General features: G+C 46.7%; 1 protein-coding gene across 1 annotated transcript; it reads right to left on the bottom strand.

Moving 5' to 3' along the window:
- Positions 1 to 14,355: 14,355 nt before the first annotated feature.
- Positions 14,356 to 68,492, bottom strand: AMOTL1 (angiomotin like 1). The gene is made up of 13 exons (XM_050333358.1): positions 68,437 to 68,492; positions 56,499 to 56,645; positions 53,036 to 53,921; positions 42,005 to 42,281; positions 38,208 to 38,352; positions 37,063 to 37,152; positions 30,878 to 31,023; positions 25,502 to 25,651; positions 21,755 to 21,945; positions 20,986 to 21,111; positions 19,343 to 19,569; positions 18,367 to 18,636; positions 14,356 to 17,390 (listed from the first exon to the last, which is right to left on the bottom strand). Exons 1-13 carry the CDS (start codon positions 68,477 to 68,479, stop codon positions 17,287 to 17,289), a joined length of 2,802 nt encoding a protein of 933 aa, XP_050189315.1. The 5' UTR covers positions 68,480 to 68,492; the 3' UTR covers positions 14,356 to 17,286.
- Between the last annotated feature and the right edge of the window lie 3,597 nt (positions 68,493 to 72,089).

The raw sequence follows: 72,089 nt of genomic DNA, 5'->3' as shown, positions 1-72,089 counted from the left end.
GCTTCTGCTGAAACTGCTGGCTGGCATTTATTAAAGAAAAAAAAAGGTTCATGGTAACACAGACTAATATTTTAATAATATTTATAATAATCTCTGATTACACAGAAGTCATGTCTTATTTGAAGGTCATGTCTATTAATTCTGTATCCTTTCCAGGAATAGAACTGACTGTCTTTGGAAAACCAAAAGAAAAGTGCAAAAGTTCTTATTTATGTAAGACTGACCTGTTCAAGTACTCAAATGCAGGGTGGCTGAGGGCTGGAGGGGCAACAAGCAGGACAACTATTGCCCCATTGCATTAACCCATGCTCTGTGCTAAACCTTCCTTTTACCTCCACAGAGCAAAGAAATGTTCTTTTTTCAACTCATTTCCTCTCCCTGCTTCCCTTTGATCACACTGTGGAACCAAGCATCCCACCCCATACCAGCTAACTGGAAGGAAGATTTACCCTGTTGACTATTGGAAATGATAAGCCATTTTCAGAGCTGGCAGCCCTGGCCTCTCACCCAAGTACCACCACATCTGCCAGAGGCAGACTCCATCCCACACCACAGTCCTTCCTTGCCCATAGGAGATGGCTCCATCCAAGCTTTATGGCCTCCTCCTCTGTGCTGGGATGCTCTGGCTCAGCATCCCCATTGGGAAAGCACAGTCTTCCTCCCACACAGCAGTGGCCATACTCCACCTTGGGGTCCAACCTTAAGGACCTTGCTTCAGTTTTCAGACTTCAGGAGCCTCCACCACTCCTATTTTTGGCACTGCATTTCCAGAATCACCTTGTGCATTTATAGCACAGAAAAATGTTCAGTGAAAGTTCATCACAAGTGTCATGTCAACTAGTGAGCAAGAAATCCCTCTCATGCTTAGGAGATGCTTAAATAATGGCTTACCACCATTAAGCAAAGGTTCCACAGTGCTAGTCCTCCTCCATCTTCCTCCTCCTGCTCCCCTGGTGTCCCCTGTGTGGGCTGGGGTCTTGGCTTCTTCCAAAGCTCCTATCTCCCTTGGCCTCCCACAGTCTGTTGCTTTCCACTGGTCCCACTGCAATCCTCACCTCCTTCACTTTGTTGGATCACTTTAATAGCTCAGTCAAATGCCAACGTGTGCTGGTGCTCCTGGATTTGGGGAGATGTGTCTTGAGCATGTATCTCCCAGGTCAGGTTCAGCATCTGCTTCCCACTGTATTTCCTGTCCTAGATGGTATGGCTGAGCTAGTGCTATGGGATGGATTGACCTTCCAGCCCAGCTTAGCAGAACCTCATTCATCCCCAGGGACTGTGCCTGGGACACTGGGTAAAGGCCAAGCAGGAGGGGGGCAGGTGCTATGGATGCCCCTGCTCCCAGGGTTGCTCTCTTCTGTAAAGCCATGTCCCCACGACTCAGTGCTCAGGCCAGCTCTCCCCGGCAGCATTGCTGGGGCTCACGGGCATTATCAGTAGTTTGATGGGTGAGGGTTTTTTTATTTTATGAAGTTTCCACCATGAAGTGAGGGTTGTGCCTTAGCTGGCTGGGTTGGGGTTTTCCCGGCAGATATGACAAGGAGGATAGGTGTCCAGGTGGTGGGGTCACAAGCATACGTGGGTGTTGGAGAGTATATCGGGTTTGTGTGGCAAGGTTTTGGTAGTGGGGAGGCTGCAAGGGTGGCTTCTGTGAGAAGCTGCTAGAAGCTTCCAACACATCTGACAGAATGAATGCCAGCCAGCTCCAAGACAGACTTGCTGCTAGCCAAGGCTGAGCCCATCAGCAGCAGTGGTAGCAATGCTGGGATAACATATTTAAGAGGGAAAAAAAATTATTGTGCAGAGGCAATTGCAGCCAGAGAAGAGAAGAGGGAGAATAAGCGAGAGAAACATTCCTGCAGACACCAAGGTCAGTGAAGAAGGAGGGGGAGGAGGTGATCCAGGCGCCAGAGCAGAGATTCCCCTGCAGAGCTGGCAGGATCTCACTGTTCCACGGAGGGCCAACAGGCAAATAATTTTGTGCTATGGGGAACTGAAGGTCCAGAGTCTGAGCTAACGTCCTCAACCACTTTTTTTTTTTGGGTGTAACATCCATGTAACATGCCAGGTGGGGCTGTTTTAGTGTTTGCACCCAGCTGGTGGTTGGGTAAGTGCCTGCTCCTTTGGTGCTGATGTACCTCCTGCATCCTGGGTGAGACAAGGTCCCCAAGGCTACCCTGGGTATGTGGCAGAGGGGGGACACCAAAGGGTGATGTGGCTGAGAGCAAAAAGGAGGGTCCCAACCCTGGAACCTCTCCAGGACCTTCCGGCTCCTCTGCATGGATTATTTTTATGACTTTCTGGATGAAAAATGAAAGGTTTGTGATTTATGCACAGCCTCAGACAAGCTGATGGGCTGATCTCCGCTGGTGCTTTGGGCCAGCCTCAAGGACAGCAAGTAAATCCACTGAAGTGGTGGGCTTATTTCCAGCCTTGCTGGCTGCTCTGATGTGTGTAGGTGTGCTAGCAGGAGGCAGGACCAATTTTGCATCTCCAGGGGAACAGCATGGATTTCAGGATCTGGCTCTGATCACCTTGCTCCCTGGGGATGGCAGGGATCTACCTCTTCAGGGAGGTGCGGGGCAAGGTCCCTTTGCTGTGGGGCAGTGTGGATTTCTGCTGTGAAAATACTAGATCTCATGACACATTTCAGCTCCCTTTTCAATTCTGCTCCTTCAGGCAGCATATTGCATTACCATGTTGCCCATAGCAACATCTTCTGGTTGAAAATAAGCAACCTGTGACCAACTGATCAGTTTTCTTGTGGATATGTAAGAATGGATGATATTATTACCATTATTATTACTGTTATTACTATTAATATTGCTATTACTATTATTACTACTACTATTACTTATGGCTTTGGGGGCCTTGCAGCAACCATTTTTGGTTAGGAATGCAGAGGTGGGCAATCCAAAACAACATCACCCAGCAGGCACCTCCACAAGCTTCAAGGGCACAGTGGCCTGGGGCAAAGGGACCAAGGCCACAGCAAATCTGATTCTCTCCCCTTGATTTAACAACTGCTTTTCTTGCCAGGGATGTGGTGGGAAGAGGCCTACATCATCGGTAGGGAGTCCTTTTTCCCAGAAAAAATACATATATGTCTATGTGTCCAGGGAAGTTGGACAGTGCAGCGTGTCACCCATGCTCAGGCTGTGTGATGTCTCTAGGGATGGTGCTGCTTGGGGAGGTTCCCTCTCACCAGCTCACGACCATTGCTGCATGACATATAAGTCAGAGTTTTTTGGCAAAAGGTATCTTCAGATGGGCTGAGCTGAGCAGAAGTGACTCAAGGCTTTGGATGCCTTGGTTCCTGGGTGACCCTTTTAGAGTTATTTCACTATACTACAAGTTTTAATTGCTATTTCGTGTTTCAGGGAGCTTGTCAGAGCCTATGGCTCAATGCTCCAGGTGTGTGGTGAGAGAGGTGTCTTCTTGTGACCTCTGTATCTCAGCCACAGTGAGCTGACAAATAACAATTGATAACTTGTTTCGGAAGAAGTTGTTTTTGAGGAACAGTGCCTAGTGATTGGGATGTTGACTTGGACCTCATAAGCCTTCAGTTTTGATCATTTTCCTGTTGTTCTTTAAGCAATTTACTTTGCACTTTGAGGCTGAGGTTACTCATGATTAGAAGGCTATGTTTTTTGGCTCTCCCTCTCTCCTTCTGAATATTCAGCATGCTCAGGCTTCCCAAGGTGGGCTAAGGAGTCATTCCATCAATCCACCACTTTCCTGGGATTTCTGGTTAGCAGCACATTTTGCCCCAATTCCCCCAGAGCCTTCTGGAGGAAGTCTGGGAAAGCACCCTAATGTTCAGGGCACCATCTCCTGCTCCACCACCCTGAGGCCTGTACACCCACCGAGGGTGGACACAAGCATCCCAAGGTGTGGTTGTTCAAAGCACTTCCATTTCAAAGTAGGAAGGAAAAAGCAATTCCACTTAAAAAGCCTTTTGGTGTTTTCTGTTTGTTTGGGGCTGGTTTCTATCATTTCAGTCCCCCACCTTGGATCCATGCTTGGTTATTTACTGGCAGGTCCCCTCCAGACCCCGGGGACATCCTGGCCAGGATGGTCCCAGGAGGGAGACAGGGTATTTACAGCTGAAAACACTGGCAGAAAATGTGCTCCCGTGGTGTTTTCTCTAAGAGCAACAAATCCCAGAGGTTTCTCCTGACCCTTCCTACCAGAAACAAGGTAGAGATGCTTAAAGGAAATCCTGCTGGCTTCAGCAGTGGATGCTCCTGACAGTTCTCTGTTGGAGAGAGCAGTGGCAGGGAAGCAGCTCCTGTCACCAGGACTACCTGGGGCTTCACAGAGCCCGAGGTGGTCCAAGCATGGTGCATCCCCCAGGGCTATTGCAGCAGCTTGGGCAGCTCAGCCGCGCGAGAGGCTCAGCAGACACCTCAGGATCCACGACGTAGGGTGGTAGCTGGGGGAATGCTTCAAGCCCTGGCAACCTCAAATTTCACTTAGTTCAGCATCTCTGGACTTTAGTTGCTGCTATGTAACACATGCATGACCACATAAACTGAGGGACACACAGAAGTTCTACACAGGAGGACAGATCCATCCCTGAAGGAGATTACTTCCAACACTTCTGGAGTGGGCTGGGTTGGGAAATGGGGTGTCAGAGGAAAGGATACCACAGCTGCCAGGTCCCCATCCCAAGGGCAGTCTGGTAGTTCAGTGTTTCTCCAACCTTCCCTGGTAGAAGGCAAGAGCATCAATCTAGCCCCTGTCCTGCAAGCTGGAAATGCCAAGCTGCCACTTTTAGTGTGCTCTGCATCACTTCACTCAGCCTGCAACCTGTCCAGGTTTAGACTTATTTTCTCTCAAACATGGATGGGCCATGTTCCCTTCTCTTCATGGCTGTCTCCTGCAAAAGCAGGAGGCTGCTCTTAAATGCTTGATACTCTTGTGAGGTACTTGGATTTTCCAGGACACCCCTGTGTCAGTGGTTCAGTATCATCATCTCCCTTCAGCATTTGAAACAAAGATAGAGAGATATAGATATAGATATGGATATATATGCCTGTCTGCTAGGAGACATTGCCATTATCCATAAATTCAGGCTTTTTGTCCTGTTACACTTCATCCCATTCCTATTATTTCACTCCATAAGTTTGTTCAGTTCCTCCAAAGACATATAATTTTTTCTTTTTTTTTTGTTTGTTTGTTTGTTTGTTTGTTTTTGGTGAAAACTGTTACGTATTTATGTTATCACAAATTCATCAGCACATTATTTTTTGTGACACTGGTACTGCCAGAAATACTAAATGGTTAAGCCTGATCTTTGAGGATCATCAGGAGTCATCTCTGTGCAGCCTGAGTAAGCTCTTAGTGAGACAGAGCACTGGTAGCACTGGTATCTCCCTTAGTTCCTTTGCTACCCATTTCACAGTTTCTTCACACCAGGTATTGTCTTCTCCATTTTAAGTAACAATGTCACAGAAGACACTGTAGAAAAAGGTACTAAAGTCCAGAAAAATGTAACTGAATGTCTTGTCCTTGCCTAGAAAAATCAGTTATTCAGGAAAGCTTGAAGAATTCCGTAGCAAGGATTCCATTTGGCAGGCCTGCTGCAGACAGGCAGAGCTGCAGTTTCCCAAGGCATCTTTCTTGCCTTCCTTAAATTACTATTTTCCAGCACTGCTACTAAACCATTGTAGATTAATTCCAAATACTTGCTGCTGGATTTGCAATTTCATGGCCGTTTCTTCTCCAACTCTGGGGTGGAGCTAGTCCAGTTCCTCCAAATTGCATGCAACGAGCTCTTTGAGTTTTCTTTCCCCTTTAGATGTGGTTGTTTCCATATTCCGATATCCATCCATCTTCAGTTTGGCCTGAGATTCAGCGTTCTCATTCTTCCCAAAGCCTGACACCAAACAGCCACCTCATTTGAGGGATGTAGTAGTTAGGAGGGATTTAGTATCTTTAGCCACACCCTGGGCATGCAGAAGCCACATTTCTTTCTTGGTTTATGATTCAGGAACTTTTTGCTATTTGTTTTAATTTCCTTGGAAGATCTAACACAGCTTGACTTTGGCAATTCTCATGTTACCCCTGCACTGCCTGAACTTTAACATAAAACTCTCTTGGCTGGTTAATCTCTTTTTCCATCCATTACAGGCTTGCAGTTATTCCTAATCTTTTTTTTTTGTTTGGTTGGGTTTTTTGTGGTAATTCATCCATTTAAGGATTTAGCTTTTCCCCTGAGAGAGTCTCTTCTTCTTGCCTGCGATTGGACTCCAGATTGTTTTAAGTTAGTTGATTTCCCTGATTAATTCCCTGAATTTCTCAAAATTCCCCCTCTGAAAAAGTTAGCAGCAAGCTAACAACTCATTTTTAATTTAAATTGAAATACGATGTAGGCATTAAATCCAAGATATTTTCTATGACAAATTCCTTTATAATGCCCTTAGTTCTTATCAAAGCCAAGTAAAAAAGTCTTCCCTTCTGTTGGATTAATCACACTTCACCAAAGAAACCAGATTGCTTTGTCCAGGAGTAGCCACATCTCATCATTACTACCAGTGTGATGAGAAGTTAAGGTCTTTATTAAAGACATGCTTGACAGTCTCAACTCTATGACAACACAGAAATCCCTGTCTACACCCACATCTGACCTTAATGATCATAGAATAAAAGAATGGTTTGGGTTGGCAAAGGACCTTAAAGATCATAGGTTTGAAAAGAGCTTTAAGATCATCAAGCCTGACTGTCAACTCAGCGTCACCACGTTCACCATTAAACATGTGTCGTGTCCTCAAATGTCATATCCACATTTTTTTTTAACACTTCCAGGCATGGTGACTCCCTAGGAAGCCTGTTCCAGTGCTTTACAACTGTTCTTTCTGAACTGGACTTCTTTCTGTGAAGATATTTTCCCTAATATGCAGTCTAAACCTCTCCTGGTGCAACTTCAATCCACTTCCTCTCATCCTGTCTCTTGCTACCTGGGAGAAGAGACTGTCACCCACCTGGCTACACCCTTCTTTCAGGGTAGGAGTGATAAGCTTCCTTTTCTCCAGGCTAAACACTCCCCACTCCCTCTTCTGCTCCTCATAAGACTTGTGCTCCAGACCCTTCCCCAGCTTCATTGCCTTTATCTGGATATGCTAAAGCATCCCAATGTCTTTCTTGTAGTGAGGGGTCCAAAACCGAACACAGGGTTCCAGGTGCAGCCTCACCAGTGCCAAGTACAGGGGGACAGTCACTGTCCTGGTCCTGCTGGCCACACTATTGCTGGTACGGGCCAGGATGCCATTGGCCTTGGGCACACTGCTGGCTCATGTTCAACCACTGTGGACCAGCACCACAGGTCCTTTTCCATCAGGTAGCTTCCAGCCACTCTTCCCCCAGCCTGTAGCACTGCCTGGGGTTGTTGTGACCCAAGTGCACACCCTGGCACTTGGCCTTGTGGAACCTCATACAACTGGCCTTGGCCCATCGACCCAGCCTGTCCAGATCCCTCTGCAGAGTCTTCCTACTCTCCAGCAGATCAACACTCCCACCCAACTTGGTGTTGTCTGCAAACTGACTGAGGGTGTGCTTGATCCCCTTGTCCAGGCAGGCTTTACGAGCTCTCAGGCTTGTGGGTCTTGAAAGGTTCAAGTCTTTGGGACCTAGGCACAAACAGGATGTCGGATAACTACTCTACTGCTGCAATGAGTTAGTATCTGTTGGCAGTTTAGGAGAACTCTACATGCCATCCACTTCTCTCCAGTGGTTTTCAAAGCTGTATAAATGACAGAAGTATCCTGAACCATTCCATCCTCTTTTCCTTATGTTGCTTTAGTACCAGCCAAGTACCCAGTACCCTTCTCCTCTGTGGGCTTTCTGGAGATCAGATCAGGTCCATAGACCATCTCTGCCCCATGTCTTGAAATCTACAGGAATGTGCTTTGCCTCCACCACTGCAGGGCTGACTCCCCAATCCCTTTTCCCAAACACGTGGCTCTCTTTACAGCTAAGGTGCACACTGCTAACTTGAGGCCCAAACAAGTATCAGTATGACTGAAAACAATTTGCTTCACAGGTCTGGAAGGAAAGGTTTAGAAAAGACTGGAAGGGTTGATGTTTCACCAGCACAAGGGGGAATGGCTACAGTGCTCACCCCAGGAATGTCCCATGCTGCCCAACAGACAGTGCACAGTCATACGTGTTCCTTCCAATTTTCCCTCTTTTTGCAATGGTCTGCTAAGGGAACCCTTTGACACATACAGCATCCAGCAGGATAATCCATGCAAATGCCTTTGGTGATGGGTAGAGACTCTACAGTTCTTCTCTGATGGTCCCCCACAGGGGATACATGGAGCTGGTGGGGTGAGGAGGAGATTGCCAAAAGGACTCCCAGCTGCTGGACAGTGCCCAAGCAGCTCTTGCAATGTCCCACCAACAAATGTCCAGGGCAGTGCAACTCTGGAACTGCTCCGGAGGAAGGCCTCAAAACTGTTCCCCTCTCCTGTAAGCTGGGTGTGAGTTGCTGCATTTAAAAAAAAGTCTCTTTTACTTAGGACTTCAAGCACATTTTTCACATGGGAAAAATCTTGCTACTGGTGAAAGATCCAAGGAGAAAGCCGACTTGTGCTGGGTGAAGGCTGTCAAGTGCTGGGAAATGTTTGCTCTTGGGAGGTGTATGAAATTCCTCTCTAAAACTGAAATGAACCTGGCCTGTGATAACTGTTTTGGGTCTGAAGAGTTCAACTGGATGATGACGCAAGGAGGACTTTTAAACCCAGAGGCTATGTAATAAAGAGTTTTCAAGTGCAGCCCAGTTCCCATAAGCACATTTCCTCCACAAAAACTCAAAGACCTGTGCTGAGATGGAGCTTTTTACCTGGAGAGGCCTATATTTGAACTGGCCTGGCCACTGTGAATAGACAATTTTCTTCTAGCGTGAATGTGTGGCTTCCTCTATAATCAAATTCTTCACACTCAAACCTGTCTTTTGCCACATAAAAATTTGGTTTTCTCCTTTTTCTTCCTCTTCTTCTTCTTCTTCCTAATTTTCTGGTTCCTCGTGATTAATTGAATTTTTTATTATATTTTTTCCTATTCCTATTCTTTTTTGTTTTCTTATTTTCTTGTTCCCATTCCTATTCTTACTCTTATTTATATTTTTATCATAGTATAATAGAATGGTTTGCATTCCAGTGGACCTTTGAAGTTCACCTACTCCAACCCCCATGTAATGGTGGGGGACATCAACTAGATCGGGTTCCTCCCGGTCTTAGTCTTATTCCTCTTGCTCCATCTCTTCCTCTACTATTGCTGTTGCTATAGTTACTATAACACTACTGGTATTAGCATCATAATTACAGGCTGGAGTCACCCTTCAGAACAAAATCCATCTGTGCCGCATGCGGCACAAACACACGATGTCCGTGACCCCCATCTCAGAGCTGTTCTAGTTTAAGTGCCATGGAAGAGCAGGCAGGACAGGGCAGATTCCAGCACAGAGGCAGGCACCTTGCTGCCAGCTTGGATTTGCCCAGAAGTTGGCACATGGCCTCTGGAGAATGTCACTGGGGACCTGTTGGTGGTAGATGGCAACAGGGACAAGGGACACTGGTGCAGCCCCAGCCAGGGTCAAGTGAGGATTCAGGGCCCTGCAGGCAGAAGAGCCAGCACACACAGCCATCTGGGTAACACAATAAGGCACTCATGGCTCATCCATCTAAAAAAAGCCCTGTCATGGGGGTAAGGCATTATTTAACACCTAGGTGAAAGGGCTCTGACTCGTGCACCAGATTTAGGCCTGGGGAACTTGTACAATGATTTCATTTTAAAAGCAAAGGTGCACAGAGCTGGTGTGAAGATAATCATAATCATAATAATCAGCAACAAATATAATTATTTACACCTTGAGACAAGGATTTGGTGCCACCACCCATGGCCTCCCTGTGCAAGGCACTGTACAAACACCTAGATAAGGGCACCCCTTTCCTACCAGCTGTTCAACCTTAAAACTTAACAATGAAACATGGGGAACTGGTAGTACATGAGAATCTGATTTTCCTGAGCTTTTCCTGCCTGTTTCTGGCAGGGTTGAGTAGGAAAAAGATGTGGGAGGCAGAAGTGTGAGAGGGGGACAGTAGAAATTCAGGGTGGGATGTGTGCTGTGAAGATAAAAGCAAGAGCTGCAAGAGGGATGCTACAAGAAAGTCAGAGAGGGACTTTTTACAAGGGTGTGTAGTGATAGGGCAAGGGGGAGTGGCTTTAAACCAAAAGAGGGTTCGGTTTAGGTTAGGTATAAGGAAGAAATTCTTTATTGTGAGGGTGTTGAGGCACTGGAACAGGTTGCACAGCAGTGCTGTGGATGCCCCATCCCTGGCAATGTTCAAGGCATGGTCTAGTGGAAGGTGTCCCTGGACATGGCAGGGAAGGTTGGAACTAGATGATTTTTAAGGTCTCTTCCAACCCAAACCATTCTATGATTCTATGAGGAGCCTGCCAGCTGTGCAGCATGGGTGGTCAAGGCAAGGGGTGGGAACACATCCCTACAAGGAAACAAGGCACAGATAAGGATGTATCCCTGCAAGGAAACAGGTCATGGCTGAGGGTGTTTCCCTGCAGAGGAGCAAGGCATGGATGATGGTGTGTCCCTGTGGAGGAGCACGGATGGGGACAGCCCGCTCTGCTCACTCACTCTCCGCCGCCGAGGGAGCAGACAGGTTACTGCTGCCCCTGGCATCATGCCTACCCCAGACATGGGTTTGTGCAGGTGGTGCTTCAGTTCTCTAACTTGCTTCTTATTGGAACCAAACTCACACAACATAAGTTACCTGTGGGGTTGTGGTGATCATGCCCTATAAATGGACCCCTCTCCAGCCCCTGTGAGATGTGGCTGGACCCACAGGCTGCCCCATCCCTGTATCCTGCTTCACCCAGCAGCAAGGAAAGGAGGGGCTTCCCCATGACAGGGGATGCCTGAACCTGAATGATGGGCTAATTCTGCTCCTTCAACAGTCCTGAGGCAAGTCATTTGGGTGCTCCATGAGGTTACCAGGTCCCACCTTTGATGGGCTTGGGATTTAGCATCATAGTAAAGACATGGTGGCCACCAATTCTCCAGTAAATGCAGAAAACCACTAGATTTGGTACTTGGCCTGGTCATTTCTGGGTGTGCCATGAATTCAGGTGGAATTCACACAAGCAGCAATTTTTTGGGGCACCAAATTGCAGTCTGATTTTAAGAGCAAGTCTACCAGAAAGGGTTGTCTTAAAAATGCTCCGAATAACCTGCCAAGGGAGAGGACCTTCCTCTCCTCACATGTTATGACACCCTTCTCCCTCCTGGAGCTTCCTCCCAACAGGTTTTCCTACTTGTGTTAATCAAGTCTCAAACCAGGGACTGGTGGACAGATGTCAGATGCCAGATGCCATCACAGTCTCTCATCCTCATTCTAAGCCCAGCTGTCCTGCAGGAAGCTTCGCATGCCTGGAGGGTCACTGGCTGCCCACTCTGCTTCTGCAGGGGCCAGAGGGCACTCCTAGGGCATGCAGGAACTGGGGGAGCTATAAATGGGGAGACAAAGACTCCACCAAGCAGCCGGGAAAGCCACTGGTCGGTTATGGATATGACTTCCTGAGAGCTCCATCACTGCCTTATCATGTGGTACCTGGGAAAACAAGTCCCCATCCAGCACTGAGCTTTGCAACAGGTCCTCAGCCCCTCACAAGATGGGGGGGGGCAACATTGACCTGGGTCTCATCTCTTATTACTGCCCTGCTTTGTGTCAAAGTGGAGGTCACTGGAATAGGACTGAGGTCTGGGCTACAGCAGGGCCACACAGGGTTACTCTGGAAAATATGCACACTGATATTTTATTCATCTAAAGCTGAAGTGGTCGGTATGAAAGAAAATAGCTTGTGGTCTTCATACCTTGAGTCAATGAATTCCTGGGCCTTTTATAGCTCAGGAATGCTGGGCACTGGAGGGTGGTTTTACAAGGCTGCGAAACCGCAGCTTAAGGTCTGGATGAACATTAATCACAGCAGGACTATGACAGCTGCTTGTGTTTTACCCATCTCTCAGGGGGGTATCGCACTTTGCACATTGTGCCATGTTTTACCCACTTGCTTTGGTCAGCAGAGAGGAGGGTTACTACCTTTAGGCTTGTGGGGCCACAGCAATCACCAGTTTCAGTACTAGCGTTCAAGGGGTGGGCCCATGACCAATATGTTGATGCAGTGCCAAGTACTGGCTTGGCACCGGCCTCAGGCACTTCCCTGCACTTTGCTTTCCCCCCAGGCTGCTGTTTGAACAACACTCTTGCACTGTGGGGAGGAGGAGGAGTGTTTCTCAAATTTCCATGATCTCTGTATAGTAAGAGCTACAGGTCTGTAAGAAGAGGGTTTTGGGGTTCACGTGCAGTTGGCCTCCCAAGCCCCCATCACTGCAGGCTGATGATCAGGAGGGGCAGCCTAGCACCAACACCACCAGATACCACCCATCCACTGTGGCTCTCCCACACCCACGCTGCCCTGTTTCTGGGTGAGCAGCTCACAGGGTATCCAGAAACCTAACTAATGGTGGTCCAGGAACACAACGCAGTGCTCAGGCCCAGCCCAGATTGTCGGGTTGCATCTAGACCCCAGACTGGGGATTCTGATGACAAGCAGACACCTGGCAGCATCCTTCCTGCTGGAGACTGATGTCTGCACTTGTGCATGTTTCACTTCAGCATACCCTAAGTCCTACCCCAAGAGGCATTTAGCGATGTGAGCAATCTTGTCCTCAAGAATGCACCTCACTGCTGTTTGTCTATTTGCTCCTCTAAAACTCAGGGAGGAGAAAGTCCTGAACATGGTAACAAACCAGCATAGAAAAGACCTCGCAGCTGCACAGTGCACTGAATCCAAGTGAATACCGGAAAGGTCTCGTCATTTTGGATGGGGCTTGATTTTTGAATGCTTCTAAATGGCAATTTTATTAATGTTTTTGGCTCTTCTGCACTCTCTCCCTCTATGTGGCAAGTAAGGAGATCTCTGTCCTTTACTTACTTTTGGTATCGTGGTTTTAATGTTTGAACAAACTGACTCTGGAATTTGCTTCTTTGTATGTTTATGCCTGAGGTTAATATGCAAAACATACTTAACCTGCAGACTATGTTACACTGACATTCTCTCTATTTTTGGCTGGAGCATCTGTGGTGAAGACACAACCCAAAAATGGAATAAGCCCCCTCTTTGTCATACCTGAACACAGATGGCCATGAGACTTTTTCCACCCTAGTACTGGTTTGCCCTCTGTTAGTTTCTTTTCTCTAATGACCTTCACAAAAACAAGATAAGCCCCAAATTTTACTGTCAAATCTCAATAATCACCAAATTTTTGTTCTTGTCGGTAAAGAGCCAGAGCATGACAAATACTTTCAGCTGCCATGTCTTGAAGATGGAGTGATCAGGTGGGTCAGGCTGACCTGTGCTCACATGGGGAATACGAGGTACTGGGATGTGGGTGAAGCAAAACTGCTGCTCAAGTTTCTGCAACTCCCCTGGACCTTTGCTGACAACATGTGCAAGGATTTGGGGAGAGGAGGTTGGGACAGGCAGAGGAGAACTCATACGAGAGAGATGCCCTTAGTGGCATTCATGCCTTTCATGCCTGCAGCTCCCTGGGACCTGATTCAGGAATTTTCAAATAGATACTTTCAAGTGCATGTGAGAGCCTGCTGAGCAAACCTCCCTTACTCAAAGCCAGACACTTGGGGAACTTTTTCACCCCTCCCCCCCATTTATTTCAGTTGCATAAACAAACATACGAACAATATTTCCACCAGGCTGGAGCTTTTCCTTTGCCCGCACAACAACTTCAAATGAGATCTGACCTTTATTCCTTACTGAAGGCATTATAGTTATATAATTCAAGAATATCTAGATCTACAAGGCATTCAGGTACCTCACTCACACTGACCCAACACCTGTCAAAAAAAAAGAAGCCCCAGACCCTCAAGAACAAACTAAAAAATCCAGTGGAAGTTCTATGCTTAGCATGAATGTAGGGCTAAAGCATATTCAGATCTTCACCAAACTGTCTCATTAATTTTCCACCCTCAATTCCTTCAGGTGAAGATAATCTCAACAAAATGCTGCTGTTCTTGCTTGGCCAAGCTCCCAGTTTGATATTCTGCTTTGGAGACCCACTGATTTCATGCCCACACACACCCACTGGTGGCACTTGCTGTGGGGCCTTTCATTAACAATGGTGAAAAACGGTAGATGCAACCCCAAAGTCCCCGCAGTATCCTCTCTCAGGCGTAGCACATTGTGTGCAAAGCTCAGAGATTAGTTTTAAAAGTCCTTTCTTCTTGTGGTCTGAATATATTCACACTGGAAAAGTGAGAAAATAAACATGTTTATACATTTATTATATACAATAGTAAGGCACAAGTTTAAACAGCAAAGAATAAGAAATCTTTGGCTGACCAACAATATCAACATTTGCTGGGGGTGACACATAACGTTCTTTATTTCCCCCCTTATGTACAAATAACCCTCCAGCTGTACAACACTGTACACAAACTTCTCTATACAACCAACAACAATAAAAAAATGACAGTATTTTACAATTAATTGCCAGCATTGCCTGGAATGGCTACAGCACAGTTTCCCAAAAACACAAAACAGTTCAAAGAGCTGGGAAAACCAGCACAAACGGAGCTGTGCCGCTCTGCTGAGAGGGGCTGATCTACGGCAGTAGTACTCCACACAAGTCCTGCTAGTGCTCAGGCTGGGGGCAACCTGCTGGTCCTCCAGACCTTCCCTCCAGGAAAACCAACATCTCTTGAGTTCAACACAAGTGAGGAGAATGAACCTTTGAGTTTATTTGAGCTGTTGCCTACAATAAGAGTTGCCTACACCATAGTACCTAACAGTTTCCTATATGTGACCATGACTCTGGTGCAGCATCAATTGTAAACACAGCTTTGGAAACTGGAGGTATTGTGGTCTCCACAAGGAGAAAGAGGAATGCTGTACTCTAGCTGACTTGGAGAAGCTGAGCAGAACCACTACCACACACAACTGAAAGCCTTATCATGCATGCTGATCCAACAGTGTTTCTGCTGGATGCCTCCCTGTCCACCTGCACACAACTGATTGAACAGTTTCATCAAAAGAAATAATACAGCTGGCAATAAAATGCTTAGGGACTTACAAGCACCTGGGTATCCTTATTTCTTGGATAAAAAATGATGAAATGAAATATTCACCAACACTTTACTTGTATTCCCTTGCTTTGTCTTCCTCCCACCCCAGTCCTACCACAGACACTTGAGGAAGGGCCACGGAGGTGGGTCAGCAGTGATGTCACGTGCAGGCCTGGCTTTGATGCAAACAATTACAATGTTTAAATTAACTTTAAGGAAAAAAATAAAATTATCTTACAAGGCATATATTAAGCTGCGTAACATCTTCCAAGGGTTTTTACACATTTGGTTTCACAATGCAAAGCTGCTAATACTTAAAACACACAGTTCGCTTGCCCACACAACCTACCTACCACTACTGCGTTTAACAAGTGCAAAAATCAGAAAGAGGGTGACAACAACACATGTCTAATTCTATGTGCACACAAAAATAAGTGCATAGCTTTAACATAACAGTTTTTTTCTTTAAAAAAGGAAGGTATCAGCCAGACAGTATTGACCACAAGGCTCTTGCCCGTGAAGGCTTTGAGTTCGCAAGGACTTCAGTTTTCAGTGAAAGCAGAGTTTAAAATGCCTGGTGTTCTCATGGTCAAGGGCTCTGATTTGATACCTACAGGAAGGGGTATGAGCCAGCCCTGAGCACATGATTACTTCTAGCACCCATCACTCTTCCACTCCAGGCAGCTTCACGTTCAATCCTATCACCCTTTTTCCCAAACCCAAGTTCTTCTTAAAGTCATTACGGTGCACCACAAGGTTCAGGAACTGCAAAGCCAATACAAAAATACCTCACAGAGGAAAATTTCCCTATCAGCATGTGCAATGCACAAAGCGAATGGTACGCCACGATTAACACAGCTGGTGAGTTGGCTGCCTTACAGTCAGTCGCCACCTCTTACTAAATTCAGAGACAAAGCTGAAAATGAGAAATGTTCCATCCTGGGTAAAATAAGGCGACAAGAAACGGCAGCTCACCACAGAAAATACATGATGCTCATGTACCGCTTTGCAGTTAAAGCCTTCCCGGCCTGATTCTATACCCCTTAATGCCCAGTCCCACGTCAGCTTGAACAGCAGGTTTGTATGCTCAAGGAAAGTAGGATTTGGCTGTAGGCACTGAAAATAAGGAAAAATCTTATTCTTACCACAAGCACACTGATTCTTCTAATGCTATGAACCAGTGCACATTAAGAGGCATCTTCTGATCTCACACGCAAACCCAGCTTCCCACCTCTGAAAACACACCCATGCAGTGCAGCCCCCCTCTGAAGGAACTCTGTAGTGCACAGCCCTTTAGGGAGCTGCTGGAATCCTCCCCTAACTTTCCCTCCTGAAACCTTCCTATGGTTACAAGAGAGATTGCTTTAGCAGGGTCCCCCTCCCCCCACCACATTTATCCTCCATGAGAATTCCAGCCAACAACTGCTCCTACCAAAAAAAGAAGTCTCAGCAAGCTCTGAGGTTGCAAGACACGAATATTTGCACTATAAATCCAGCTACAAGAGCAACTCTTGCCCAGCCAGGAAAGAGGCACCTGACTCGCCTGCCCAGGAAAAACATTCACCACGCCACTTCAAACAAATACTTACAAGAACCTGCCGTGTACACTCACAGACCAATTATTCACAAAAACTAAGTAGTGAAATTTTTGAGACTTTGAAACTTTTCAGAAATGCACTGATATTGAGGAAGATTGAAGTTTTTCCTGGGTTACTCAGAAACTCCTTCTGACCTCAAAGGAGACAGGATTTCGCTCCCTGTCCTGGCTGCAGAAAGGCAGGAAAACAGAGCAGCAGTGTGCAACCAGTCTGTAACTTTACTACCTTAGCTTTATGCCAGAAAACCCAGTTTCTTTTTTCCTCAATGATCCTCTTCTCACACCATCTTCTATTTTCAATGCCTTTCTCTGTTTAGAAAACCCCAGACATTCATTTCATCGCTCCTCTTCAGCGCTCTTGACTTCTCGCCTGGTCCAAAGTCTATGCATAACAGACTCAAGCTTCATTTTGCGAACAAACTTTCTCTTCCTTCAAACTGTTAGGGTTAGTTTTCAAAGGCTGGCACACTGAGGACCATCTTGGACCTGGCTCTACACACATGAAACCCCGGAGACGCTGTCCTCTGCTCAGATGAGGACTTCCATCATGTCTTGATCTGGGAACTCAGGCTTGTGGAGCAAGCTGCTCACTCTGCCTTTGCTGTCAGGCAGCTTCGCGTGGCTGGAGCTCTCTGAAATGTAAAGAAGGGAAAGTTGGTCTTCAGCTCAAATTCAACACCAGGTTGTTCAAAGCAAGTATCAACCCATTTTTGGGGAAGCAAAAGTGGGGCATGTCCTAACTGTATGTCCTACATCCTGAAACCCAAATTTGTTCAGGACACTGAGAACATATAATGCTTAATTCTCTGCACAGTGAGAGCAGGTGTGTCAGTGTGCACAGACCTCAAGGGCAGGCACAAAGATGATATTTAAGAGACACAGACCAAAGTACCTCTTTAATTAAAATCATAGAATGGTCTGGGTTGGAAGGGACCTTGAAGATCGTCTAGTTCAGTGATAGTCAGCCCTTTAATGATACATGGCATGCTTTTAGAGTGAAAGCTTGCTTTTCAGAGGAGATGTGTTGGAAGTGGGTATTTTCAAACTAAAGTGCACGAAAGAGATATCTCCTGAGTTAGGGCTGCAAAGCAGCTGTTTCCACCTTTCAAAAATAATTAAAATTGTGTTTCTTTATTATCCCTGAAACCAAGATCTCCACTTTCTCCACACTATTCCCTCCAGCTTCCCTTTAAAAATTAGGGAGAAAATTGTACTTTCACTAACCATGGTTTCAGTTGAAAAAAAAGAGAAGAGTCTGAGTATGTGAGCAGGTGTGGAGTGTTTTCAAGGCTTAAAACTCAGCAAGTTTATATCTAGCAACATGAATAATTGCATTTGCTGCAAACTGATTGCCACAGGTGAGTGGAGCTTTACAGAAGCTGTCGAGCATGAAGCTCTGCAAAGCCAGACTGGGCAGCCTTGGAAAGTTCTCTCTATACAATTTTAGTTTCCCTGGAGAAACCTCTGCTCCGCCTTACAAACTGTGACAGCATCACACACACATACACATCTCCTTCCACCATCTATACTGGGGTGTCTCTGGGGATGTGCTGACAGCCCTGAGGGTGCTGACATGTTGCCCTGATGTGGGGATCTGGCAGAGCTCACCCAGCTTCTCGCCGGCCCCTCGTGTCCCCGGGGGCCGTGGGGCTGGGCTGTGTGACGGGGTGGTACCCAGCCGTCCCCGGCCGGGGAAGGAGGCGGTGCCGGGCCAGAAGAGCTCGGCAGCTTTGTCTGTCTGGGTGCTGCTGTCTTTGCTGCCCGTCTTCGCGTGGGAGGCTGCCGGCACTGGGACAGGCATGCACGACAAGGAGGGCAGAGGAGGAGGCAGCGAGGGGCCTGGTGCATGGTCGTGGTGCTCCTTTCCCAAGAGCAGCCCTGAAAACAAAGAGGTCGGTCACGTGCTGGTTCAAATGCAAGTGCTGTCCCTCCGTCCCACCCCTCAGCTACAAGGTGCTGGTCTGGTTATGTCTCCAGACCCTTTGCTTAGATTGGGTTTTCCCCTTGATGCTACCTGTTGCTCTTTTTCTGACATACATATAGTACTTCCCTACAAATAGCTTTTGGAAAGCAGGTTCTCCTTCCTGTGTTCCCTTCTGCACACTCATTCCAGTGGCACTTACTCCTTGGCACATCTTTGCACACCTCCACACACCGATCCTACGCGGCCCCAAATCACAGGCAGTCCTACGCTCATTTTCCCATTTAACTGCCACATCGTGCAGTCCTACACACAGGGATGCTCACCTTCTTGATTCACTTTAATCAGGCTTTTTTTTGAGCCCAGATTTGTTATTTACTCCCAAAAAGTTGTAAACATTATGTTCTTGTATCTGGGAGGACTTCTTTCAACTACAGCTTTCTATAGTCAATGCAGAATTATTTAAGATGATTAAAAGTATAATTAAGATACAATGCAAGGTTTAAAAATGACTAATTTTCTACTTAAGCACAAGTACACATGTCCTAACCTTGGAAAGTATTCTGGAAATGAGCTGTCGGGGCAATGTGTGCTGAGGCACTTTTGCTAAGCTCAAGCAGAAGGATCAGGATGAGCCAAAATTTAAACAAAAGCTGAGCTCACCTATGCTTCCCTTCCAGAGCTTCTCTTCCTTCCTCTCCTCAGCCATCTGGTTGCTGGTGAGCGAGGTCTGGCGTGAATGCACCCCTGTAGCAGCAGCGATGGAGGGGACGGACCGAGCTGGCCGCAAACTGGCACTGTCAGCTTTCCCTGGATCTTTCCGTGACCGTTGCTGAAGGACCTTGATCATGGCATCCTTCTCAATTATTTTGGCATGGAGATTCTTTATTCTGCCAAAATATGAATGGGAATGGAAAAAGCATTTATATGAGCAAGGCTCCACACCCTGGGGCAGCAGGGAGCTCCCAAGGTACATCCCCTGCTGCTCTGTCCCATCTGGTTTTGAGCTACTTGGACAAGGCAGCTCCCAGCAGTTTCTCCAAGGATAACCGTGCATTTCAAAATAGATAGTATTTCTAGTTATTAAGGCAAAACTTTTCTGCAAGGTTAACTGACCCCATCTATGCTCTCGCTTTCTCAAGCCAGCAGGAGTAATTAGGGCAGTATCCTGACTGGGCTGCAGGTTGCTACCTTCACAAGTGTTGTCAGCTGGAATAAAGATCTCCTGAAGCGAGAGGGAAGGTTCCCTTTCGTTAACCTAACAGCTGGGCTGGGGTCTTGCTTCTCCCTCGCTGCTGCAGAAACAATCAGCACATGGTGTGCAGAGCCAAGCAAAGCTCACTACTTCTCTCATACAGACCCTGAAGACTCAAATTACTCAAAAACAGGATTATCTGAGATTCTTCTCTGGGAATGATTAGCACCACATCATACTCAAAGACTACAAAACTATATTTAAAAAAAAACCCCATACACTATGACAGTCAGATGACTACAACTTGACTGTGCTGTACAATATATAGTACAATGCAGCTGCATTTTCTGAAGCAGTGAAAGCTAAAATGCCACATTTGGAACACCTATATATACAAAGGAGATAGACAGTAACTTCATGTTGGCATTAGTTTTCATAATCAGATGCCTAATTTGCAATGAAAACACAAGATACTAATCTATCTTTAATTAAGTCAATGGCAAAACTCCATGACTTCCCTAGAAGCAGGATTAGCTTACATCTGTGAGTGGAAAACAAAAACCAAACCCAGTAAAAACAATCACTGATATTTTCCACAAGCAACAAATACACGTTCTTTATGAAAGTGTCTGCAGACTTGTGCTTTTGTGGGGAAGAAGAAACAACTTGAATGTGGAAAACTGAGCATATCTAGAAAGAGCAATAAGCAGGTAAGGAGCGAAGAGCAAGGCAAAGGAACGCCCTCACGTTGCTGATTACGTAGGAGTGAGATTACAACTTCAGCTTTTATGGCCAGATGCTCCTGTTTCCAGAGGGGGATTTTCACAGAGATTAAATGAACACTCAGCTTCCTTGCATGCCAACCTGCTTTTAATTGTAGAACACCCTCTGTTTGGTGAGAATGGCAGTTTTGTCACAGGAAGGTAGGAAGGAAGTTATCTAACAACAACAAGCCTTTAATCCCTGTTTTAATGCTGCAGAGCAAAACTAAGTCAACGTAAAGCCAAGCCCATCCTTTCCAGGCATGCAGGAAGAAACAGAAGGGCATCCTGGTTTATCTGAACCCAGCCCAAACACCACAACAAGCAGGTATGGCACGAGGTCCCCTTACGTGTACTCCATGTCCTGGCAGCGCCGGTTGGCTTGCACGATCTCCTCCTCCTCCTGCCAGCCCCGCACCTCCAGCGCTGTCTCACCATAGCTGCCATTGCGTGAGTGGCTTGGGGCCGAGGTATCCCTGGCAAAGAGGGTCACCACAGTGAGTCAGGCTCCCGAGACTGTGAGGGTGGCTTTTGCAAGTGAGATCGGCAGTTGCAAAGAAAACCCCAAACCCACGTTCGAAGGGCAAGCTAGCGATGGTTGCCTGTCAAGCTGAGGGCTATCTGGCATTGGGTCATCCTGCTGCAGGCTGCTCTCGGCTTAGGTTTGGTCATTAATGCCATTAACTTAACTGGGTTGAAGGAACAGAGAGCATGCTGAAATCATGGGTGACCCATGCAGGGCTAACAACCATCCTGAAGGACAGGGTCAGACACTGGAGGGACTCACTCACTGGGTCCCAAGTCAGCAAGACTATGTTGCAAAATAGCAACAAAGCTCTACACTTTGCCAGTTGAAAAACAGGCAAAGTTTTGCCTGGATGGAGCCATATACCAACAGTCCCTTTGCACTCCACTGATGTGTTGTGAGGAGCTGCCTTACCTGTTCTGTGTAATTTGGCACCCTGAGACTTTGTCATTGAGGGGTGCATTAACCCTGGTGGCACAACTCAGCAGGGAAAGGCAATCAACATCCAGCCTTAAGAAAATACCCATTTTGTACTGTTTCCCCATGCTTTCCATGGTGAAGAGAGCTGCCTGCTTACAGCAAGGTCATCTCACCTCTCCGTTGCAGCTGTGGCTGCAGCATTCATGGCAAAGTGCCGGATTGTACTCTCCTCCAGGTACTTCTGCTCCCACTTGGTCATGTCAGCTTCCAGGGCCAGGATCCTCTCCTCCTTCTCCCGCACCAGCTCCATCAGGGCTGGGGCATTGTGCTCCGGGAGGCTGCTTGCCTGGTAGCTGCCCTGCCTCTGCCGTTGGAAAGAGCAACAGACATTCATCCCCTGTCAAGTATGGGAGTTGCTGGTATTTTTTTCCCCAATTCCCTGGAGCATGCAAAGACATCCCCATGTCTTTTGACAGGGGCAGGTGGAAGCTCCAGGCTAAACCCCTTAGCCTGAAGGAGAACAGGAAAGTCGACCATATGTGCAACCCCAGCATATGCTTCCTCAGACCATGCTGACAGGTTTCTCCCTGGATCTGCAGGGATCTTATGGAATACCCCAAGCCAAGGAAAAAACGGGAAAAAAAGCTGGTCGGAAACAGAAGCAATGAAGCTTTGAAAGATGCTTTTCTTGCTGTGACTTCATTCCATGGCTGAGCAGTGCTCAGGATGGACAGGCAGTTACTACCTATACACAAAAGCTGAAAGAAAAGCGACATGTAACCCATTTAAAACAGCAGCTGGGAAAATACTCCAGACACGCATTTACTCTGGCCTCTTCTGGCACATTAGTTCTCATGTGCCCTCAAGAGATGCTTTCTGCAGTGTAGAAGCTAACTTTCTGATACGAGGCACTGTGGGGTGGCTCCCACAGGATGCTGACAAGTAGCAATGGGTGAGCAACTCTTTGCATCTACGCTGAAAGGAAAGCGCTTACCCAGGCAGGATTTATCCCATCCAGTTACAGCACTTAATTAAGTCACCTAAGCAGCATGGATAGCTGCCCTGAGCTTCTCTCACTGCAGAGAGAGAGTGCAGGCAGATGGAGATTGAGTCCTCAGCTCAGCAGAGGGATGAGCACATCAAGGGGAAAGGTGTGAAGCTCTGGGAGAACTCAGTAGAAATAAATGAATTTTTAAATAAAAAATACAAGAGATTTGTTGCACTGCATGGTGCACAGTACTGTGCTAAAGGGGAAATGGTGCCTCAGGAGCACTGGCTTCTCATCCATGCTACACCATGAATATGCACTGGTAAAGCTGTACCATCACACTGCAGTGAGGGCTGCAGCAACCATTTCCAGTTTCCAAACATTTATTTCTTCTAGACACTTATCTCCTGCTTATCAGAAACTAGATACACTAGGGAAAGGCTGCAGCCTTTGTCTCTGGCGCAGTAACAATGGGTTTGGAAGCTGCTTTCTGGAAATGCAATATGGACTAGCCCTTGGGAGCAATGGCTGCAACTCTGCTGCTGAAAACATATTGTCAAATCTCTGGCAGGAAGGTAATATTTTGGAAGCATGGGTCCTGGTCTACAAATGGCAACCTGGGACATCATGGATGCTTGTCGTCTTCTGAGTCAAAAGCTCTGCCAGCCCTGTGTGCTCAGCCTGCAATGCTAACTCAAAGGGATTGTTTTTTGGGCCCAACTCATTCATCAGCGATAATGAAGATTTGCCATTTGGACTCAGCTACCAGCAAGCCAGGGGTAGAATATATGCTGGCTCACTGTCTCCTTGCATCTTTTCTGCTGAATCCAGTAAAAGAGAGAAAAAAAAAATCTCCTTTTTTTCCCTGCAATTAGAAAATGTCTCAGTAGCTATAATTTTGATAACTCAGAGAAGACAGCTCTGAAGCAAAAACCTGGGGTATTTTGATGCCACATGATTCATCGCAGCATTGTGGCTCATAAACCAAAAGTATAAATAACAATAGTAAAAAAAAAAACCCCAAAGTCTCCTCTCAAAGCTGACAGGTGAGACAAGAAGTTGGAGTAACTTTCCTTCTTCAAACTTACTAGACAGAATGGGTGCAGGCATTTGAGAAGTGTGTCAACCCAAAATCCAAATGCTAGTTACAGTGCCAACGAAATTTAAAAATTAAGCAATCTGTAAGTTACAGAGGAATTTTTTGCCAAAATATATAACAACAGATATAGCCTGAACTCCCAAGACAAGGACTTCAGCAACAGTCCATCCCAGTTACTTTATATATCAACTTGTCCCTATATTCCAGCCTTTCTTAAGTTCTAGTTTTATATTCACTTGAATTTTAATTGTATGTTTCTCAAGTGTTCTTTCATCTACACCAGCATTAGCATGTTCATACCCCAAGTGAATTCCTTTGTTAAACTGGAGGAAAGCTGGCTAAGGGGGAACTGAGAAGAGCCACTGGAACAGGACTTGAACAACAAGCCCATGGTAGACAGGGCAAGGAAGACTTAACACACTTAGATGGCTGCAAGGAAGAGTCGAGATGAATGAGAAGGGTCTCCAGGGACCAGCAGTGAGAGCGGAACGGTTCGAGGAGGGTGTGGGGGATCTGCCCTGCCCTGAGGCTGCTGGCAAAAGGGGATGCTCTCAGGTCTGGCCACCTGATGACTCTGCAAACCACTGACACTGACTGTAGAGCTATTTCCCAATCCCATCCTGTGGGCAGGATCAGCCCCTCTGCTTTCTGGCAGCACAAGTTCTGTGTAACAGCTGCTTTGGTTTCCACTAATGCCTTATAAATAAGGAAAGGTTATAGTAGCAGATGCCTGCGATGACAGATATGAGTGAGCCCTTCAAGAATTGCAAGAGCATCATGCTTTGCTTATGTTGCTGGTTCTTCCCCAAGCTGTAGTTTGATACATTTAACACATCTGCTCGCTCTCCTCCAGAGCCAATGCCCATGTATTTGGCACTCAGTGCGGGCTGCAGCCTGAGAATTCTTCCTGCAACCTCCTCATGCTTTTTTTTTTAATTTTCCTTTTCACAGATGACTGGAATTTGGGACTTAAGGGTGAAGGAGTTATAACAAAGGAATGACTAATGACTAATGCATAAAATACAAGCATAACGCTACCCCTCTAAGGACACAGGGCTGCCAAAAATCAAGGGGACACACAGAGAAGTGCAAATCTACATTTATAGCCCATTCTGGACTGGACTGATAAATAAACAGCTTATTGTCTAAAGATTATACCATTTGTCGTCACCAGACCTGTCATGGACTGAGGTTACTATCAACCACATACATCAAGCTTTGCACAGAACAAATATGGCCCAAGGTCCTGCTCCTACCAATCCCACATCATCCCACCTTGCTTTTTCAATGAAAGATCAACCAAAATCTGTGGGCCAAATCTCACATCCATGTGTACCGCACCCTTACTCTCCTTGTGCATGGAGCTGATTTTGCACAATCTGTCATTGCTCGAGAGAAACCTGGAAAGATGTTTCCCCCTGGTAGGTTTAGGGGAACACGCAAGGATAGAGCCCTGCCTGCCCTTGGGCAGGGGAACCAGGACCTCCCAGCCTTGCAGCAGGCAGGGCTCGGCTGTGTCCAGCAGCCCCACAGCAGAGCTGCCCCATCCTCCGCTGGAGATCTGAAGTAAGAATCATAGAGTGGTTGGGGTTGGAAGGGACCTTCATAGATCTTCTAAATTCAGTCCCTTCATCATGGGCAGGGAAAACTTCATGAGATCAAAAGCCTCAAAGCCCCATGTAACACAACCTTGGACACTTGATCCACAACTCCATCCAAAGGGATGGTTTGGGAGGAAAGCACAACAACCTGAACCCAAAAGCAAGGTAGCAGCTGGCAGGCCTGCAAGTGACCACCCCTCTTTAAAATCAACACCGAAGGCCCCATCCTCACCTGCTGCATCCTCAGCGAGTCCAGCTCCCGCTCCAGGCGTGTGCGCAGCCGCCGCTCCATCTGCTCCCTCTTCTCGCAGGCAGCCTGCAGCTGTGTCAGTGCCTGCTGCAGCTTTTCCACCTTCTCCACATAGGCCTGTTTCCTGCGCAGCTGTGGGGTACAGGGGATCAGCAGTGCTGGAGGGCCCTGCACCCCCACCCCGGGCTGCTGGACCCCTGTGCACTCAAGGCATTTGCTTCTGAGAGTTTCCCTGGGGGAAGGATGGTTCCTCTTTGACGGACTGGGAATGTGCACAGCAAGCATTGCTGGGGCAGTGCTACCCCTCTAGGAGGGAATGCTGCTCAGACCTTCCAACCGTGGATCTGCTAACCATGAAACTCCCTGGCCTTTTCTGAGCCAGAGACATCACACTGGTGGATACTCTTTGGGAAAACACAGATGTTGGACCCAGTTAAGAGAAATCCCGGTGGGTTTTACTGACTGGTGACACTTGGCACATTGCCTGTGCCCAAACAGAGAGGGTTTTTTTCAGTTCTGCATATTTGTTCACCACATGTGAAACAAACAGAGTGCCAGCAGCCAGAAGTGCTCCACCTGCTCTGCCCTGCTCACAGTCTTGTCCATGATGATCTGTAGATGTCCTGGCAGCTGAAGCTGGGCCTTTGTTACACATATAATGCAACTACTGAAGGGGTAAACATGACACAAGGCATTTCCAATACACGGTTTTACAGCCAGAGATTGCTCAAGAAGCATACCCCAAAAGGGTTATGAATTCCTCTTCTGCCACCCTAAATCCATCCATGTCACAGGTGAAGTGAAATACAGGCTTGTTCACAGCAAAAGCAAAGCTTGGCCTAAACAAACCCTCCCAGGCAGAGCCAACAACTGGCAGTGTGACCTCTCTAGCTCTGTTGCAATCCAGGCTAATGCTTACAGCTCCCTGGGCTTTCCATGAAAATTAATGAGATTATAATCCCCACTAGTCTCTGGCAGCAGCACGAAGACTGCATTCCTCAGGAGCTCACGACTTGGCAAGACAGACGCAGCAGTGGCTTCTTGCTGAATGTGCAATTTTGGCAGTAGGAAGGTGTTTGTGTCACCTCCCCGCTGCACCGGCAGGGATTGGAGGGGGGTAGGGAGCTCCTCAGGGTCCCTCATCTGCTCTCCCATGTCCTGCCGGATGCTGCAGGGTCCATCTGTGTCACAACAGCCACAATTTGGCTTTGGAGCAGCCCTCTGAGCCCCAGGGTTCACACACTCGCACATGAGTGCACCTCTGCCCATGTGGGTGAAGCGATGCTCACATGTCCTCTGCTTTTGAAAACAATATTGTAGGAGATCTGCAACAAGACAGTTCTCACATCCATAAATTTATAGGGAGATTTTTGAGCCAATTCTTGACTTTTCGATCCTGTGTGTAGATTCATAAGCAAAAAAATCACCCATAACATTAAAAAAATTAGGTACAAAATGTCTTAATTTGAACTAATGGGTTGTCAGTGAAGTGTGTATCCATAAGGAAGGAAGGACTACAATCAGAGATATGTGATAGTAAGCTCTAACACCTCATAGACACACAGACTCCAATAAAAAATAAAGCTGAATGGCACCTGGAGAACTACCAGTCCATCTTCCTGCTGCAAGGTAGGATCAACTACCTAAAACCTGGCACATGTCTGTATAATCAGTTTACAAAACCCCCCAGGGGTAAGGACTCCACAACCTCTCTCTGCAAACTACTTCATGGCTTATTTTCTTTTACTGCCATAAAATTTTTACCCTAATGCCTAATCTGGATTTCTCTTATGCAATTTAAGCAAATTACTTCTTGTTCTGTTTCCAAACTGTGATCTGCTAGAGCGAGAAGCATTTAATTAAACAAGTCTCTTATTTACAAGATCAGCAAACTTGCCTGAACACTGCCCTTGTCCCGGGGATTAGAAAAATCAAAACAAAGAAGAGCTGAGGCTAAAAAGGGGTGATCCAAGCAAATAAATCTGAGTAAAGATGAGTAGGTCTTGGAAAAATATCTGCACTAGAAATGTGACTCCAGTTTGAGCAACAGAATTCTAGAGATATGAGATTTGAGTGAAAGACATGATGGAGATGGAGAGATGGAGAGCCCACTATCACCTAAGTAGGTAGTTTCAGTGTTCATTACTCTAGTTCTTTATTTCCAGCCTGATTTGCTCAGCTTCAGTCCCCAAATACTGATCTCATAATTTCTTCTTATGTTGTTAAATAGCAAAGTTTAATCTGTCTGAGAGCAATCCCTTCTTCATCCATCCCTGGATGGATGAAGGGAGAGCAGTGGATATTGTCTGCCTTGACTTCGGCAAGGCCTTTGACACTGTCTCTCACAATATCCTCAGAGGTAAACTCACGAAGTGTGGACTGGATGAGTGGACAGTGAGGTGGATTGAGAACTGGCTATAAGGCAGATCCCAGTCAGTCATAATTCGTGGCACAAAGTCTATTTGGAGACCTGTCAGTAGTGGTGTTCCCCAGGGGCCCAGCACTGTTTAACTTATTCAGCAGTGACTTGGATGAAGGGGCTGATGCCTCCTCAGCAAGTTCACTGACAACACAAAGCTGGGAGGAGTGGCCAATACCCCAGAGGTCTCTGCAGCCCTTCAGAAGGACCTCGACAGGTTGGAGGTATGGGCACAGAAGAATGGTCTGAAATATGACAAAGGCAAATGCAGGGTCCTGCTTCTGGGGAAGAATAACCCCATGCACCAATACAGGCTGGCGACTGACCTGCTGGAAAGCAGCTATCCAAAGCATGGATGAGACAACACAATTCCACCAGCAGTCTCCTAAATGACACGTGGCCTTAATGCCACCTACATATTTTTGAATTAAATCCTTCTACTAGCAGGCACTCAGGATAATGCAGATTTACATAGTACACTATCTTAATTCAACTTATCTTAATTCAACTTAGTAGCTACTGCTTATTTCTCAAGGCTTGATTTAAAAAGCTGTTAAACTTAATTACATTCTGGTGACAGAAGAAATCTGTGTGGATTTACTGAGCAGTGCATGAGCTAGAGCTCTGTTAACAATAAGTCATTTTGATTTGAGTGATTTTCTGTTTCCTTCAATATATTCCCAATTACAGTAAAAATCCCTGGTTTAACATGAAGGTTTAACACTACAGTTGTATCTGCTGCATGTGTCAAATTATGACCCAGAAACACTGGAGACTGTTGAAAAGGTGCTCTAATTTAGCTACGAAACAGGACAAAAACAAGGGAAAGGGAGCACAGGCACTTGGGCACATGCCAGAAGCCTCAGATTAACTGCACTTCACCCGATCTGCCTGATACTGCCTTGAACAATTAAAACACAGCAGCTGGGCTAAAATTCATTTGGACTCCCCCTAGAATGAAAAAAGTAGTTAAAAACTACCAGGTCAACATGGGTTTGTCCAGGCTGAGGGCTGTCAGACAAACTCTGGCAAACACAGTTGCATCACTTTCATATAAGTCACCTCTAGACCTACCATGCCCTGGGCAGGAAGTTACCACCTCCATAACATCTGCCATGCCCTAGTAGGAGGTTAGGAGCTCTCTAGAGGGGAAGCCTTAACCCTTCTTCAGCTCCATCAGTCCACAATCCAGGATCCAGCAGAGGTACATTTATGCTGTGTGACTAGACTAAAACCTGGCTACTGCCAAGCTCATAGAGACAGAGGCATAAGGCTGCAAACATATTTACTACTACCCAGCAGGCACAAGGTAGCTTCTTGCATCACCTGCCTGGGAATTGGCATTTATGCTTCTGCCTTCACTAGTGTGTACTCAGCAAGTCAGTGTTACCTGCCAACACCACACTGACAGTCTGTGAAGCAGACAGGAGCTAAATGTATTTCTTCCCATCCTCTGCATGATGTCATGACTGTAGGAGCATGCGTTGCCACCTAAAACATTCCCTTATTCAGCCACTTTGTAACGAAATGCAAATAAAAAACCTTGGGTTGCCTTTAAGCCAAACAGTGTCAAGTGAATTATGTACAGATTAAAGGTATGCTGGCTCCTGCAGCTGCACCAAAGGGACTGCCCCAAATACACCAGGGCAGTGAGCAGGTTTTAGTCTTACTAACAAAGGAGAAGTTAAACTTAATGCGATCCTCTTCTTGCTGCTGAGTGTATCCACTGGAGGAAATGGGAGTTTTTAAAGTGTTTCTAAATAGGAAGTCAGAATGGTCTAATTATCAGGTACAAAACAGCAATGCCTTCAGCACTTACATAAAGTACCACAAATCTTAAAGACTCAAATGAACCATTAGTTAGCCTAATAGGGAGTCTGTCTGCTGGATACCCTGATAGGAAACATTCAAGTATCACTGAGGTCAATTCACCCTTTATCTTTCCAAGATAATGAACAGCATCTAAGTTACCTGCAGGTGTTTGAGAAAAGCTTTCCCAGCTCCTCACAAGACCCCTTGCATCCATACACCCAGCAGGGTCCTGTGGATTCCCCCTCTGGCCAACCCTGGGGAGGGTGCAGGTGGAAAATGATGCTCTAAAGGGGAACGGACCTGCCCAAGATCATGCCAACAGTTTGTGCCAAATCCTGAAACCCTACCGAATCCGCAAGGGTAGAGGTTCACCAACGGCCTTTCTCTCACCAATGACCTGCCTACTCAGATGGTAAAGATTGTGATTCTTCTACTTCCCATAAAACATTCTCCCTCTTTGTTGGTCCCATTGACAGAGATTTTAGAGCCAAAAAGGCCTGTTTTGACAGTCTTGCCTGGTCTGCTAGAATGCATAGACTTCGAACTAGTTACTAAATCCACACCTCCTGATTGAAGGTCCTTAAGGAATACAATAAATTGAGACATGGTATGACAGGTTCTCTTCAGCTCTCAAATAAACCCCTAGCTCTCTGTATCCCTAAATCCCTGTCAGTCTGCTTCCAGCCAGATCTTTTAAGATGTAAAGTTACCAAGCCTTGCACTGCTGTGTTGCTGTGCACATCTCAAAAGCCTCCTGGTATTCTTTGGAGAGAAATGGGATGCACCAACATGACATGTCTGTATCACAGTCCCAGCCCAGTTTTAAAATTAGATTTTTCTGTTAAGCTGTACCATTACCTCAACCACCAACTAACTAGCTGAGCTTGGTCTTGCTCCTGGTTACATGTTGAAGGCTCTGCTCTGGAAATATCTATGGTTGTGGTCTCCTTTGCTTGCTTGTCTCAGTACTGTATAACTATACATTTTCTCCTGTAAGAGTGCCAGTTCAAGCAAAACAGGAAGACCTACCACACTGTGGCTAGAAGAGAATCAGGACTTGGATGGAGAAAGGCCTAACTGCAAGCCACATCTATCTTCAGTGCACAGAAATGTTGTCCATGCCTCACCTCCTCCTCCAGTTTGATGACCTTGGCTTGAGCATTGTTTAGGGCCTGGTCAAGGATTTCAATGTGCCTCCGCTGGTCCTCATTGGAAGAACGCACAGCTGCCAGCTCCATCTCCAACTTTTCCTTCTCCTTCAAGTGCTCTTTGTCTGAAAGAAAGACAAGAACAAGAGCCACTCCATGAGGACAGCTCACAGGCCCAAGATCACACACCAGAGGTGAGCTGCCACCTTTCTAGAAAAGCAAAAACTATCTGAAGCAGCAGCAAGTAGGGCCATTACAACACAGAGCTGAGACACAGTGGGCAAGTTGCTTCTACTGCCAGGGCTCAGCCCCACAGTGCCCAGCCCTACATGACAACCAGTAGCAGAGACAAGCGGCAGCTTAGGCTGCATCTGCAACAGCAGAGCTTGTGGACACGAGCACTGCCTCACAGCTTTCCATTCTGCTGAACTGCAAGCACGTTGCCCAGGAAAATTTTGGCTTGCACCAACTACTCCTTTCCCACACAACACCCAAGCCCTGCCTGAGAATAGCTTACACCAAGGGCTGCTTGTAGCTGCCAGTTTGGATGCTGCTGCCCTTCTGCAATGGGCAAGAAACCTCAGACCCATGGATGTGGGTTGTGCTGTGCCTGGTCCTTTTTATTTGCAAAGACAGAGATCATGACATACAGAAAATGTCAAAATAATAAACACCAATCTGTGCTGGATGGCCTGAAAATGTGAAGAGGGCAAAGCAATAAGGACGAGTAATATAGAAGGCGTCTGTACAGGCTTTCTCTGGGCATGCAGAGAAATGGAGGCTGTGGTAGATATGTTAGCTCCACAGGGGCCTGGGGTAACTTTCCAGACCTGCATGACCTAAGGATCCAGCAATCAGTGCTCCTCTCCTACTAAACACCTTAACACATCACAAGCAAGACTAAACTTCTGTGCTGAAAAATTATCCCATTCTTGAGTAAGATTCAAATAATAATAATGGCCAGTCTTCGCGAGCGAAGATCCGGGGAAGGTCTTTACACCTTCCAGCCTGCGCATTGGATTTTTTAGGTGAGACACAGTGTGCGCGGAACTGAGCCCACCCTTTAATCCTAAGGTTCATCTGCCGGGGCCAAGCGAGCTTGGACGGTGGCAGCGAGGTCCTTAGGACGTAGGTGGGTTGCCTTTAAGGGCTAACGAGCCCCACCTGCCCGGGAGTGGCCCTGACCGGGAATCGAACCCGGGTCTCGGCAGTGATAGCGCGGCGCCTTTACCACTAGACCACCAGGGGCTCCAAGATTCAAAACTATATTAAAAAATCACAACTGGCTAAATTCAGTCAGCTTTGCTCACTTCTTTTTCTTCAGCAACAAACTGCAGGCCCACCACTGACTTTGCTGGCAAACTGCCTGGGGAAATGCTTTGCTCCATCTGCTTCTGCCCTGTCAGTGCTGAGAAGCCATTTCAGGGAACATGAGTGTCACAGGCCAATCACTGGATCCCCCATGTCAGAACACAAGCAGCTAATGACTGGAGCAAGCAGGGGATCGAGGTTTCAATCAGTGAAATATGAGATTTCAAAATCTGGCCTTCATTCTTAATGACAACAAAAATAGAGCACTTGGAAAGCCTTCAGGAAGGAAAATTTCCTCCAAAAATTAATTTGGCATCAATTAAACATTGTTTTGATTTTTGACGTTTAAAACACAGCATTACAGAATTTATTATTTTTTAACTGAAGTGAAAAGTTTCTCCAAAAACACTGAAATGTGGAAAATCTGCCCTAAATATCTAGCTCATCCCACCCAAATTGGACCACTCAAGCTGGAAGCCCCAAGCAGGGTCAGAAATTTCACACGGCCAAAGGCAGTCAATTTCAGACCTGAACTATCCCCAGCAAGGCCATGTTCTTCCTTAATGTCAGGTGGGATGAGAACAGATTTAATTTCCACATCATCAGTTGGTGTCTGTAGCAATGGGAGGTGCATATGAGCTGAGCCATGTGGAACAAGGCAAAAGTGGATGAGATGAGCCCAAAGCCACCCAGCCATCTTCCCATGGCTCATAACAAGAAACCCTGGCAGCAACACCGGCATGCTGGTCACTGCAGAGTCCACAAGCAAAGCCCAGTGCACACCACACCACTGACTGCCACCACGAGCTGTGTTGGTAAGATGTGGTTTTAATCTTCCCTTGTTGGCAAGGAATTTTATACTGGACATGCAGACCTTTTCCTTCAATGCAAATACATTTACTTCAATCAGATTGACCAGAAAGAACATTAATATCTACTGTACAAAAGTGTACATGTGGGCAAATTATCCAGGAGTTAATGTCTTTAGAGGGTGAGGAAGCTGGAAGATAAATGCTGTTTCAGCCCTAGGGCACTTCACCATATTGTGCTGGGACCACACGTGCTCTGCTCCAGATCTCAAACCCATATTTCATATTTCACATGGGGATAACACATGGCAAAACAGGATTTGGGATCCTCACTTTCAACTTCCTTTCAGGGAACTTGAAGCACTCAGCCTTTCTATTCCCCCAAGGGAGGAAAATTATGCTGTACACAAAATAACCACCACTAGAAAGTTGGTGAGAAAAATTCCCTGAACAGCTCCCAGCACTTCTCCATGTCAGTTTCAGCCTGCAAAATGCTAGGGGTACATTTTATAAATGCGTTACTTGCATTAATTTTTAGTGAAGAAGGAACTTGGTTGAACATACCTTAAGTTCTCTTCAAGTGCATACAAGGTACCCTGAAGTCTAAAAATACTGGTTTACTGTATGCACTACCCTTGCATACATCTTTTTAACTAAGGGACTCCAGTTAATAACTGTTTCTATATTTTGGTAGGTCAGTGCCACATCCCATTACAGAACAGTTCCCACACAGCTCCTCTGCTGCAGTTCACAGTTGTAATCTCATTGCTTTCCACCCACTGTCTCTGCCTGTTGTACCTCCACATACTGTGGACATTGCATCTATACAGAAGAAAGGAGACCCAGAAAGAAGTCTGCTTCTGTGCTTCTCAAGCAGGCTTTCTGAGTTGTCAAGCTCGGTAGGTACACCAAAAGTAGATAAGTCTTGACCCTGCTTTGTAGCAGAAACATTAGATAAAAAGTGGTTTGAAGCTGACTATGCTGGGACAAGGGAGGCCAGGAGCAGCAACACAGATTATTTCCTGATTATTTCCTGTCTTAATACCAAATGGCACTTAGTCTGTCCAAAACCCCACTTCAAAAAACATCTGTTGAGGGCATTTTCTTTGGCTGGATACATTCAATGGGAATATTTATTTGCCTGGGATATTTGGGACAGAGATATATGCACAAGTTCACAGCACATGAACTGAGCATTCCCATGGAGCATGAGGCTCTATCAACACACTGCCAAAACTGTCCATGCACCCCCAGTAATGGGTGAAGAGCCATGTGGATGGGCATAGACCTCAATCTGTCTCAGACACCCAAAAAACACAGACTCTCCAAGGATCCTGCTCCCACAGTCCAGAAATCCTTCAAAAACACGCAAAATTCTCAAGACTTCGCCAAAGCGTATTTTCCCATGATATGCTGAATCATAAGCTTTCTCTCTCCCCTATACCTCTGAAACCATCCTCAATCTTCCTGCCTCTCCCTTCCCACAGAACCTCTCAGGCTCCTCCTGCCAGTCTCTTCTCTTGCCTGTATGGGCATATATGCCTTCAGCAATTGCTGCTTCATGTCTTTCCTTAAAATAAAATTTTTCCCTGACAAAACATCATGTAATTATCAGGAAACTAATATGGTGTATAAACTAATATCTCTCCTACCCTGATACAGCAGTAGCATTTCTCTTAGGCACAAATGCCTAGCACTGAATACTTCCAGGCATGTGGCCTGGCTTCGCCTATTATTATTACAAAGAATAAGATTTTTTTATCACCTCCAGTCTCCATCTCGGAGCTCACGACTGCTCTGCACTGTTGCACTGCTAATGAAGAGCTCTGTGAGGAACTGAGAAATGATCCTTGCATATCCTGCTTTGCCAGACTTGCTTTTCAGGGATATTTTCCTATTACTGGAGTTTCACCACACAAAACTTTGTTTGCAGCATTACCATCCTCAAGAATTTTATCTTTCCTTCTTCAACTCATTATGAGAGTGCCTTAAAAATGGTAACTTTTAGGAACCTGTTGATGTTGGAGTCTTCTTATATAACTTAGATTGGGGATGCTAAGGGTCATGTTTCCAGACTGTTTTCGACAAACATAGGGACTAGAAATCTGCTTTTGCTTTCCTAATGAAAATTAAGATTTGCATGTACATATCTGTCTTAATAAGGTGTGACCCTTAGGAAAAAAACCCAAAAAATCAGTTTCATGACAAATTTTTTTCTCTTCTTCTAAAAATGGCTATTTTAATCTCAGTAGACAAGTGTAAACATGGCAGATAAAACTCAGTTTTCCAACTCTGAGTTTTCTGCCTGTGTATCCCATTAACAGGAGGGTACAAACTTGTGCTTGTGAAAACCCCCATCTTGGCAGTGAGGTGCAACCCAGCCCCGGTCATGGTCTACTCCTGGGGAAGACTCACAACCATCAGCATATAAATGCAGCCAGCAACAGAGGACTTCCAGGCAAAACCTTTTATGGACTCTGAGAAGGGCAGACACCCTGATATCAAGGTCATTTCTGGGAGTGTCCCAGCAGCCCAAAGAACATGACTGAAGAGAACCTGCTTTACACATGCCCATTTTTCTATTCTCGGAAGCACTCTGCATTGCATTACTAACATTTCACTCTCTGGCCTAGCCAGGAGACACTCCAAGCATCCAGACTGTCTTATGAGATAGGATCTGGAGAGCTATATTTGTTTGTAAGCTGTGAATTGATTGCAGTAATATGCTGAGTGCACAGCACAAAGTTTCACTGCTATTTATTTATCAGCAGAAGCACAGAGCATGTTTATGTACTGGAAAGTAACTCAAATTGAGTCCATCTTGGGGATTTAACTCCCCCTTGTAGCCAACAGTATATAGCAACACTACCAGGCTGTTTATATATGAAGAGAGAAGATCCCAGTCTCCAATTTCCACTGTGCAGCTTATCCATTTGAACTCTTCACAAGCATGACAAGACTTACACAGCAATGCTGCTTCCTTAACAGATCATCCCCTTGCATTCACAGCAGTATCTACACATCCTTATGCCATCTGCTACTATGGCAAAGCTAACATGTCACGGAAAACATCACCAGATTCTCTTCTGGTTTGTGCACACATGCACCAAATGATCAGCTGTGCTGGCATCACTGCTGCTGGTGGGAGCCAGGAGAAGGCTCTCCAACACTTGGAGCAGATGGTGGATGTTTCAAGGCTGGTGGTGAAGCATTTTGACTAGTATTAAATGCTGCACTGCCAATGGAGGTGGATGTTCTGCACTGCAGTTGTGGCTCATCTTCCAAGGAAGCTCTTGGTGTGATAAATAAACAGAAGGTTTAGTTGTACGCAGCATTGAGCTTCAACAGGATTTAAGCTTACAAGATACTGCACAGCTCTCAGGTGATCAAGACCTTCTGGATGTGTGCTAAAGATGGTCAGGATACAAAAGAAGTAACACACTGTCACAAAGCATCCAGCTGCTCGGGTTTTGGGTTGGATGATCTCACACACATCAGTGCATGGCAAGGAAATCTGCAGCACTGTGCCCAGTCATTATGGAAGCCTAAAATTTGTTAGGAACAGATGCTTTCATAGCAGAAGTTGTAAAATCTTTGCCTCTTGAGTCCTTTGTGAAAGATAAGGTCCAGCTCTGCTCTTTCTCCTGCTGGCCAAACCATGGCACTGATAACTAGTCAGCAGAGGCTGCTCTGGGCTTTTCCCAGCTCAGAGAAGACTTTGGCTTCTCTTAGAAGCATGCATCTCTAGAGATGACCCTGCAAGCAACACTTCACAATTTCAGATCCATATTTCTCAGAAATAAGCTGTGTTACCATTAACTCACACTGCTTGGTTCTGATGCTCAGAGAGAAAAAACCTCTACCCTAACTAATCCAGTCTGCAGCTGAAATAAGAGTATGTGATGAATTAGCTGAGTAAAACCAAGCCACAAGCGCAGCAACAATTAATTGCTAAGCATTTACCTCCACTCCACCACGTGTGAGTTATATATACACACACACATACATATATGCACTTTCCAAACAGATAGGCACAGTACTCACTCTGAGTGGCATAAAGGCCCTCTGTTGCCTTATCCTCATGCCCATCAAAGTCTCTGCTGGCTAGCTGCCTATTGGCCGTCTCCAGTCGTTCTGTAAAAAACAGGAAATACTTTAAGTATAAATATATGTATATAAAATTGTAGACCAACCAAGAAAATAAGATGCATGCCAGCAGAGCAGTATAAATAGACTCTCTGAAGGAGGACATTAAAATGTAGGCTGACACATACATAAAAGATGAAGCCTTTGACCTCTTCCATGAAGCTGTGCCATTCAGATTTACAAAAACTGGGAGAAAGGCCACTGCCATTCACAGCTGACATGTCCAGGCAGTTCATCTCTCACACTGTCCAAAATGCAACAAGGCATCTGCAATCTGAATTAACCAGCTTTGCAATGGGATGGGTACTTTCCTGCAGTGAAGAGCTGCCCCTGGTGCCTCCTGAGGGAAGGCAGCCCCTACCCCATTGATGCCAACTCCTGGGGATGCCCATAGAAAAGGAGAAGTGTCTTGCAGCCAGGGATAGTTTCTTGGGAAATTTCCAAGGAAGATCCTGCCTTCAGATTCTTCCCTCCTCCAAAAAGACCATATGACCCACCTTGCACCACTGCAAAAAGGGTAAGTCAGTTTGCAGAAGGTATCTCACTGCATGAGCAGGTACTAAAGTACCCCATCAGGAACCTGGATGGGCAATTGCTATCCAATATATGCTCCACTTCCTTCCTCAAAAAGATACACCCTCAATTTTATTTTTTTAATACAAAAAAAGAGATGGCCTTTGGTACTCACTACTGGTCTGGGAATGCACTGAACTTGGAGATTTATGGTAGCACAGTACTGCTCTACATTGCAATTTGCTCTTCAGCTCATTAGTTTTGGACACGACACTGTGACTGGTGGCCTTGCTGTCAATTCGTCTTTGCAAGTGCTGAACACAAAGGCACCATTAGGAGGTGACTCTCATACTTTGTCAGGCTTTTTTGCCACTGGGGGGGTGACAGCAGTTTTGTCTTCTGCCAAGGGGCAGGGCCTTATTTCTAACAGACATTTATCTAACTAGTATGTGAAACCACTTTTCCAAAGCCTGCTTCTCTGGAACCTTGTCAACCAGAATGAAAAAACCACACAAGCAACTGTAACATACCACGGAGATCCCTGTTGAAGTCATGAAGTCTCCTAATTTCTCCTTCAAGTTTGTTTCTCATTGCTTTGTCCAGAGACTCCCTCTTAGTGGTGGTCTTGACCAAGCCCTCGTAAGCTTCTGAAATCCTCTGAATCTCTATTTCAAACTGCAAGGAGAGAGAGCTCCTGTTAAAGCCCTGCAGAAATATGTCTCACCCCAGGGTTTGTCCAGTGTGTTTCAATGAGACATGGGGGTAAGGGTGATGCTCATGCCACATGTCACACCAGGCATCAACTCTACAAATGACCCATTCCCCTGGCAGAGTGAAGCCCCAATGATGCTGAAGGCTCCTGCAGTAGGGACCCCTGCAAACGGCCTGTCATGTGAAGTGATACAGCTTTGGTAGAATCCTTGCTGCAGGAATGATCAGCACTGATGTGGGAATCTGCTCCTGCATGCCTGGCCCTTGTGTTTGTGAAGAAAAGCTTGATAATGTGCACAGGCTGGAAAACCACAAGATATATATAGCTTCCCACATACCTTTCTAAATCTGGAACTTTTTTGGCCTCTTGAATCATGGGTGGTACAGATTCGTGATTTTTGAAGCCACGGTGCGAGCTCACCTCCACTTGCTGTGGAGTTAAGTCCCTCCTTAAGCTTCAGGTGTGATTTGCCAGGGATGCTGCAGCTGTCACCTCACCGTCTGTGCAGGAACCTGCAGCCAGGCTCCAGAAGCCTGGACCTGCACTTCACATGACACTGGGACCACTCTGTCTTGATATGGCCCATGGGTAGGCAGCACCTCCAAACCACACACCAAGGAGAGCTTGGCAGAGCCGTGATAAGGAAAACAGGTTATCTTCCCCAATTTCTGCTTTCAGCTCACTCACAAGCACAAAAGCTGAAACAAGTGGGAAAGTTCAAACCGTACATGAGGAAGCATTTCTTTACTGAAGGAATGGTCAAACTCTGGAACAAGCTTTCTAGAGAGATATTTGATGCCCAAGGCATTTGAACAGTGCCCTTAACAACATGCTTTAACTTGGCTTGCCCTGATTTGGTCAGGCAGTTGGACTAGATGACCACTGAAATAGTCTATTCTAGTCTATGACTATGACCTACAATCAAAAGCTTATCTCATGTGAATCTTCCAGAATCAAAGCACTTTTCTGAATCGTTAACTACATGATCCCAATCAGACATCATGCTCAGTTGGGTGCCCTGACACCCACCAGTTCCCATGCTTCCCCTCTCCAAGGTGAGCCACTACGTGCAGGAAAAGATGCCTGCTCCAGAGAGCTCCTACCACAGCCAAAGCAGACTTGTCAGCACCACAGTGGGTTTCCACAGCCCAGCAGTCTGGCCCAACACTGCTGGTTACCACAAGGGCTCTGCTTGGCCCTCTGTTATTTCCCAAAACACATCACCACACAAGTCTCCTGCAGCCCCGAAGGCAAAAACTTAACTGTGCAAAAAGAAAGAACCTCCATCAGCACTGAATAAAATTAAAGGAAGAGCAGAACAACAGCCACAAATTGTGTCGGCGTTTCTCAACAGCTCTGGGATTTCCTTCTCCTTCTTTTATGGAGATAAAAAAACAGTTCAGCTTCTTCTCTGCTTGGTAGCTCCTGGAGCTGACCCACTCAAGTAACACACACACATGGCATGGGGAAGAGCCAGTCCAGCCTGGCAATTAAATTTCAGCAAGATAACATAGCACAGAAAAGGGAAAGTAAATACTTTGCTTTTGAAAAAAAAAAAAAAAAAAAGCTCAAAATGAAATGTGCACAACTCCTCTTCCAACTCCTTTTAGGTAAGAAAACCAGGCAACTTTTCAAATAGCACAAGGATCAACCACCACCTTGTATCTCTCTGCAAAAAAGTCTGTTCACACACGACTGAGAATATGACAAGCCTCAGGGCTGATCTGATTGTCCAAATGTCCAGGGAGCCCTACAAGTCGATTTTCTCTAATTTCTTCTATTCTGTAATGAATAAAAGTGATGGGAGGGTGGTTCTACCTAGAATAAAACTGTTATGCACAAATAAACAAGAAGTACTCCTCCTGACCCTTCCACTTCCAATGAGAGGGAAGAGTTTTCACACCCAAAGTATGTAATTTAACTCAATCACATTTTCAGAGGTGATGTTCAGCTGAAACTGTGGGAACAGAGGAAGGCCTGCCCTGTCCTTGTGTTCAAACACATTAAAAAAACAGCATGGGAGGGATACCATGTGTTAAGGATTTGGTCTCCTGAAGAAAGAATGCACTTGAGTATGTGTTTCACTTTAATACTCCGTTTACATTCCCCCAGAGTCAATGGGACTCAAGTCCATGCTCTGTTGATTGAAGTGAGACTTCAGCCCGTGCTTGAATACCTTTCTGTTGGTGTCTGATGCAATCGCCTTGCAGGGCATCCAAGATAAAGAGAGAGTAATTTCCAAGAGTGAAAAAGAAAATTGGAATATTTATAGGGCGCTGCACTCAAATACCTTTTACTGAACAACGTAGCTTTTGTAAAATTAATAGCTGGAATATTTCTTTTTGCCCGCAAAGGCCACAGGGAAGTTAGCATTAAAGTCTTTGCAGATGTCTTCAAAAACAGTTAATGTTGCTGCAAAAATTTTTCAACTAAGTTTAGGAAAGTCTGTGAATAAACTCAACTCACCTTGTTGCAGAGAAGAAGGCAGAGAAGACAGCAGCTACAAAACAAATGGTCTTTTTTTCTAACCTATTTGACTAGATTGTCACAGATTTTTCCCCAAGCTGAGGCTGGGATATGCTCTTTCAGAGCTGCCTCTTCTCCTGTGAAGGGTGTCTCCAAGAACACCCTGATCTGCCCACCAGAGAAAGAAACTGATCTCCTATTTAGACTCCTAAATTGAGTGAGAAAAGACCTGCAGTCTAAGCTCATTGGTGTATAAGTGGTAGGAAGACAGAAATAAAGTAGCAGTGTAGGATCCTAAATAAATTATTTGGTCTGAGCCCTTGGGACCCAAAGTCAGCAGACCTGGGGAGTATCTCTGCTTTGCATTTAGTGAGTCTCAGTTTTAAGAAACTTCTACTTTTTTGATTTGACTCTTCATCTTCTCACCTCAGGCAGTGCTCAAGACATTGCCCTTCTCCACTGAAAAAACCTGCATGCATACAGAAAAGAGGGTGCAGGATCTCTTAAAAAGGGGTTTTGAGTAAAATCTTTACCAAATGGTCTTTCAGGTAAGGGGGCAGTACTTTAGTGCTTTTAAAACCAGCATGTTCAAAGATGGATATCTAACATCAGCTCTTAAAGACCCGCAGAGCAGTCAGTGAAAGCCTCTAAGACAATGAAGTTAATGCATTTCCAAATAACGGGCAACCCCACTGACTGGCTGTTACACTTCCAAAGAGCGTGGAGGACCACACAAACTTATTGTGGTGAACAAGACTGCCTGGGACAGATGTGGATGTGCTCTTGAAATGGTCCTCTCTTGCAGCTCTAACACCTGTGCAGACGGTGCAGAACTCAGCTGCAGCAGGAGCAGACTCTGCCTGTGGGACACTTCCAGGAAAAGCTTCAGTGAGACCAGCATGGAAGGATGGAATGGGAAAATATCCACTTGAGAGATATCTGATGGGCTGCCCTGTTTTGCCCTAAAGTCAGGGGAGCTCACAAGACACAGGATTACACTTCTGGGAGACCACCATGGAGAGGCAATGGTTAGAAATGGCCACTGATGCATCCCCATTGCAGCGACACAACTATGAAGAACAGCTCGAGGGACCCAAAGACATCCAGACGGTTGTTCTGCCCAGGTCCCATCCCCACCTCTCCACATACCTTCTGCAGCTTGTCTGCCTTCTCATAGTACCCCTCGAGCTCCTGACGCAGCACGTGGTTCTCCTCGGAGAGCATCTCTACCATCTGCTGTGCCCGCTCCACGATGGCAAAGGCGTCGGGTGTCAGCTGCTGGCCCGGCAGCGTCGGAGTCTGGGCGGCAGCAGGGGCCGGCAGCGGGGGCAAGGAGCCTGGGAGCAGAGGGCCTGCGGTGGCCTGCGAGGACATGGGACTGTGCTGCTGGGCTGGTGGTGGCGGAAAGGGTGGCTGGCATTGTCGGCTGTGGGAAAGCACACACGGAGGAGGCGTTAGAGCTGCGCGCCCTCAAAATGCGTGCAGGAGCTTTCACCTAATGACTGCATGGTTTATTAATAGTGTTGTAACTGTATGGTCATGATTATGGTCTTCAGTCACTCCTAAATACCAACAATCACAGCAGGGACTGGGTAAATTGTCTCCTCGCCTGCCCTTGACAGTGACGTACGCATCCGGCATGAACAGATAAAGGAAGCACTGACTCGAAAACAGCATTTTTGCCTAGGTGCACAGCTAATACTTTAGCAGCAGCCAGCCTCTCCCTGCCTCCCCTTGCCACAAACGCCACTGCTGAGAAGCATAAGCCGGCAGGCTTGAAGGAAACACAAGGGATGCATTACTCACCCTTCAAACACCACTCCCTGCCCAGAGCAAGACCAACTGATCAGCTGAGCTGGGAGGCAAAAGGAAGTGATGTGAGTGAACCAGTGTGCCTGAGTGGCTTTAGTAAGCGGCAAAGGGAAGGGCTGCTGGGGAGCTGCTGGAGGCACAGCCCCGGTCAATCATGGTGAGCCACAAAACCCATCTTGCAGTGGGAGACCTCATTGTGTCACTCCCTGACTAAGAGCATCCATCACTCCCTAGGCTCATACCAGTGAAGAATAAGAAGTGATGTGGTGGCAGATCTGCTTGTGGCCAAGGATTGCTGATGGGGCAGGGCTCTTTAATCCACCAGAGTCATAATTTGCAATGGCTGGGGCATAACCTAGGAGGATCTCTTAGCAGTGAGGGTAACCCTGCAGCTGGTGGCCAGGTGGAATGGAATTCCTTCCCTTCTGACCCATATTCCAGCCTTGTAAGCTCAAGAAGGGAGAAGACTCCTCTTTCAAAAGAAGAAAATTTAGGCAGGGCACAGCTCAAAGCTTGTCTGCTTGAGCAGACATCTTCATCCATTGCACAGGCAGTCTCAGAGCCTTGGCCAGGGCAAGCGGCCCCACACACAATCTCACCGTGCACAGCTGAGCCAGTCCTCAGCCCAGACGCCAAAGCTGTGAAATTTCTACACTGCACTGGTTTAAGAGATTCAACCCACACCATGTGGGCCATCAGTGTCAGAGCCCAGTTTGGCTAGAAAATAAGCTGGCTGCTGAACCCCACATGAAGTCTGCAGTCAAGCACATTCTAGAACTTGTATTTTAGCTTAACCACAAGCTATTAGGCTGTAGATATCATTACCGTTATTTCTGTAACCTACACAAGGCACAGGACACACTGAAGAGATGTATTTACCCCACCTGGCCTCAAAGATTCATGAATGCTATTTCTTAGACAGACAGTGTTGTGCTATATTAACACACAGTAATTATGGTTACTTGTTGTCTTCAGCACCTACACAGCTTCTTGAAACAGGGCTTTCAAAAGATCTCAGTAACCCACCACTACCTTCAACTGCAGCAGAACAAGCTGAAAAGTGAAGACAATTTAAAAGTCCTGCCCGAAAAGTGAATAGCACTGCTCTAAAAATTTGTCCCCATCAAGCCACACAATGGCAAAGAAAGCCAGCAATTCAGTCTTATCTTCTGTCCAAACTAGAGTGAAAGCAAATGGGGCTCTGCAGGCCCCCAGACACAAAACACACAGCCCCATGCTCCCATCCCAGCTTTGCCCAATGCATCACTTGTGGCACCGAAAGATATTGAAATGGAGTAAAGACCAAACACGTGCACACTGCTAACCTGCCCAGAAGCACAGACCAGTGTCCTTGGGAAAAAGATTCCAGCCGAGCTTCATGCAGCCGGCATAGAGGAAGCCTGTGCTGAGCTTGTTCTGGCCTTGGGATGGCTTTTACCTGCACAGCATGGACATCCCCTAAGGCTGTGTCTCTCCTGGTAAATTAAACATCCACAGAGGCAGCTCAAGAGCACAGGAGGGGCCATTCCCCTGGGCAGCTCCCAGGGCCAGAAGGATTTGCTCTCAGCCCCAGGAATGTCAGTTCTCTGGCAGAGGTGCAGGCTAATAACTAAGGAGCTAAATGTCTACTAAAAGTGGATAAAGCTTTCACAAAGACAGGAAGTCAGGGAGATGCTGTATGACACTTTACAACAAAACACACAGAAATTCACAGAATCACAAAATGGTTTGGGTTGGAAGGCATCTTTAAAATTGTCTAGTCCAACACCCCGGCCATGGGTTGGGGCACCTTCCACTAGAACAGGTTGTTCTAAGCCCCATCCAACCTGGCATTTGACACTTCCCATGATGGGGCATCCACAACTTCTCTGGGCAACCTGTTCCTGTGCCTCACTACCCTCAGTATAAAAAATTTCTTCATTATATCTAATGCAAATCTGCTCTCTTTCAGTTTAGAACCACTGCCCTTTGCCCTGTTGCTATAGGCCTTGGTAGAAAGTCTCTTTCCAGCTTTCTTAAAAGCCCCCTTTAAGTATTGGAAGGCTGCAATAAGATCTCCCTGGAGCCTTCTCTTCTCCAGGCTGAACAACCTCAACTTTCAGAGTCTGTCTTCATAGGAGAGGTGCTCCAGCCCTCTGATCATCTCTGTGGCCTCCTCTGGACTCGCTCCTCCGAGTCCATCTTGGGACTGGGAACTCCAGAGCTGGACGCAGTACTCCAGGTGTAGTCCCACAAGAGCAGAGTAGAGGGGGAGAGTCGTCTCCTTCCAATTGCTAGCCATACCATGATACAACTGGCCTTCTGGGCTGCAAGTGCACATTGCTGGCTCCTGCTCAATTTTTCAGCCCCAAGTCCTCTGCAGAGCTCCTCTTAATCCCCTCATTCCCTAGTCTACTGATGCTAGGTTTTCCCTGCCCCAGATGGAGTTCCCTGCACTTGGCCTTTTTGAACTTCATGAAGTTCACACAGGCCCACTTAAGCCTCTCCTAGTCCCTCTGGATGGCATCTCTTCCCTCTAGCAATTCAACCAGCTGCAAAAGGCCCTCCCCTTCAAGGCCGTAGCCCCAAGGTAGCCCCAGAGCTCCCAAACACCAGCAGTGGATTAAGACACTGCTCCCTGCTCCCCTCCTTTTGGAGTTTACTGCCTCTCCAGCCTCATCACTTCTGCCTGCTGCTGAGACCTTGCAGCAGGATGCCCTGGGGGTCACACAGACCTGGAAGGCCTGTTTTACCTTCCTTAGACCAAAATCATGTCTCCTGGAAGTGCCTGGTGACCTGAGGCCATGCGAGCCAGTAAGCCCAGGCAGCCTTGTGCCAACCTTCTCTGCAAATCACCAGGACAGCCCACCATATCTCTCACACCATCCCCACAGTACCCCTTTCCTTCTGGTCCTCCAGCATGTGAAACATGGCAAGGGACATCATGCTTGTCATGGGACTTCCATATATTTTTTTGCTCAAAAATCTGAAGAATAAATGACATCATGAGTGAGGGATGTCACTCACAATGCAACAGATGCTCCACAAGCACATGCGAATGCAGCCAAGCACACAGCACCGCCTCAACGCTGCTGACAGCCGGTCTGTGCTCACATGTTTTACCACAGCAATTAATCCAGCTCAGCGTGAGTTTGTTTGCCTTTACTGGAAAAAAAAGGACACGATTTTAAGCAAGAAAACGCTTGGTTGTCTGGACACAGTTACGCCCTACTAAGACACAGATTTGCTGCAGGTAAATATTTTCTCACTTCTTTATGGGAATAGTGTAGAGCAATAGAACTGAATTGAACTCTGAATCTAAAGCAGTGGAGATATCAATTTTTCTTTGTCATTATGAAGCAGAGCAATCTTTGTTCATCGATACACCCTTTAGACTCCTGCAGGAGCTCTTCACACTGCACTTTTGGGAAATCTCAACCTTCCATCAGCTTAACATTTTCTCATCACTTTACACTACAGAGGAAGGAAAGATCCCAGGGATCTCCATTTTCTTGAACTGCAAATGAGTTCTTGAGCTACTGAAGATTTACACCCTGTAGCAGCAGCCAGCCACCAAAGTCTCAGCAGCCACAGCCACAGGAGGGATTCTCTAAAGTGTTTTCCAGCTTGGAAACTGAACGGGTACAATCAACTTTATTAATTTTGAAGCATGGTTGTTCAACATAATTAACATGTTTCTTACTTTCCTTTTACTTGTTTCATCTGTCTCAATTTAGTTCTGACTTAGCCAACTGCAAAATCTCTGAGTATATATGTAATAAAATCAACACAGCGGTTCACATTAACAAATCAACATTTGTAAAAATAGCAGTGTTATAACATCAGCTTAGTTCCCATCCAACTTTTCATGTAAAGCTCCAAAGAAACGGAGCAATCACGATTATCCTGAGCTCCTTCAGGCTTAGCAAAGAATGACATTCTCAAAATGCTTCCACTGTATTTTAAATGTTGATCTCATTTGGCATTACAATACATTAGAATCTTTCAGCCAAACACAGTCTCATCAAAAATCATCCTTCTTAAAAGCACAAAACTGTAGAACATTATGAGTTTTGGATATCTTAATACACCTCTTATACTGGAAAACCTGGGAGCAAGAATGAACCAACACAGAAGAATTCAGGGGGAATTTGTAGCTGTATGTAGGAATAAGAAACCCCAAAATGAAAACTAATTATAAAGTCCACTTGCTGCTAATGGTCAGGAAATCATAAATACAGAAGAGCTGTTGTTCAATAAAGCCAGGCAGTATTAGGAATAAAATGAAAATGCCTGTAAATGCTCTGGAAAGGAAATTCCACCTCTGCCCTGCTACAGGTACAACGAAGCTCTCCTCTGTGCAGGGAGGGAGAGGGGTCAGTGGAGAAAGGTTTTGTTTCCAACATACCACGGCATTTACATTCCTAATTAAAATGCCCTCCTCTAACCTATTTAGTTCATCTTTCTCTGAATGCTCTGCCTTCCTTTGACTCTAGGGCAGACTGGCCTATTTCATCTCTCAAAGACTCTCCCAAGGAACTTTATCTCCCAACATGCATCTACTGGGGATGCTCTGGCTGAATCAGCGAGAATAAAGAGGTGTTTCTGGGGTGCGGTTTTCTGAAACTGCCTTAGACTTTTACCTTACAATGAGAGTAAAAAAGTGTGTGAAAGATGCTTATTCCTGCCCATTGACTGGGAGCATTCAGTCTGTATACGAACCTCAGACTCAGGTGTCTGCCTGACTTCACTATGACTTTTGCAGTCATAAAGCAGATTTCAAATGCTATTCTTTCTCATTGAGAATAATGTAGAGGAAACAGTGTTATCACCATGCAGGAAAAAGACAAGATCCTGGGAATGTCAATAAGCCCAGTCTGATGGTCATGGCACAAGGAAACACAATTACAGACCCATCATTAAATGCTGCTACAGCCAGAAATGGCATAACATTTGCCATAGCTCAGACATGGCCCCCATAGTATATTCTCTGGCTTCTGGAATCAGCAATAGTTGCAGCACCTTGTAAACACAAAAGTTTATTTCAAAAGCCATTTTACGGACTGGGATTCACATCTCCTGAATTCACTGTTTTGTTAGTGACATTTGTTAGTGCTGGAAAGATTTGGCCTGGCTTCTTTGAGGCGATTACATAAAGGTGTGCAGGGCAAAATCATCATCTGAAAAGACACCGCATTAAACACATCCTCCGTAGTTAAGAGAAGAGCAGGATATTGTATTTCCTCACAGAGACTCACAACCAGAACAGATCCTCTTTCTAAACCCAGCTGATTTTCAGCAAAAGAAATGCTCTGCACAACTAGAGGAAACAACTGGGATAATAACACAGAAGGGTAAGGAGGAACGACATGGGCATCACCCAGGCTGTGGGAACAGCTTCATTTCTCTTTTATTTATTTCAATGTAAGGCATATTAGACCAGGAGTGGACAAAAAGCAGAGTTCTTCTGCAGGGCTGCCAGCATCCTCTTCAGCTGGAAGTGCAGCCTCCAACCCATGCTCATGCTTGGGCTATCCTCGCAGAGAAACGCCAGCACAAGTCAGCTTGGGTGTGACATCCCTCGGCTCGGCCACACTGCCAGCTCATCCGCCTGCCTGGGGTGTCTCAGGGAAGAAAGGGAGCTCCTTGTAGTCCTGCCAGCAGCCACAGACATGTGGTTGAATCAGTAAATATCAACAGGTTGTCTGAAAACAGCGGGAGTATGTGTGTGTGGGGTAAATACACAAATAACCAGAGAAGCCGCAGACTATTCCAGCAGTTAAATATAGGCTTCTACATCCTGACAGGGTGAAATTTTATGAGGAACATAAAGAAATGGGATGTATTTAGAAACAGCACAGATTTATTCTTTTCATTAATTCTGCATGCTGTCTTTTAAAACACATGGATTAAATCAGAATTAAAAGCTGCCTGCATGATTGTCTTCTGCATGTAGCCACAAATGAAGCTCCCTCAGTAAGCAGTGGTGCTTCCAGTTCAAGGCTTCATTTGCATTATACACACTTTTTAATAATTAGTGCAGAGAAAGAAATCATTCAGGATAAAAGACACCAGGATTTGACAAGGGCCACTGGGATCAACGAAGAGGATTCATTGCACCAAGTGATCTGGATCACTGCTTAAGCAGGACATGTAGAAACAATATGGACTTAAGCAGGTCCAAGTTCATCCACCCAGGAAAAAATACAGCAAGCTACAGTAAAGGGGTGGGAAATACTATCCTGGGCTGTGACAACCCTCACATGCCTGACTGGATAACAAGCTATATGGGGAGATCCCGGGGTGCCAACAGCAAGTGTTAATGAGCTACATAAACAAGGAACATTGAGTCGCATCACAGAAGTGTTATTACATCTGATTAGCCTCTGGTCCAGTGTTCAGGTCAGCTTTCCACAGTGAAAAATGGGGTTTTGACAACAGTGAAATAAGTATAGGACTCCATGCTCCATCTGTTAAATATATTAAAGTAGTGATAGCACAGGGCTCCTTGGTGTATCTGACAAAGCTATTGCAAAATTCCCAGTAACTAGAAAATACAGACAGAAACTAAGATGCAGATCTATGCCAGAGATGGCAATTAGCTAGTGGAACAAGTCTGTAAAGGCAGTGATGGATTCTCCAGACAGAGAGTGTTATAATCACCAGGACTGAATGTTTCACAAACTGGAATTAATTCACAGCATTGTGCAAAAGACTAACTTAGATTAGTTCCAAGCCCTTTTACCTAACAACTGTAACTTTCTGAACATGCACTTAAGGAAAGTCAGCAAAGACACTATTAAGGAATAGCTGAACATCTAGGAAAGGAAATGTTTTCTAAAGATTATTACCCTTGGCCAGCTTAAAGCATTCAGAAGTTGTGAGTCAAGGTTCCAAGTATCAAGCAACTGGCTTAAAGATACTGATATTTTAAAAAGTAAAAAATATTGGTTCATTTTTATTTGCCTTCTGGCTATTTTGTCTTTTGAGCTCCAAGGTTCAAGCTCTGCTCTGCAATTGTGATGTCCATAAACCAGAAGTCACTAAATTTAATTTATATTATTGCAGCATCATATGACTTTGGGAGTTCTTTAGGAAAACATGAATTACAATCAATTTCAAGATTTCATCCGGATGATTATAAAGGCAATGTTTCCTTTAAAACCAGTCACATGCAAAAAAACCAAAGCCAAACCAAAAAAGGAAATTAAGCAGCAGCTACAGTTACGCTATCTCCTTTGACAGCTCCCTGTCAGTGTTTGTCCATTTTCAGCCACGTTTCCCTTGTCAAAGAAGGACTGGGGAGGTCTCAGTGACCCTATAGGTCTTTTCCATCCCTAGTATCTGTGAGTGCTTCTTCTGGATCAATGCAGCTCTGTGCTTCTCTCCTCTCTTTTCTGAAAGGCAGAAGCCTTTTGCATGGTCCCTGTCCAGAGGATGCCAGGATGGATGGGCTGGGGAACTGATATAATCAAGGCAGAGGAATGGAGATGTTGGGATACATGAGATTCCCATCTGGCCATGGGCAAGCTGTTTCCATTAGCTTCTTTCCCAGGCCCCCTTGATGAGTTGCAAGCTAGAATTTCTCACCTTGCTTGCCCTCTAACAGAAAAAACAAACTCCACCCTTCAGTTAACATTACGAAACCAGGTAGTCCCCTACCTTGACATCTTCTATCAAGGTTTTCCATCCCAGCCAGGTGGCTGGCAGTGAGCCTCCCTAGAGCACAGGTACGGGGGGAAGCAGTGAGCAAGGGCAGAGCCCCAGGAAGGTTTGTGTTAGGGAGCAACCCAGCAGTACAACACAACCCCCATCCCTTCTCCAGCAAGCACTGAGGGGCTGCCGCCCAGACAAGTGCTCTAGTAGAGACTGATGTCCCTGGATGCCCCCCAAGGTTAACCTGTCTTTATCCTCTTCAAAGAGGAATATTTGGAGCAGAGATCACTTTGTGAAATTGCATCCTAGACCTGGGCAAGCCCATCCTGTGACAGAGCCTGAGGTGCACAGAGAGATGCACTGGAGCACAGCTGCGGCAGATGGAGAAATGACAAGTGATGAATGGCAAACAGGGATTACAATTGCTTCCTAAAAGCTTTTGTCAGCCAAATCTTCCTGGGTAACAGGACCACAACAGGAATCCTGCAGACCATCGGGCCAGTTATAAACTGGGATAAGCACAGAAGAAACCAAACCAGTTCATACTAATTGCAAACAAGTCCAGGTAATGTCAGCAACGAATACTGCAGTGCATCAAGCAATGGGAAAGGTTGGCATTCCTGTGTCAAAAAATACAGAAAGAAGCCTGAGATGAGGATGAAGACCACCACGTGGTTGAGACACAGAGGTCTGCTGTCTGACATCTGCACAGCCAAATATCCCCTCAATCACCAACACTGTGCAAAGCAAGGGCTCAAGATACAGTCTGCAAACCAGCAATGGTGCTGCTCGTGCCTCGCAGGCAGCCACCAGCAGGAACACGTATGCAGGAAACATCCCCCAAAATCCAGGAACTATGTGAAAGGAGCCAAGAGGGACTCGAAAAAACCCATCTGCATATTAGGACCCAAACTGCCTTAAAGAAAGCATATAAGAGAATATACACCTTAGAGCAAACCTAGCTTTGGTGAAACAACCCCCATCATGCCAACCTCCTAACCTACAACTGTAAAAGTATGCTGGAGTAACCAGCATGGGATAAATGCAGATTGAGAGGCATTAAGGCCCCTGCTGAGTTGCAAAAAAGACATCAGTGAAGATTGTTTTAATAAGTCTGCAAAACTCAGCAGCTCTGCTCTGCCATGCTGCCAGTCCTCTGATGCACAGCATATCCCTGTTGCAATAGCATACCCCCACTGGTGGCCCTGCACCTGACTGGAGGGATATTTCTCCACAATCATGCAAAGAAAACAGCACACAGGGGTAGCAGGCATCCTCTCTGCAGTGAGATTTCGTGGGTAAACTGTGCTGCCTTATCAAGAATGAGCAGTGACAACCATCACAAGCTAGTGAGTTATTCCCCACAGCTGCTGAGACGATCCCGCAGTGCCTTGGCAAAGGCTGAGGACTGGCATGGAAATCAGCACTGAAATCAAGAATTTTCTCAGCATTAACCTTGCTGAGCAGGCACCTGGGAAAGGCTCTGGAAGTGGCCCCAAAGGGTTTCCCACTTGACACCACTGCCATTCCAAGTTAGCTGAAGCAGCGTATGTAGCACCTGCGTCTGCTCACTTACATCGCCTCAGCAGAACAGACTCTGTGAGTATTGAACTAGCACTTTCCAAGACTGATAAAAAAACCCCAAACAAGCCCCTTTTCTGTGGGGATGAATCTGCTTGGTGCTGGAGATGTTTGTTGGCACCACGAACGGCTGCAGGAAAATATGACCCCTGTTGCCCTCACATTTGTATAGCTTTTTCTTTGCATAAACAGACATTTTTGCTGAGGTCTTAAAAGTACAATCTTGCTCTTAAGAAATTGCATAAACTTTGCACATGTTTGATTTCAGAATCAAAACACACATGTAGCTGAAGGAAGACCAGTGATGCTCAGTGCAGTCCCTCCACTTGTTACAGCCACCTTGCAACAGTCACCAAGGCCATGCTCTGAGTTCCTCCCTGTCTTGACACAAAGCCTGCCACTTCTGCAAACATGGAAAGGCAGAGCATTCCCTCCTGCATTTCATGCCTTACACATTTTGGAAAGGAAGAGCCAAGTCAGTTGCACCACTTTTTCTCTGCACCTGTGCGACGATAAATTTAGTGTGTGCAACTTAAGGCAACGCCAACAAAAGCTTTGGAGATTCTCGAGTCAGAAAGACACAATGAGGCAGTTAGCAACATTAAAACCACTCACATTCACACCACACAACTCCAGCCTTCCAAATCCAGCAAAGAAACTGTCCGGGAGGTCAAAGAGACAGTGATGAGACAGAGGAACACTTGCTTTCAGGTACTGCAAGGAAAAGGAGCCCTCAATGCATGGGCTCGCCTCTGAAGGCAGGACCCATACCGCTTACAGGGATCAGCACACAGCCAGCAAACCCTCTGGATTATTTTTAATGCGCTTGGAATAAACCCGTGCTCATGGGGAGGCCTGGCATGAGGGGCCCAGTAGTGTGAAAGCCCCACGTGAGCTCTGTGGGAAGATTTAAGGACGGTGTAAGTGGTGTATAAGCCTTATAGAGCCCTCTGGGAGATGCAGGTGCCTCCACCAGCCAGCCCTGCCAGCCCAGCCATGGGATGTTACGTCCCCATCACAGTGTGTGATGTCCACACGACGTGGTCCCCACCATGGTTGTGTTTACACAAGGCTCAGGACCCACAGAATGCTGGTTCCTCCAGCAAGGGCAGGACCAGTCACCCCCACAGACCCCTCACTGATGGGCATTACCTGCTGACTCCGTACTCTGGGGGCGGCTGGTAGCGGACCAGGGCCAGCTCTGCCCGGGCAGGCTGTGGGGCGGTGTAGGTGGCCTTGAGGACGTCCTGTGTTGGCTGCTCGCCATAGAAGAGCCCGTGCTCCTGCGCCTTGCTGCCCGGGGCTGCTGCCTTGCCTTTGTAGGGGTACTCGGGCGGTGGGCCCCGTGGGTCTGTAGCCTTGCCAGGTGGTGGGGCTGCCTTGAAGCCCTTCCCGCCTCCTGGGGCTGGAGGGTGCTGCTTGGCCCCATTCCTCTCCAGTGAGAGCTGCATGATCCTTTCGCTCAGCGAGCGGACGTGGCCCTGCTTCAGCTCCTTCAGTGCCTCATCCTTATGAGCCTGCCCGCTGTTGGCCCGGTTCACTGTCGGCCTCCCCTCCGTCCTGGACTTCTGGCTGGAGGAGCCATAAAAACCTGGGGCGGCAGTGGTGGCCGGCTGCAGGGGCTGGCCACGGAAAAACTGAGACTGGGCCTTGGCCTCCTCATAAGTGGGGAGCTCCTCAGTGCCGTGCGGCGGCTGCGGGGCCCGAGGCTGCTTCTCCATCGCAGCACCGTCCCCCTGGTGCTCCTGCCCCTGTGGTTCCTGCCGCCCTGACGGCTGGACCATTGGCAGGTCTTCGGGAGCAAGGTTTTCTGCAGAGGAGAGAGTGCTGGCAGTGCTGTTGGAGGGGCCGGCGCTGCCCGTCGCCTGGTGCTGTATGGCCAGCAGGTTCATGTTCTCGCTGGGGTTGCCATACCTCAGCCGCTCCTGGATCAGGCGCTGCAGGACGGTGCCAGCTGCCACCTCCTCTGCCCCTCGCATCTCCGTCTCTGGGACCCGGCGGAAGCTGGGTGGGCGCAGGGTGCAGAGGGTCTCCTCGGCTGGGCAGGGAGAGAGAGGTGGCCATTAGCTCTGCTGCCCAGGAGCTCCAATACTCCCACTCTTTCTTACCCGCTACATCCCACAGCTGTGACTCTGTCCCAGACGCACTTCAAGGCCAGTGCCCTGACAGCAGAGGGGTCATGGCTGGAAGCCAACAAAGGAGGCAGGGCTCTGCTCCCTGATCATCCCCCCAATCCTAGATCCTAATTCTGTTTTCAGTGAACCCTAAAAATATATTCCAGTCCCCTCCTTGGCCCTCTCCTCCATAATGCTCCATGCATCCCATACCCAGAGCTCTGAACTCCCTTCCAAGTCAACAAGGGACAGGCCATGTCATAGGGAAATTTGGCATTTTCTAAAATGCACATGATAAGATAGCATAGGATAAGATAGTCCAGTCGGAAGTGACCTACAATGATCATCTCATCCCACTGCCTGACCAATTCAAGGGTGACCAGAAGTTAAAGCATTTTATTAAGCACATTTTCCAAATCTCTCTTTAAACTCCGACAGGCTTGGGGCTGTCTCTCTAGGAAGCCTGTTCCAGTGTTTGACCCACCCCTGGAAATGCTTAGAGAGGCAGCCTGTATGCCAATACTAAACAAGATGCTGTATTTTTGATGACCAAAGTCATTAAGTGTACTGAATGCCATGACAAAATAAACTGTAAAATGTGTCACAGAAAAACTGTGAAATGGCACAGAAAATAAAAGGGTCCTAACCGTCTAAATAAAGAATAATCTGTGTTTTGGCACCTTCCTCTAAAACTGCCGTTTCCGTTCTGGCTGATAATGCTGTTTCTAAGGGAGTCAGTACTGTCATAATTTTGCTGGGTCAGCATAAGGAAGACATTATGGTCATAGATGTAACACCAGCATTTTCAAAAGAGCAGCTGCACAACCCTAACACAGGCTACTGAAGTAATTCAGAGCCAATGGCACCATCTCTGCACTATATATACAGTGGAGCTTGCCTGGAGCTAAGCATCTAGAATCATTTGGACAACACTCTAAGGCACATGGTGTGATTCTTGAGGTGTACTGTGTAGGGCCAGGAGTTGGACTCAATGATCCTGATGGGTCATTTCCAACTCAGCATATTCTATGATTGTATGATATAGCCATGGCTGAGACGTTTGAAATCCCTCCCTCCCTCCTGGAGCCCTCCTTCCACTCCCATCCCAAAAGTGCTTTAAGATATCTGCCTGAGCAATATCTGAGCCCAGAGGGATGTTCCTGAAAGACTCTAGTACAGACAAAAGTGAGAAAAAAGCAGCTCCAGACAGAGTCTTCCAATGGCCCTAGGCAAGAGGAGGTGCTGATAGCAGTTCAGGTTTTTGAGATCATTCTTGGTAACTTTCTCTTCCCTGCTGTTTCCAATCCTCAGAGGAGTTCATCAGAAGGACATTTGTTTTTTGGCATTTGAAAGTAGTTAAAAACCAAATTTTCTCTTGAGGTCAGGTATTTCCCCGAGGTTTCATCAGTTACTGCACATGCTGTGGGATAACTTACGTGCAACCCAGAGGCCAGAGAGAAGCAAAAGCCTTTGACTCATAAAAACGAGAATAGGTCATTACCACTAACAATTCTGTGGTAAAGCCTTAAAGATGATTGTGGGAGACTCAAGAGGGAGAGAATATTCACAGACTGTTTCATTCCATGCCAGCCCTACGAGATACACCTCTCCCGTATTGCCTGAAACAACATTATCTGCCTGCCAGCCTGACTCACTGGGGTTGCAGCCTGGCCACCAGCTTTCAGAGGGTCTGTCAGCTCCTTGGAATGGTGTTTGAGCCAGGAAGATACACAGACACACACATCTCCATCTACCTGTGTGCTCAACAGCCCATATCCATTTGCTTTATATTTCCTTGCAGTTACAGCAAACTCTTAGTGCTTTATTCATGTTATGACAGCACCCAGCAGCCTCACCACAATGGACATTTTTGCAGAAAGGCAGTAATGTCTCCCTAACATACCAGAAGGCTTACAGTCTAGGGTGTTAGGCAATGCCTGAGACAAGCCTGAGGAAAGAGGATAAAGCCAACATCAAGGTGGATAAAGGCAACGGTCAAGGCAGCTCCTTATAATACAGGATTTCCACTCCTGTGGGTGAATCTCCCAGTTCTTATCTCTACTCAGGAATTCTCTGGGGTTTTTTCCCTCAACTCAGAGAAGAACAAAAGGGGGGAGGAGGGGGGAAAGCGGTTTTCAGTAAGTGTTTAAAATCCGGCCAGAGTCAAAACCCACAACAGTTAGTCATGTCAGCACCCTGGGAGATGTACTTTGATTGCCTGCTCCATCAGCAAAAGAGCCATGGACATTGGTCCAGCTGTGCTGTGAAGAGCAGCCATGCCCTGAAGGACCAGTGGAAATGCTGCACCTCTACAAGCACAGGTGACAAGTGATGATGGGTCATAACACTCTAATCAAAGGTAACTCCCCTTGGACTCTACCAAGGATTAGAAGCTGGCCTTCAACTCCATAAATGTTATTTGTAAATGGTCTAAACTGCTCAATTTATGCTTTGGGAAGTAAATGCAGTGGGTTCATACAGAAGTGTGGCCACGCACTTACCAGCTTTTTCTTTGGCACTGATCACTTCAGCTGCTAGCGGAGAAACATCATGCCTGCCAGCAAACAACTGGTGATCCTGGTAAAGAAAGCCAGCGTCTTCCAGTACCTGGACTGGGCTAGTAGGTTTGTAACAAACAGATGTGGAGCCTGTAAGAAAGACGAACAGGATGTCAGGAAAGAAACCACTTGAATGATAAAATATGAAGCCATGACTTATGACAGAAGCCCCAAAAAAATTTCTTGAGCATGGCTAGGTGTGGAGAAACCCTTCTGAGGCCACTGAGCAAACCATCTCTTCTCTCCTCACCTACCAGATAACACATTAGCTCTGAGGAACAAGAGGTAAACACCAAGTCATCAGTGCTGTTTCATGCACCAGCCTGGTCTTTAAGGTAAAAAGAGCTAACAGTGACAAGTCACAAGCTCACAAACCAAGGCATGTCTCCAGGAAATGAGGCCAAGAGAGCCAGTGTAAAACTGAAAGAGGGAGTGGGTAAAAAGTAGGAAAGGTGAGGACACAGCCACACAGTCAATAGGGCCAAAGTCTGGGAAAGGCTTTACCACAAAATCTGCTCATAAGTAATAGTTTAGCAATACAGAAAATTGCTGAGACACAAAATACAACCAGTGCTATCAAGGGAGAAAGTTTATAAATCACTTTGTCCAGATGTTCTTAATAAGGTAAGCAGCAGATGCAGCTGGAGAGCCATGGGAATTTGTCTGGCAGACCAACTGCACAGGAGCTGCACACCCCAGCTCCAGCATCCCACAGACACTGATGGCTGGACTGTGCTGGTTTTGGTTGGGAGAGAGTTAATCTTCTTCTCAGTAGCTAGTGTGGGGCTGTGTTTTGGATTTGTGCTGGAAACAGTGTTGATAACAGAGGGATGTTTTAGTTACTGCTGAGCAGTGCTTACACAGAGTCAAGGCCTCTTCTGCTCCTCACTCCACCCCACCAGCAAGAAGGCTGGGGGTGTGCAAGGAGTTGGGAGGGGACATAGCTGGGACAGCTGACCCCAGTTGATCACAGGGATATTCCAGACCATATGTCGTCATGTTCAGCAATGAAAAGCTGGAGAAGAAGAAGGAAGGGGGACATTTTCAGCAGTGATGGTGTTTGTCTTTTCAAGTCAGTGTTATACATGATGTCCTGGGGACAGCTGAACACCTGCCTGCCCATGGAAAGTCATGAATTAATTCCTTGTTTTGCTTTGCTTCTGCATGTGGTTTCTGCTTTTAAACTGCCTTTATCTCAACCCGCAAGCTTTCTCACTTTTACCCTTCCAATTCTCTCTCCAATGCCACCAGGGAGGAAACAAGAAAGTGACGGGATGGGGCTTGGTTGCTACTGAGGTTAAGTCACTACAGTGGCCCAGCCCCTTCACAATCAGTGAGTAAGAATAAGCTCTCCTGGCAAGCAACAAAGCTCATCCTAAATCTGTTCTCAGGGGTACTTTCAGTGTGCTTGTTTTAACAAGCTGATACAAAATGCATCATAACAGTGTTAAGCCAGGAACAACATTGGCTTGACCTCACAATTTAAGTCACAAATGACTGGCAAAACCCTACAATTCAGGAAAGACACAGACAGACTGGACAGGGTCCAAAGGAGGGCCACAAAGTGGGCTGTTGAACCTGCCATATGAGGAAAGGCTGAAGGAGTTAGGTCCTTCCTCCCTAGAGGAGAAGCCTAGGGGGGAGCCCTCATCACAGTGTTCCAGTATTTAAAGGGGGCTACAGAGAGGACAGAGGCTTTCTTTTCACAAAGAGTCACATGAACAAGACAAGGGGCAACAGGTACAAGTTGCACTATGAGATGTTTTATCTTGCCATAAGAATTAAATCCTTTACAGTGAAAACAATCGTTCAGTGAACAACCTCCCCAGGGATGTGGCAGACTCTCCATCACTGGAGGTTTTCCAGATGCGACTGGACATTGTCCTGGATAATCTCATCTAAGTTGCCCCCTTCCCTCAAAAGGTTACACCAGATGATCTGCTGAGGTCCCTTTCAATCTGGGCTATTCTATGATTCCATGATTTTTTACTTTCTACTTATTTTTTCTGAACATTCCCTCATTTTTTTAAAGAGAAGGTTCTTTGAGGTTCAAATCTTGGAGATGAGCATCTCCTGACCCCAAGAACCTGGTACAGCAGGGACACAGCAGAAGCACTTTCCATTTACCCCACTGATTGTCATAGGTTTAGACTAAGGGAATGGTCACTGATCTCTGGCATGACCACTGCCATGGCCACTGCCAAGGGACTTACTTGAGCAGGAGGTGAAGTGCTCAAAGTGGCACCAGCGATGCATCCATCTGTCCCAATGGGGCATATGTCCCCTGTGGGGCAGGAAGCCCACAGAGACCTGCAGCACTCTGCTCTTTAGGAAAACAACTGGCCATGAATGATCTGGATTTATTAATCCTGACTGCCTACTTCGTGCTCAACTAACTGCATGCTCACTGGCATGTGTGACACAGGGAAGTTGCTTTGCTCCCCTCCTCACGTACAGGTCATCGCTAACCCCATGCACCTGCATGGAGTAAGGCAGCAGGAGGGTCATGGGAGGGTAGGATCCAGCCTGTCTTTTCTACAGGCACGAAGATACTATTTTCTTCTGTGCCCAGAGGAGAGGAAATAGGCATTTCTGCGAAATGTTAATGAATTCATCACTTTACCATTCATATTATGCATGAATGTGTGTGGCAGTTATCTATATTTAGAGAGCAAGAGGGAAAGACTGCTCGCTTGAGTAGATCTAAGCTGAATATGTTTGTGAAAACAAGCATGGTAGACTGGTCTGGAAATTGTGCTGATGCTGACACAGACTCAAGAAAAATCTCAAGAACCCTACTTTCCAAAATTATTGGCCTATTCTGGTAGAGAATAGGATTAAAGACACCCTTCATTTCTTCTCCACACACACAGTCCTGCCTTGGAACTTGAAATCCTGGATGAAACAAGTGAGTTTTGAACCTGAGCCTGTTTTATGAATAAGAAGTAGACTGGGGTGAAACAAAGAAAATCTGCACACCCAAGGAAGATGAGCAGCTTCGAGCACTACAGGAACCTGAACAGCCTGCAGATACTGGCTTGGCCTCACCACTCACCAAACAGAATTCAAAAGAAATAAACTGCTAGTAACACTGTATGCTTGCCTTCTGCATTTTGAAGTCTGTAGGCACCCTTGAGTCATGGCTTCAAATTTTCTAAGATGGAGAACAAAGACGTGCTTTTTCTACAATAAGACCAGAAATTCTCACCTAAACTTGCCTTTGGTTGTCGTGGTAAAATGATATTCTACTACAATCAGGACAGGTAAATTCCAGCATTTGCCAAACCGATCAGTTTCTGATCTTTGTTACATCAGAGTCAAAACCAAGTAGCTTCAACACAGCCAAAAACTACTGCACTTTGCTATACCCATGTTGATGTTTTATCATCATAAAATGATGTCATGATGTTTTATGATGTTAAAAATGATGCAACGATATTTTATGTTCATTCACAGTGGGTTTTAATAAAATGTCAGATGTAACTGGCAAAGAAAGGCAGTTTTTGTGTAACACAGAAAATAGTTGCCAAAAGATCAGTTGGCACACAGCCACAATCCAGATTGTGAGCAATAAGGTACCAATTGCAAGTTTAGTGAAGCCTCGTGAGCCATTTGGAGCATGGCAAAAACTTTTTTTCTTTCCCCCCTTGGTGTCACTGAAGCCTCCCAAATCCCAGCTCCCCTCTCTGAAGGGAAAGGCTTTGCTACACCCAGCTCTGATGGGATGCAAGGTGCCCGTCCCATGCTCAGGCACTTGTTCCTTCCCCAAACATCCTCATTCCTTTACAATGCTCACCAAAAGAGCAATTTTCATCCCTGTAACTGACTCCTGGTGCCAAACCAGTGGTGTCCAGCAGCCATGAGTAAGCAGCCAGTGGAGGGCAACCTAGAATGAAGACCATCACTGCTCCAAGGACATGTCCCTAGGGAATGACTTTCCACCCATATCTAGTCCAAACATCCTAAGCCACAAACCACAGCTGCTGTACCGTGTTTTTGTGACTGCCACTACCAAAGAGAACTGGCCTCATCATGTCTGTAGGTGCCTTCAGGCAGCTGCCAGTTGTGCTGTGCCCTCTCCTCTCCCCTCTCAAAGCCAGCCCAGCCCCCTACAGCCCCAGCGTGCCAGGATGCAATCCAGTCCATAGACACCATGTCTTCAATTGCCATATATCCAGTGTCCCTTACAGCTAGCTCTGTAAGACATGACCACATCTCTAGCCTAGTTCAGTCCTTTCTCAATTGGGTAGCTGCTCCAGGCCTTCACTTCTCCATCTCTACCAACTCTCCTGCATCTAAGTGACCGCCTGACACCAATTCATTTGGGTTTTTTAGCTTTTTCCTTTAGATAAGCGTGCATTACACTGTACAGAAGCAGACATATTATCCTGGAGGTTACTGCAGAGCAGTAGAATTCATTTGAAGATTCAGAACTATTTAAATGAATCAGTTGCTAAGATTAACACCAGACAGTCATCCAGGACCCAGAGACAGAGGAGCAAAACTTAACTACTTCCTGTTTCTGATGTGGTTTCAGTTGGGTTTTGAAAAGGATCTAAAGCAAAACCTCACAGGAAGCTCATTGCTGCAACATTAGAGGAAAGTCGTGTTTTTAAAGCAGTAACAGCATCCCAAAAAACAAATTTACAAAAAGAGTCAAAGAAGATGGTTTTCTTACAGCCAAACCGTACTATTACTCTCACCTTCAGTAAAACACCAAAAGATGCCCATTGTGCAAGGACAGATTGGTGCTATTTAGAGGCAACACCTCAAGGCAGAGCCCAGGTAATGAGTTTCTGCATTCCACCCCACTGCCCACCCAGGTACCACACTGTGGCTGCCTGCAGCAAGCCCATGCTGCCAGCACGTACAGCTCCTTCTCTGCCACCCAAAGCCACACAGCCAAACAAAACCACAGAGTTGTCCTCCAAAAAATCCTCTTTCAATGTGTACCCTACTGACCAAGCGGTTCAAAAAAGACTGAGGTATTTCAAATACCATCCAAAGCAATCATCTGAAATTAAAAAGTAAGGCAGCTTTGCACTTTCCTATAAACCCTGCCACAGTTTGTAAGGGAAGTCCAAAAATGACAGAACAAAAATTACATCGTTTCCAAGCCCACATCTGTCTTTCTGTCTCATAGCCAAGCCAAAAAGAACTACTTTATTCCACATTTAAAATATATTTTCTCTTCCCTGTTGCTGCATAAAAATCTCAGGTCAACAAAGGAAGATAATTATTTCAGGGAAACAACAAAAAGACAGTCAAAGCATTCCAGGGTCCCCTGGGTTGTATGAAGGCTGTGACATGAATTGCTCAGAACAGACCCATCAGTACCTCCAGTGGGTCACAGGGACCTTGTCAAAGCTGGATACCCCATCCTGGCCCAGGAAATTTACTCCTAAGCACTGGCCCAGTTTTGAGAGCAGGGATTGCCATACCTCAGCCACACAGCCATGCCACTCTCCCAAGGCCGGGAGGAAGACCTGAGTTTCCTTTTGCACAGAAAAAAACAACTCGTGTGTCCTGCTTCTTGGTTTAGGTAAAAAAACTGGACTTCCAACAATGTCACAAGGGATGCTCTTGGTACCTCCAGCAGCTCTCCTTAAGTAGTGCTGGGACTCCTTTGCAGCCCCAGCTCCAATGAAGTGCAGAGAGACTCAGGCAGCCACTGGTGACTGTTTTGTGTGAGCAGGTCCCCAGCCAATTCACAGGTTTTCTAGGTCAGTTCTGGGGTGGCTATTTCATTCTCACACCCCACAGTTCTGCTTGGGAACCTCGCATCCGCTGCCAGGGCTCCCAAGCCCTGTGAGGACTAAAAAGCATCACTAATACTATTTTCACAGGAGCAGAGCAACATCTTGCAGGACAGAAACCCAACGCATATAATGCACACCAGATGTGAGTGAACAGCACCTCTCATTTCCCACATGAAAGCTGGGAGAAGCCGCACCCCTGTGCCTGGCAGGATTCACCAGATCAAGCTCCCCCTCCGCAGCTCACCACCCTGGGGAAAGAAATCTTCATTCCAGTATTGGCTCCAAGATCCACACTGTGCTATTCCCTTGCTCAAGAAGAGTTCCTGTAGTCTACCATCCTGGGTACTGTCATTTCACTCTCCAGAAAGTGCATCATCCAAAAAAGCACTAGAAAGACTAATAAGAACAGGCAATGGAGGCAGCCAAGCCCCACCTCTCCCAAGGAATAGTGCTAACACATCCAAATTTAACTGCCTACAAGAACGAACACTTTCCATGAAGCTTCAGCTTCATGTGCTTATTTTCATATGTGCTTCCCCTCAGCAAAAACCAAGGCAGACAAGAAAAAAGGCTACGGCAGAAGCAAAGCAAATGTGCCTTGAAAGCAGCTCCCAAACCTGGCATGAGATCAGATGGATAAAGGAAAGAACAGAGCCAAGTCTGCCTGCCTGGGAGATCCCCCTTGGACGCCCGTGCTTCTCCGCCCTCCCAATGGAAATCAGGTGTGCGGGCATGTGGGGGCAAACAGTGCCTGTCACTGCTCTTTCATCTCCGACAGTTACAGATTTTATAATGTCAGAACAACCCAATGGTTTTTTTCCCCCATCCCAGGCTCATCCCAGAGGAGAGGTAGGATGCAGGCAGAGTATTATCATCACACTGCCAGGCACCAAACAGTTATCTGGGCATTAACCCGAAAGAGGAAAGGATGCATATTCCTTAGGCAGCCATGCTGGGCTTTGCACAAATATGTGCATTTTTAAGGTCTCTATGTATTATAAGCTACAAATTTGCCTTTGCAGCTATAACATTGAGTCTACTATATGAAGCCAGCCTAAATTTATTCAAAGAATTGAATCAATAATTGAAACTTCTGCTTTGATCAAAGTTGCCAGGGGCACAATGACGACTCATGTCAGCGTTGCTGCTCTGAGATAAAAGGGTAAGTACTACTGAGAGTTGAAGGTAAGGGAAGAAACTGTCAGTAAAAAGTGAAATACAAAGGCTGAAATGGAGCTCACGAGTGAGACAACATTCTGCTACAGCCCCGCCACTTGTCAGCACGACTGTCTGCAGACATTTTCACTATACCATAAATTCTGATTTCCAAGCAATAAAAAGCCTCCAAGATAAAAATTCATCACGTAAATTCTTAGGGAAGGAATTTTTTCTTCCACTGGGAGGGGAAAAAAAAAATCATCAATCACCTACAACATACAGACAAGACACTTGCAGAGCAGGAGTTTAAGCTATGATTAACTTTGCTGTACTTACTGCCTTGAAAAACGATCATGTTACAGAAAAGCACTGGCATGATCCGTGTCACTTGGATATTTAAGCCCTTCCATTAATTAACCAGAAGTGAAATAGGACCTAGGACTGTGGGTCATTCAGTCTAGTTCCTTGTTACTTCGAGCAACCATACTATAAAACTCCCCATTTGAACTGAACAAACAGCATCTTGAAGAAGAGGAATTTTTTTCAGACCATTTGGAGGAGGTTTCGGATCTCTCTTCCTCAGATACACACAAATATTCCTCTTGCTTCCCACTCACAGTCACTGACATTGCTCTTTATCCATCTATTTTTTTTTTTTTGCCAGTGGTGTCCTTTAGGTTAAATAGCTTTCTCCCTGAGTCATTCCCACAAACTTGCAGCGTACAAAGGAGCCTGGGATAAGGACAGAACAAAAATAGTACAAAGACTGTACAGTACTCTCTAACTGAAAAGGCAGATATTGAATGCTATAGTATGGATCTTCAGAATCCTAGAGCTTTTCCATTTTTGTTTAACACAAGCAACAAACCATCAGCTAAGGATCCGCATTCATTTGATCCATGTGAAGAACTGCTTGTGATAACCCTACACAGAGCAGAGTCTCTGCACTATCCTTAACCATCATAACTCAAAGCAAAAAGAAATCAGACCTTCTTCCCACCAGAATATATATTATGAGTCTTCCCTTATTAAATCATTACATGCAATGTGTATACAGCAACTTTTAAAATGCAGAAATTTAATAAAGGTATTATACAGAAAAATGTTAACAAGATTTAGTTCTTGCTCCCGGCTGGCTCAGCTCAGATTTAGAACAGGGAAAATCACACTAACAGCTGAGGATGTGAAGCCATCATCTCAAAAATGGCCCCAAAACAGTGGACATTGCAGGCAGGGAGGACATATCCCAGTTGACAGGACATGCCACTGGTATCCCAGGTAGCCATCACAAGGAGGAATGCCCCCTGAAAAGTGTCTCCCTGCTTCTGAGAGATGCAGCAGTCCAGAACAGGTTCTGGGGGAGACCTGGATGTTTCCTGCCCTCCCTGAAATTTGGAGGACCCACATGTCATATCCCAGCCCAGCAGGGACTTCGTTGAAATATCTGCTCACAACATACCAAATAAAGTGAGAGAACAGAGGTATAACAGTTACTTCAGTTGGTTTAGGTCTTAAATAGAGACTGGATTGCAGTAAAAGCATTTTAATTCATTAAATCATTCATTACATGAAATTAACAATGGCATTATTTTCCAGCCTGAGACTTGATCACTGGAGCTACCATTGTCTAAAGCACACTTACATTTGTGCTAGCCAATATGATCAGAGTAGATGAATCCCAAGTATTTCTCAATTATTTAATCCCACGGTATGTTTCCCTGAGATATGGCATCCCCCTGTAGAACACCCCTCCCTCCTCAGCAGGTGCTGCCTTGACACATGCTGGCCATCCCTGCCTGGCTCGCACAAGAACGACACACCACAACTTCAAGATGTGGTACAAACGTGCATCCAGAAAGGCACAGCCACACATCATGGTGGGACATATCCGAGCTAGACAAGGCCATCGAGAGCCAGAAAATGCTGCAGGACCTCCTGTCACTCAAGGGATGCACCTCACTGTGTGGCAAAACTCTGTTCTCACATGTGCTGATCCAAATCTGGAGCAATTTCACCAGCTTCTACGGATTTACTCCAGATTTACACCCACAGCAGCATCTCACCTACTAAAAAAGTCACTAGAAGTAAAAAAAAAGAAGAGATACTCTTCCTAAATGCAACATTTTAATAGAAAAGTTGCCTCAAGATTTTTTTTTTAATAGAGGTAATGTTGTTCTTGTTACTATTACTTTTGTTTTCTATCTACTTCTATCTATTTCTACCTCTGCCCTGAGTGAAAGGCAGGCTCTTCCATTTAAAAATTCAGGACACAAATGGGAACCAGATTACATCTATCCCAAAGCTGCCAAAAAGCAATTGCTGTATGAAACCGAAAATCCTCCTGGGATTTTTTTCAAATCCGCAAAATATTCCCGAGCACTAAAGTTTCCACTGGGACTATTACATTAGTAGATAGTCTGTGTGTGAAAACCCAAGTATGCAGCTGTCCTCTTAATGGTTTCCAGGACAAGGAAGCTGTGCAAGGCACACACTCTCACCTTAACACCAAATATCATTTATACTAGACATGGCCTTTAAAGTGAGTTACACACCTATCAGTGAAAAAAGAAGAAAGTGTGGACTCAGGTTTCCCTTTTCTGAAGGAAAGCTGCAATGGTCAGCAGTAACATCTCCACATAATCCTGAAATTCTGTGTGCCTACAGAGTCCAGGTGTGCTTGAATCCCCTGGGGTTGCTGCTGGGACTCCTACAAACCCCCTTCTGCACCTCCTTGCTGGAGAAATGCAAAGCTTTAGTTCTCTGCTGGTGTTTCCTCACAAAGGAACACCGGAGCTGTATCTGTGCACCTATCCCTCCATCCAGGATGAAAATGTGCAGATAGTTTGGTCCAGATCACTGTGAGGTGGGCCAGGCCTCAGGAACTGTCCCCATGCTTGTCCACAACGTCACAGGTGGAAATAAAAAGTAAATGAGAGCAATCACCAATCCTGCAGATATTTGGGCTTTCGAGAGACACTTGCCACTTTGGGTTGAGGCTGCCCTCCTGCAGCAGCTGAACGCTTTCCAAAAGAAGAGGGAAAACAAAGTTCCCCTTGCCAAATGCTGGCAGAGAGCAAAGGGGAGAGACAGACATCAGGACTGAGGAGGATGGACATGCAGATGATTGGGGAAGGGGGGACTCCCACTGGCCCTACACAACCTGGGGAAACTGATGGGGGTCCAGCCCCAGCAATGCTGCGGGGCACACCCTTCCCTATTTAACAACCTAAAACCAGCCTCCCCGAATTCACCCCTTCACACCACCACTCCAGTCAGGGCTGAGGATGAGGAAGGTTAGGCAGGAAATGATCCCTCCATGCGGGGCCACGGCTCTTACCCACCCAATATTCCCTGCCCTCACCACTCTGACATTTCTCGATGAGGTATTTATAAGACCTTTTAAAGAGCTTCTCTGGTCATTAGCAATGACTACAAATACATGCAAAAATCTATATTATACACAAACATGTATAAAAATAGAAATAAATATAAATATATATATGTTGTCTATTTTTATTTATATATATTAGCCATATGCCTATGTATATATGTAAATATATAAAAACACATAAATATATATCTACATATATTTATATACATATTTTATATATATATATATATATGTAACTATGTATCTCCATGTACACCTGTGAGCAGGAATGGCACTGCCAGCCAACCGTACCCAGGAAAAATCATGGGACTCATGTTCACAGCCACCCTTCTCTCAGGAAGCGTTTAGGCTTATTTTTATACATAAAAAGACAAAACCTAAGCTCTGCAGATGCTTGAGAAGGGTCTTGCAGACCCCCAGCCACCAGGTCTCAGTCTCAGGCAGCAGCTGCCCACAGCTCCTGGGATGCTCACACACCACCAGGAAAGAGAAAAAAAAAACTCTTTCCATCGAAAGAGGAAAAAGCCCAAGCAGTGACCTTCCTGTACTTAAAACTATGAATCACAAAACCTGGCAGAAAGATTCGGGCTAAATTCACGCGGTTGTTTTGTGGGGGTTTTTTTAAGCTGCTTCTTTTTTTTTTTTTAGCCGAAGTTTAGCTTTGCTCGCTGCATGGGTAAGAAGGTTAAACATAAAAAAGTTCCCTCTCACCATCCCCCTACAACAACAACGTGAGAAAACGCTCCCCCGGCGTGGGAGGCCCCTCCTGCGTGTCTCCTGTGGCCGGCGCTGCCGTCCCACGCTCCCGCGGACCCGGCGGGACGGGACGGGACGGTGTCGGTATCCCCGGTGGGTGCTCCCGGCTGGGACGGGCGGTGACAGCCCGGTGCTGGGGACCCGCGGGGACGCCGCGATCGCTACTGCAGGAACGGCGGCGGCCGCTCCGGGTGCGCTGGAAACATTCCCCGCGATCCCGGCCGGCGCTTCGCTCTTCCCGGGAGCGCCGGGGCGGCGGAGCCTCGGCGCGTTCCTCCTTCAGGATATCCTGCGGACACCCCACTCTAACCAGGGCTGCTCGCTCCGCGCCGCTCTGCCTTCCCGGAGCGAGGAAAATTCGCGGGAGTGCCCAGGGAGGACTCCGGGAGCGGAGGAGCAGGAGCAGCGGCGGCCGCCGGGCTGGAGGCTCGGCCCTAACGGTGCGGCGGGGCGGGGAACGACGGGCTCGGCCCCGCTCCCGCACCGCCTGGGGCTTCCACGCATCCCGGGGGCAGCGGGGTGCGCTGGGTCCAGAAGCCGGCTGGGGGCTGCCCAGGCCTTCCCGCATCCTCCCGGGGAGCGGCGGGGCACGGCACCGCGCACGGGCGGGCATGAGAGGGGACATCTCGCAGCGGCACGTCCCGCACCCCCGGCGTGCTCCCCGGCACACACGTGGGAACGGGCACACGCACCCCCCACGCGCCCAGGTGGGCACGGACACACGTGTGTGCGAACATGCACGCGCGGACGCGCACTGGTGCGCTGACACACGGACACAGACAGACACACGGACACCACCGCCCTCCCCCGGCGTTACCTCCGGCTCCGCGCCCCGCCGCCCCCGGCAGCACCGCGGCCATCCGCGCCGCTCCCCGCCGCCCCGGGCGCGCTCCGCCGGCCGCCGCGGGCCGGGCCGGGGCGGGGACAGCGGGGGCGGGCGCAGCCGAGGGGGCGGGCTCGGGGCGGGCCAGGCACTCCCGGGGCGGGGCGGCTACTCACACCCGCCCGGTCAGCGACCGCCTTGCTGGTGTTCCGGGCCGGGCTGTGGGGTAGGCACGTTTGCAGGACGCTCCGGTCCTCAGGCTGGAGGTCCTCCGGTCCTCCAGCTCACTGCTGGAGCCTCGCACCTCAGACGGAGCCACTGAAGACGGCTGAGTGCGCCCGGTTGTGTGGCAGCACGACCACCCCGCCTCATGCCTGGGGATGCTCGAGACCTAAACCGCGTCCTCGGTACCGCCACAGGCTCCCTGGTCCCTCGCGGGGCAGTTGATGGGGGTTACCCCTCTCACGTGAATTAACCCCGGGCATCCTCCTCGTCTCCCAGGGCCTCAGTTGCTCCCTGTGCCTGGAGGAGTGACTGGGCTGTATATCACTGGGGGCAGTACCCCCTTCCTAAACCAACCGTGCATTCTTGGGCACGGCCCCTTCCCCTTCTGCCCACCTGCTCCATCACACATGTTCACATGAGAGGCATGTGCACATCTTCAGTGTCAAAGGATTTACAGCTGATGCCAAACACAAGCACTCTGATAATGGGGACACAGGACATTTGCCAGCTCAGGGTTGTCTTTGTGGTCTGGCACACCAGCTCCACAGGATAAGTGTTCATTGGAGCTGGAGCTCTGACTTCTCAGACCACTCCAACCCTGCTGCCAAGGGTGTGATGCGGGGAACATGGAGGGAGAGCTCCTTGGATATTGGCAACACACTTTGTACCCATCCCTGCAGCTGTGTGGGCACAGACTAGGTTGGGCACTCCCATCACACTCTTTTTTCCAGCACTGCTCCACAGGGTAGGCATCTTTTTGGACAACTGGCACTGACAGTACACTGCTTGGGTTTCCCCATTTCAGTGCTTCAACCTCCTTCAGTCCAGCAAGCTGCCCAGTGATCCCAGAATTGTCCATTCAATTTGTACTTCTTTCTCCCAAGGACTGATGGTGGCTTCTGCCCCCTAAATACTGTGCCAAAGGGATAAAAGCAGGTAGAAAGAAATGCAGCAACAGGCTGAAGAAGAACATACCAAGTACCACTACAGCCCTGTGAATAGGCACAGCAAGACAGGAGCTGGCCCAGTGCCATCACCACAGGGCTGGATAGATGCAGAGGGGGCTCCTGGCAGCTCCAGGCACTGGGAGAGTGCTCTGAATCACAGCTATCTGAGGCATTGCTTTTTTGAATCTCAAAACCCAGCTTTGCTCAGAGTTTGGCTTTTGCTTAGGTGCAAGACGTGGGGAAGCTATAGTATATGGGGAACAGGTAAAGGAGGATAAAACACTGATGATGAAATCAGGTTCCTCAGTACCCACATCGGTGCATCTCCCGTGGCAGCAGTTACCCCAGAGTGATGTTTCTGGTGTGAGCTGAGCACCCTCAGATGTGCCCTTCCCTCCATGCTGGCGCACCAAAGTGAGGTGCCAGTCTGGTACTGTTGCTGTGGGTGTCTCTGAAACTTTGAAGCTGAGGCATCTATTATCTGTCTCCCTGAGGTCACCTACTACAGGCTGGGTTTACGCTCAAGCGGGGGAGCAGTGAATTGCAGATATGCTGCTGTTTGCAGTGGTGGGAGGGGGGGTTAAGGGGAACCATTGCATCCTTGACCTATTCAGGGGGAAAACTACAGGCTAGTAGTGCTTAGGGTACCAGACTTGGATGAGAGAGGGATGTTCAGTTCCCTTGTCACCTGCAGATGTCCTGAGTATTTGGGGGCAAATTAAGCCCAAATTCAGGTTTTTGAATGCCTAAAATCTCTGCAAAAACCTTGATCGTAATGAGACATCTCTGTCCCCTGGAGGAATTTGCCTTGGATTTTTCAGGTTGTATAGCCGACCTCACCTACCTTCCCAAGAGGTATATATGGGCTTTGCTTATAGACACAGATGAACCATGAACCAGCTCAGCTATTACTGAAAGTGAAATTTTGCCCTTGGCTTGTCAGGTGCCTGTTCATAGCGGTGGATGAAATGGGATGAGGGCACTGCTGTCTGAGCCCAGTTCAAAGTAGCAATTCAAGTACTACTTTTTGTCATGTTCCAACTTTATCATTAGACTGGGCAAAATGGGACACATTATTTTGATTATTCTGCTTCCCAGTCTGTGTCATGGGGGACTGGGAACAATCTGGCTGTACTGCCTTTGGCCAAGTGGATCCAGCCTGTTCAAGGGCTTGGTTTGTTTCTCATACTGGCCCCAGAGTCTGTATTCTGCTTTCACCTACTATTGCATGGTGATCAGAGATGATTTCAAAGCTAGAGAAACAAATACATCAAGAAAAAGAATTATCTGCTGTCTTGTCTTTCAGTAGCATTGCAAGGACCTGGTGAGCCATGCCGTTGCATTTCCAAGGAATAGACCCTTTTTTTTCTGCTAAAGGATAAGTGTCATTCCAATTTTCTCCCACATTATTAATTTTCTGGTGTGTATTTCCACATGATTTTCAAAATCTTTTTTCCTGTTCAACTCCATTTTGATTTGATAAAATTGTAAGTGGCCACAAAGGCCAATAGGTTGGAGAGGGAGTTCTCTAATCTCTTGTGATTTGATACATCTGATAACCTCTGGGGAGCTGTGTCTGCCCAGAAGGCCAAGGCAACTGTCACTCTAGCTTCTCCTTGCAGCTCCACTATTTTAATATATTTTATGTGTATTTATTAATTTGCTTATTTATTTATATATTAAAATATATTGTTTTTCTCTCAGTTTGTTTGTTTGTTTATTTGATGTGGTTCTTCTAATAAATTTGGGGAAGCAAAAAATTAATTCTTCCACTCGTTTTTGATTCTAACCTGCTCAGCCACGGCCAGACGCCATCACAACTCCAGTTGTCAGGTTGGCAGAGTGGAGCTGACAGTGCAATCACTTTCCACTGCTTCCCTCCTGCTTCCCCCTGGTAGCTATAGATCCAGGAGACACCCATCAACCATGTATCCCATGTCTGTTATATCCTACCGTGGAAAATAAACTCCTCTTGTGGATTTCGCAAGCATTTTGGTGAGCTGAACGAGAAGGGAGAAGCATTCCCAGGTGCCACTACGGTTCTGCCATTAGCAGCCCTCTGCACCAACCCAAACACCTGCTGGCTGGGGATCTCTCAGTAGTCGCTACTGACAGACTCGGGGCCGGATCCCTGAGGCCCTGCAGAAAGGATGTGGCCATCCCAAACCACTAGCGCACCCGGGTATTGATGCTCGGTACATTTGCAGCCAACCATGCATGTAATCCCACAGATTCCTAATGCTGCAAGCAAACAAATAATTGTCCCGCTCTGCCTGACACTGCGGCAACCCCAAATGCCTGCACACAATTCCACTTCTTGCTGTCACTGCTGCTTTTAGCAATGGCTGATGGGCAGCCAGAGAGTTACAGCTCTGTTAACACCACTGCTGGGGAGGGCACGAATAACTGCCCTGTGATTCTGAGACCCCAGTAAGAGCTGAATCAAGAAATACACTGCACAGAAACTTTCACCCA

The sequence above is a fragment of the Myiozetetes cayanensis genome, unplaced genomic scaffold (genome assembly GCF_022539395.1).
Source record: "Myiozetetes cayanensis isolate MyiCay16 unplaced genomic scaffold, myiCay2020 scf5-8, whole genome shotgun sequence".
Taxonomy (NCBI): Eukaryota; Metazoa; Chordata; class Aves; order Passeriformes; family Tyrannidae; genus Myiozetetes; species Myiozetetes cayanensis.
This window is presented reverse-complemented; position numbering and strand designations above follow the sequence as displayed.

What these genes read in the sequence shown, in the direction of transcription:
- AMOTL1 (XM_050333358.1), bottom strand. Translation starts at nt 68,479, where the DNA reads ATGGCCGCGGTGCTGCCGGGGGCGGCGGGGCGCGGAGCCGGAG. An exon ending in CAGTGCCAAAGAAAAAGCTG is followed by an intron (nt 53,922 to 56,498) that starts GTAAGTGCGTGG and finishes CTCCCTGCCCAG; the next exon opens with CCGAGGAGACCCTCTGCACC. An exon ending in AGGGGCCGGCGAGAAGCTGG is followed by an intron (nt 17,391 to 18,366) that starts GTGAGCTCTGCC and finishes TTTACATTTCAG; the next exon opens with AGAGCTCCAGCCACGCGAAG.